The sequence below is a fragment of the Benincasa hispida genome, chromosome 4 (assembly GCF_009727055.1).
Source record: "Benincasa hispida cultivar B227 chromosome 4, ASM972705v1, whole genome shotgun sequence".
NCBI lineage: Eukaryota > Viridiplantae > Streptophyta > Magnoliopsida > Cucurbitales > Cucurbitaceae > Benincasa > Benincasa hispida.
This window is the reverse complement of record NC_052352.1, coordinates 39584977-39657065: the sequence shown is the minus strand read 5'-3', so window position 1 is coordinate 39657065 and position 72089 is coordinate 39584977. Positions and strand designations below refer to the sequence as shown.

The 72089-nt window shown below is 34.9% G+C and overlaps 5 protein-coding genes across 8 annotated transcripts in view; 4 read left to right on the top strand and 1 right to left on the bottom strand.

Annotated features, from left to right (window-relative positions):
- Positions 1-21670: 21670 nt before the first annotated feature.
- Positions 21671-26999, top strand: LOC120074994 (protein DSS1 HOMOLOG ON CHROMOSOME V-like). Its single transcript, XM_039028124.1, has 3 exons — positions 21671-21806; positions 24289-24415; positions 26618-26999. The coding sequence occupies exons 2-3, from the start codon at positions 24325-24327 to the stop codon at positions 26755-26757; spliced, it is 231 nt and encodes a 76-aa protein (XP_038884052.1). The 5' UTR covers positions 21671-21806; positions 24289-24324; the 3' UTR covers positions 26758-26999.
- Positions 27000-28130: 1131 nt separating this feature from the next.
- Positions 28131-29576, top strand: LOC120076198 (BTB/POZ domain-containing protein At4g30940-like). Its single transcript, XM_039029963.1, has one exon. The coding sequence runs from the start codon at positions 28131-28133 to the stop codon at positions 29574-29576; it is 1446 nt and encodes a 481-aa protein (XP_038885891.1).
- Positions 29577-33277: 3701 nt separating this feature from the next.
- Positions 33278-39620, top strand: LOC120074933 (metallocarboxypeptidase A-like protein MCYG_01475). Its single transcript, XM_039028040.1, has 11 exons — positions 33278-33744; positions 34247-34304; positions 34382-34492; positions 34775-34912; positions 35366-35435; positions 35680-35735; positions 35985-36110; positions 37342-37481; positions 38900-38972; positions 39065-39139; positions 39225-39620. Exons 1-11 carry the CDS (start codon positions 33593-33595, stop codon positions 39537-39539), a joined length of 1314 nt encoding a protein of 437 aa, XP_038883968.1. The 5' UTR covers positions 33278-33592; the 3' UTR covers positions 39540-39620.
- Positions 39621-39778: 158 nt separating this feature from the next.
- LOC120074932 (pentatricopeptide repeat-containing protein At5g42310, chloroplastic) lies at positions 39779-44126 on the bottom strand. 4 transcript variants are annotated; one of them, XM_039028036.1, is made up of 5 exons: positions 42100-44120; positions 41123-41275; positions 40947-41018; positions 40306-40492; positions 39779-40089 (listed from the first exon to the last, which is right to left on the bottom strand). In XM_039028036.1, exons 1-4 carry the CDS (start codon positions 43915-43917, stop codon positions 40382-40384), a joined length of 2154 nt encoding a protein of 717 aa, XP_038883964.1. In that variant the 5' UTR covers positions 43918-44120; the 3' UTR covers positions 39779-40089; positions 40306-40381. The 4 variants fall into 4 exon arrangements, with proteins under 4 accessions (XP_038883964.1, XP_038883965.1, XP_038883966.1 ...); XM_039028037.1 differs by lacking the exons at positions 39779-40089; positions 40306-40492; positions 40947-41018 and adding an exon at positions 41366-41471 and having other exon boundaries at positions 41135-41275; positions 42060-44126; XM_039028038.1 differs by lacking the exons at positions 39779-40089; positions 40306-40492; positions 40947-41018 and adding an exon at positions 41366-41484 and having other exon boundaries at positions 41135-41275; positions 42100-44125.
- A 27053-nt stretch (positions 44127-71179) lies between these two features.
- The window catches only part of LOC120075615, a 14873-nt gene continuing 13963 nt past the window's right edge, over positions 71180-72089 (top strand). Inside the window, exon 1 of the mRNA XM_039029169.1 lies at positions 71180-71624. Coding sequence (XP_038885097.1) covers positions 71418-71624 — 207 coding nt within the window. The 5' untranslated portion in view covers positions 71180-71417. The remainder of the gene's footprint in view (positions 71625-72089) is intronic.

The following is a 72089-nucleotide window of genomic DNA, read 5'->3' as shown; positions in this document are numbered from 1 at the left end:
CGCATGAATGCTCAAACAACAGCAACCTAGAATGCCTGATCTACACGACTGCAACACGGCATGAACACAGTGCAAACACTTCGTGCTCGTTCTCAACGATCTTCTCGGTCAGAAACTCCTCCACAACAGTGCGAACTCCTCTGCAGAACCACGAACGGCCTCCAGAAAAATTCGACGATGTCGAGTTGAGTCTGACACCACTAATAAGGCTGCCTTGGTATTCTCGATGTGAGAATCCAGAGGGTGGACTCTGTTCAAACTTAGTAAGAGGCAGACGAAGGAGGAAACACCGATCGCGTACACGACTGAGAAAATGGGAGTTGGCAGAGACCTATCGTATAGGTCGATGCCCAATCGTGTAGATAAAGCTAAGCGATCATCTAGCAAAAGCTATATGATCATTTAGTTCATCGTTTAGCTGGGTTTGTCGCCTACAGACACTACACGATCGTTTACTTCGGGCAAGCGATTGTCTAATAAAGCTATTCGATTGTTTAGTAAATACTGCACGATCGTTTAGCTCTACTCTGCAGGATCGTTTAGCTCTCGTTTAGTAAATCTGTATTTACTTGACGACCACCGTGAGTTTCTATTGCACAAGAGAAAACTCAAAAACTTTTTTCAATCGTTTGTAAAAACTTCTTTTGAAAATATGAAAACCATTTTCCTTTTAAACTCACGGTTACCATGATCCAATAACCACCTACTTATATGGTTATTAAAAGAAAATGAATTAATTATCTAATAATTAATATTATTATAAATATAAATGATAACAAATTTATCATACTATATTTATAACCTATAGTTTTAATATTTCATCTCATGAAACATATAAATCATAGTTCTTTTTCTATTCCATGGTACTTAATGTAAATCTCATTTATATCAATCCTCCACTAGATGTGTCTCATACATCATACCGATTATATCATATATAATCAAAATACTTCTTTCAATTTGAACATTTCAAATCAACACCAAGAACTGATCCTCAACTGAATCCATTAAGCTATCAAGAGGACCTCATGGACCTGTAGCTCGAAGCTCCAACGGTACGTGAATAACTAACTAAACTCTTTAGTCACAGGATCCACCATTCGTTAACTGCCAGGTACTCCACTAAAGACCGATAGTTGAACTCTCTTTACCATAGATATATTATGTGTCCATCTTAACCAATTAGTAGTGTGACAACCCTTCACAGATCGCTCGTAAGTACAGCTGGGCAAATAACCGTTATGCCCCTGTAGTTACATTTGTCTCTTTAAGTACCATTGTTTCCTCTAATGAAGTCTTCTCTTCCAAAGAGAAGTTGTGGCCACTATGTTCAAGCCCTGGAATCAGCCCTTAAGGGAGCAATCTCTCTACTTATCCCTGCTTCAGGAAAGAACTGAATTCCATATTATGGATTGAGTTCCCAGCTCCCAAATCAGACAAGTCTCCAAAAGGTAGGCATATTGAGTTGGTAATTTGGCCATTCTTACCCATACTAATCAAAAGACCGCCCTCAAAGGCAGGAGTTCCCAAAACACTCAGGATTGAGGCCGTGTCACCTATGGTCGTTTAGGTGAGATGTAAGTCTCTAGTATCAATGGCGTTATATACAGAGTTTAGTCATCTCGTGGTCTAGGCCTTACACAAGCTCTTTGTATAGGACAGCCCCGCTCGCACGTCTCCACATGAATGGTCAGGATTAACCATCTGTAGTAGTTTACAATACTTGCAAACCTCTACAAAGCGGGTCATATCCGTAGTGTCACCAGGATCAGGTATCCCACCGTAATCCTTATACTACAAACCTATTTAGGTTATCACTTAAGGCATGATCCACTTGTATATCACATATACATGCTTAAGTTCACATAAGATAATCAAGGAGCTTTGTTTATTGGATATGAGTAAATGCTAGAATTAAATAACACTTATTTTATTCATTGAACAATGTGTATCTTTACAAAACAATGAAACTCCGGGAGAATTAGGACACCAATCCCAACAGACTTCATATTTTGGCCAAACAACATTAGCTCATGCTTGCCATCAATATAGAAACGTGCACTATCTATGTATTTGACACCATGCTTAACTACATCGGTAGCGACACACTTGATGGTTATCTTCAGCTAGTGGCCAAATCAATACCTTCGATGTTGATTTCCATCGAATATGACAAGCAACGTAGAAAATTCAAGTATGGGCCATGGGAATTGAAGAGATCGAAGGCAACACTTCGATAGGGTAAGTCTTTTGACTATGGCATTTTTTGTGCTATATTTGTAGAATGTCTTATAACTGGTACGGATAAGGATCGGTTAAAACAAAATAATATGGAATTGTTTAGGAGACAATATGTTGCCCAGTTGTGGGCTAATCAATATATATGATAATCTTTACTTGAATTTCTTGACTTGAATTTGCACTATATATTTATGTTCAGCCGAATAATATTAAAAACAATACAATGAAGAAAAAAAACATAAATAAACGATCACACAGAATAACTAAACAATCATCTAAAAATAACTAAATAATCGCACAAAAATAACTAAAGGATCATCTATAAATAACTAAACAATCACCTATATATAACTGAGCGATCATCCACATATAACTAAATGGTCATTCATAAAAAAGTAAATGATCGCACATAAATAAGTAAACAATCGCACATACACAAGTAAACGATCGCACATAAATTACATATTTTCAAGCCTAGATGGGCCAATGTCAGGTGTTACTAATGTTTGTCTGCACGTTTTCTTGTTATGACCTCTTTAACCATATCGTATTCACCTGTGGATTTGTCGTGGCTCCTCTCCAATAGAAGGTATCCTAACGGTTTGACATTGACCCACACTTGGTATCTTTCGTGGTGGTAGAAGTTCGAAGTCTTCAAAATCTGATCTTCGACTCCATTCTTGTCTATGTCCAACAAGGAAGATTGGTTCTGCATAAGCAGCAAACACACACTCAACTGTAAACCATTTTGCACATACTGTTTGAACATTAATGTTTCTAAGGATTTTCGCAAATATTGCATGGAAGCACGGGATCTCCATGCAATTGAATTCCATACAAGTACATGGTCGTGAACGAAGATCAACCAACCCCCCAAATATCCATCGTCCACATTAATTATATGTATGTCCACAGGGGAAATACAATATGTACTAGACATCAGTTCTGATTTCTTAAGAATACTCATTGTGCAATCAGTAACATTTGTGCATGTCATTGCATGTGTACGTCAGACATAAAACTAACCTTGTAGCCTCTCACGAATATGCCCTAATAGCTTCATGATTCGTAGTTACTGTGCATCTTTCAACACTCCACTGAGGTATTATACTATATTTGTTGTTATCTTGTTATACCTACAATGGACTTGATAAACCCTTGCCCACCATTGTAATCCAATCTCCTCAAGATAGGTTGTCACCCTAGGATATTGATGGAGCTTAGCCCAAGACATCTAAAACTCAGACATTCTGTAAGCTTTCGCCACTAGGTAGACGTGTGGGATTATTTCCTTATTCTTGAATCTATCCATCAAATTGTTCTGTATTTGGTTTATACATAGGGCATGAAATGCATCAGGGACAACCTTTGCAATTGAGATGTAACGATCTGATATAAACACTACATTCGGAATGTCTTCTACCAACTCCTTCAAATGAGTCATGAACCAATTTCATGATGCATCGTTCTCACCATCTACAATATTGAAGCCGATAGAATATATGTTGTTATTGTCATCAATACACGTTACTATTAAAAATATACCTTTATACTTTTCGTAAAGATGGGTTCCACTAACAATGATTACTGGGTGGATGCAGTTCAAGAAACCCCTTGTACACATACCAAATTCCATGAGGATGTACTTAAAGTATTATTCGTCCTTTACTTTAACCGCAAAGATCGTACCTAGATTTGCAAGCTTAAATGCCTCGACATATGCCCTAACAGTAAATATGATCCTTCCAACGACCCTCGTGCAAACACCAATCTATACTTTTAGCTTAATAAGACCATTCGTAACTTATACACTCCAAAATCTCGTCAGACATTCTCAACGATATCACTTGAGCGATATATTTAACCAACTTGTTCGTATTTAGACTTGATTAAGTGTCCAATAACTCAACTTTTTGATTGTCGATGATTACCCATTTTCATTTTAAGAGAACTTGTATGTTCAGTTGGATATTTCATCACTTTGAAGGAATCACTTTTTTTCAATTTTTTTGCACGGACCCTCCACTTGCATTCCTCCACTGAACATCGTACAGTTAGTAAGCTCTTCTTTGACTTCTTTATATAGTAGTCAAAGTTCTTTTTTATTGCAAGTATTGACAACTTAATTGACAAGTCATATTTCGAAAAGAAAATCTGACTGACCTTTAAATCCTCGGCATTCAGACAGTCATAAGGTATTGTGATGAGGTCGTTATACGATGGGCCTTTTGGTGGTCTGGGTATATCTACAAATGGTTGGGTTAGAACGATGGAACACATTTGAACCGAAGGTATCATAACTAGTGGGACGGGAGCAAGTGTGGTTGGAACATGAATATAAAGTGTTGGAGAAGTTTGTGGTCTTGAAGATTGTCCATATTCATGGTCAGTATTGAACTGTGGAGTACATCTAAGTTCATTGTTGTGACCAAATCAAGCTTCACCTCGATCCTTCCCTAAGTTACATGGCTCAATATGACCATCCATTAAATACATGGTGAGTATATTACGTGTTGGAATGGTTTCATATCCAAATTTTTGAGTAGTTGGAATGGGTTGGTTCGTTGAATTGCACTATTGGTACATATACTCAGTGTATACTCCATGACTTTTGCGAGGTGTAATTGATACACATAACGACATCCGAGATGCATCACTGCCTTATAAAAAAAACTAAGATCTTCTCGTCGACTATGTCAATTGGAGAAGTCGGGACCAATAGTTTGTAGCAACATTTGATGTGTATACCAAACATATCTAGATCGATATTCAATCCTTAGTACATAATATTCACTAATTCACTAATTCACTGACCATTATATCATTTATGACCTTCAGACCTTTCATATGACCTCCAACATAATTGCTTCAACTAGTCTCATTCCCCACCAAATCGTACAAAGATGCGAAGTAGCGTCATTCATCTACAATCGAATTAACAAATTTTAAGAAATCACCCAGTAATTGATAAGCGATTGCCCAACTATTTATAAGTGTTCGCTTAGAATTGTATACGCGATTGTGTCTATACTACTAAATGATCATTCAGTATCATATACACGGTCGTTTATATAATACTACACATTCATGAAGTAGTATATAAACGATCATTTATATGTTATATAAAACATTGTTTATATAATACTAAATGATCATTTATATTGTAATGAACGATCGTCTATATATTACTATATGATTGTTCATGCAATACTAAATGATCTGGGGGACAAAATATACTATAGAATATCACTTACATTCTCTCCACTTTTGAATCTAATGAATGAATCTTGCTCTATACCCAAATATATAATGGAATGAACAAAGATGAAAGTGATCGACAATGAAGATGTTGGACTGAAACTTTGAGAAAACAATGGGAGAACTTCGTGGTGAGTTTGACGAAAAATGACTAACTGAGAATGATCTTCAATTCTTGATATCAATGTTATTCAATGCTATTAGTAGAATATTAGTTGGGAATAAATGCATTGGTGGAGTATTAGTGTTGCATTGAATACATATTGAATGAAAAGTTGAAGCAATCGTTGAAATAGGAAAAAATGTCGCACGGTTTGAAGAGTTTTTTAAATTGGAGGTAAATTTGGTATTTCACATAGATAAAAGGTCAATCATAGATAAATTTTTAGCAAGAGGTTATTCATAGAAATTTTTTTTTGAGATTTGGGTCATTTTATGAAATTTTTCTATAAGGGGGTGTTTGTTGTGCGATAAAAGCAGAGAGTTGAGTTGAGTTGGTAATTATTATCTAAAGAGTTACATTGTCTGTGTTTGGTGTGTAGAGTTGAGTTGAGTTGAGTTGGTAATTATTGTCTGTGTTTGGGGGCAGAGTTGAGTTGAATTGAGTTTATTGGAATGTACCATCGTGCAGCGAAAGTGACGGGGATCCATAAGCACTCTAATTCATTAATTTTAATAAAATGAAAGCATGCTTCAGCAAAAATAAATGAGTTTTGTGACATACCTTTGTAGAACTTCCTCGAAGCCTGAATCCAGCTGCAAATCTCCTCTGAATCTTGTTGTAGACCACCCCAAGATCTTTCCTATTATCCTCTTGGTGCTCTAGATTGAGTTGTGGGACTCAAAATAAGTCATAGTCAAAGGAAACTTGGAGAATGCTCACAGTAGAAACCCAAAGGAAGAATACCTTCTTCACCCGAATTTTCGGCTAAAATTCTATCGGTTGCATTGCTTCAAAATTACTCCAATCTCTTCAATATATTGCAGATACTCATACAAATAGATTTGTTGCATGAGATGCAACTCATGCTTGGAGTTAATGAAGCTTGAGAAGTGGGTTGTTAGTGAGCTACTTGATGAAGACAATGGAAAATGTTTTTTTTTTCCATTATGTGTTTTTCCTTCTTTTTCAATTTATCAAACATTGATTTCATAAATCAATTATTTTAATAAAATTGAAAATATTATTAGTTTGACAAAATTAATTTCATCAATTAATTTTCTTAATAAAATTAATAAATAATTATTTAAATAATTCTAATTAATTTAATATCAAATATTAGATTAATTTTTACACAATTCCAACTTCAAATAATCATATTTAAATAATATTTCTCCAATTTCATTTAATTCTAATTTGAATGATTCAAGTTAACTTATCACACTACTCTAGAGCTTATCCATTTACGAGCTAGTATGGGACCTCGCGGAACACAGATCATGGACTCCAGCGATCCGAGATTAATCAGCTAAACTCATTAGATCGAACTAACCCACATTCGTTAACTAATGGTTAATTCCACTAAAGCTCATAGCTGAACTCCCCGCACTGTAGATATATTATGTCCACTCAATATAACCATTATTAGTAAGTTAATCCTTCACAGGTTGTTCGTAATAATGGTTGGGTCGAATCTCTATTTTATCTCCAAAATTACCTTTTGTTCTTTAAGTCCCACTGATCCCCTAATGAACAATTGATTTGTGATCCAATCAACAAATCGAATCCCTCTCAGGCCAATGAGAGGGTGAGACCTCTTGTTCAAGACCCAGAATCAACACTTGAAGGAAACAACCTCTCTACTAATCCTAATCGGGTAGGAGTGAATTCCGTCTTGCACCTTATGTCCCCAGCTATTTATCCGGTCTTAACCCCAAAATGGGAGACTTATTGAGTAGAAGCAATTGGTCTACTCTCACCGTTTATAAATCAAAAGATAATCCCGAACAAACAGAAGTTCATAGTTAGCTTAGGATTAAGGTCAAGTTACCTAGGTCATCGCTTTGAAATAGTTGGTCTTAAACAGTAAACAACATTATAAAGTAAGAGTGACTGGTTTCGTGGTCCGATCTTGCACAAAAATCATTTGCACAGGAGACCCCCACTCCTCATGTCCCAACATGAACGAATTAGGATCACTTCGTTTGTAGCACTTTACAACTATTTGTAACAACTACAGAGTAGGCAACATCCAATAGTGTTATCAGAATAAGCCACCCAACCTTATTCATATATTATGGATCATTTTAACTATTTACCCGAATCTGATCCACTTGTATGTCTCCACATAAAGTTCAAGTACTCATATAATAGTCAAGGGACTTAGGTTTATTGGATTTATAAAAAACAATATATTCAATAACAACTTATTGAATTTTCAGAATAAGTTCTATTGTTTACGAGCCACAAGTTTTAGAACATAAAGCCTAACATAGTTCGGGTATCTGGTGCTATTTTTGTAAATGAAATTGATTTTGTCTTTTTTTTTTTTTTTTTTTTGCTATTATTGATTTTAATTTTCCATTATACACGTATTTCCTAACTTTTCTAAGATAAAAACAAAAAAAGAACTTCGAATTCTTTTCCATTTTCAGAACATAACAAATTCTCTACAAAGTATTCATATACAGAACACAAAATTTTTAATTCAATTTTTTATACACTCAAATAGAAGTGATTATTCCATTCAAAACCCCAAAGTGATTATTCCATTCAAAAACCCAAAGTGATTATTCCATTCAAAACCCCAACTTAATCATTAATTACCGTAAAATTTAAAAAGAACTGAAAGGATTAGTGACATCAAATGAAATTATTTGCATTGTTTAGATAGAAGGGTGACACTTAAATGTCAATCTTAAAAAACCAAAATCTTACAATTTAAATCATAAAACCAACTATTAGATAGTTTTTTTTTACCAATTTGTATAATATAGATTTACTTTTTTCTAAAATCGGTGGAATGATTTTAGAAATATTGATGTCTATTTTGTCTACTATTATGTTGCATCAGTGTAAAAACTATCTTAAATAAATAAATAACTTAAGCCATAATTTTAAATTCCACTATTTCATTAGAATTATGTAATATTTGAAATCGTCAAGGGATATGTTGTTTAAAACATATCGTTGAACTTTTGTTTAGTGAAACAATAATAGGACGTCGTATGTAATATTTTTTATACTAAGAAAAAAATGAAATAGAAGATGAATAATTAGATCTGAAAGAACAACCATAGAAAGGAAATAAAAAAAAAAAGAAATGAGAAGTTGAGAAAGAAAAGGGAAAATAAAACTCATACGAGCCAGACAGTGAAAGAAGAGAGAAAATAAGAAAGGCGAACTAGAAGGCGAAAGAAGAGCTTGTTGAGGTTGATGTCCTAAATCTCGTAGGGTCCTATAGTTTGTAATTGTAATGTACAAACATTTTATTTATGTAATAAAATATTCGATGTTTTATTTAAAAATTAGTTGCATTAACCACAAACCAATAAACTAACATCCAAGGTTATCTTGTAGCTTAAACATGTATATAGAGACATATGGGTGGATCATGTTTAAGTGATAACCTAAATGGTTTGTAGTAGATGGATAAGGTAGGATACCTTATCCTGGTGACACTATGAGTATGGCCCGTTTTTGTAGATGGTACAATTGTTGTAAGTGCTACAAATGATCTGATCCTGATCATTCATATGGAAACATGTGAGTAGGGATATTCTATACAAAGGAGTTTGTATAAGACCAGACCACGAAATATTTAGTCTCATTATATAATGTCATTCATAATAGAGACTTACATTTCACCAGGATGACCATAGGTAACATGACCTGAATCTTGAGTGAGTTGTGAACTTCTGCCTATGAAAGCAGTCCTTTGATTTTTATGGGTGAGTGGCTAGATCACTGACTTAACAAGCCTACCATTTTGGAGATTCGTCTAATTGGGAAGCTAGGAATATAGCTACACAAAAAGAAATTCATTCCTTCCCCAACGTCGAGATAAGTAGATAAATTACTCCCTTAAGGACTGATCTTGGGCCTTGAACAATGTGGTGTCACACCCTCTCCTGGCTCGAGAGGTATTCGATCATTGTTGAACTACGATTTATTATTCATTAGAGGGATCAGTGGTACTTAAGGAGTTATATGTAACTACAAGGGAAAAATAGTCATTTTGGCCTAGCTGTACTTACGAGCAATTTGTAAAGGGTCATCATCCTGTTGATTGGTTATATCCAATGGACATAGAAATATATCTATAGTGCGAAGAGTGTAGCTGACAGTCTTTAGTAGAGTGTCCGTCAGTTAATGGAAGGTGAATAATTTAAATCAAAGAGTTTAATTAATTATTCACGTACCATTGGAGCTTTAAGTTATAAGTCCATGAGGTCCTCTCGGTAGCTCAACAGGTTTTAATGAGAATTAGTTTTTTGGATTAATTTGAATTGTTCAAATTAATTGATGGAATTAACTATATGTGATATAATTAATTTAATTTAATTATATATGATATAATTACTATAATGTATTTGATACATTATAATATTAGGTATTTATAAGAGGAAATAAATATTTGAATATGATTCAAATATTAATTATATGAATTTGATTCATATGGTTAAAATTAATATAGATGTGATTTATATTAAAAGTCATTGGTGAGAGAAAGGTATGTTATATTTGATATAACATATAGTTTAATATATATTATATGATAAGGTAATTATCATATGAATATATATTAAATTAATTAATTATTTTATTTTATTTTATTTATTTTTTAATTAATGTTATTTGGGAGGGAGTTGTAACTCTCTCCCCCACTCTTTCTCTCCAGATCATGTATGTGGGTTAGTTACACACTTTATTTTTCTCTGTGTGATGAAGGAAAAAAAAAGATATAGAAAAATCTCACAGAGAGTTCTGAGATCTAATGCTCTTCATCTCTTTCCTCTCTCAATCGCTTCCCTCACCAAAATAGTTAGAGTCCACTCCTCCTAGATTGTCATCCAGAGAATATCGAGGTTGCTTTTATAGTAGTGTCCTTTTTGGTGTTCATGATTTTCACACTGAAGAAGAATTGTGAAGATTTTATTCTTCAAGAGTAAGTCTTCTATTCCTTTTTTTCTCTTCTTAGTTTCTCAAGCATGATGTATATTTTATTTAATTAAATGCATGATCTGTTCTGTTTCTCTGTAAAATTGCGTTATGTAAAGTTTTTAGAATTGGGACAGTCTGCTTCTACTACACTCCCTTCACAGGGATCCTTCAGAGAGAAGATGAGAGAATGAGTGTAAATGTGAAGAGACGCATGGGAGAGAGAAATGACAAAGTAATTGAGGGATTTGGGAGAGTAATGAAAATGTGTGGGATGGGTGAGAGTGAGAGTGATAAAATGGTGGATAATTAAACCCACCATTTTATTTTTATCAGTGGTCGTCGAAGTTGGGCACACAAAGGTGGTAGTTGGAGTATGCCGCCGAAGTTGCTTGTGCGAAGGTAGTCGTTGGAGTTAGTCGCTAGAGTTGCTGTCAGAAGGTGGTTGGTGGAGCTTAGAGTTCTTCGTCAAAGTTGGTCGTGCGCATGTGGAAGTCGGAGTTTTTTTGTACCAACGCGGTTGTTGGAATTGGTTGCCAAATTCTCACCGGAGGTGGTGTTTTGTACCAAGGTGGTTGTCAAAATTGGTTGTTGGAGTGTTTTCAGAGGTGGTTGTCGGAGCTTGGAGTTGGTCGTCGAAGTTGGCTATCCGAAGGTGGTCATCGGTGTTGGGAATGTCCTAGAACTCGCAGTTCGTGTTAAACAATCTATTTATCAATAAAATATTATTGAGTATTTTATTCAATAAAATTGTTGATTTTGCACTCTATTATGAAAATCCAATACTTTAACTTTATGTAGTAACATAAACAGAATCGAGTTAATAGTATATAGCCTAAATGGTTTGATAAGTATATGGATGAAATTGGGTATCTCATCCTGGTAACACTATTGGATGCAACCCATTTTGTATAAGTAATACAAATGATGTGATCCACAAATCATTAATGTAGAGGCATGTGAGTGGGGGCATCCTATGCAATGAGTTTGCATATAGATTAGACCACGAAATAGTCACTTTTCTTATTAATGACTGTTTACTGTTAAAATTGACTATTTCATATTTAAGTAACCTAGGATAACTTGATCTTAATCCTGAGCAAAATATGAACTCCTGTTTATTTGGGATTATCCTTTGATCGGCATGGGTGAGAGTAGTCCAATAGCAGTGCCCAATAAGCCTTCCATTTTGGGAATAAAACCGGGTGAACAGCTAGAGATGTAGCCCTGCAAGATGAAATTTACTCCTACCCATTTTAGAGTTAACAGATAGGTTGTTCTTTTAAGTACTGATTCCACCTCTTCAATAATCGGGGCCCCGCCTTCTCATGAGATAGAAAGGACATGATTCATAAGTAATATTATGAATCGAATTGTTCATTAGAGAGTTAGTAGAAACTTAAGGAACGAAATGTATTTACAGGGGTAAAACGATAATTTTGACCCAACTGTAATTATGAACGACCTGTGAAGGATCAACTTATTGATTATGGTTTATATGGACAGAAATATATCTACAGTGAGGAGAGTGCAACTATCAAGCTATAGTGGTGTGTCTTGATAATTAACGAATAGTAATTAATTCGATTAAAGAGTTTTAACGAATTAATTACATATCATGGGCGTTCATCTGTAGGTCCATCAGGTCTCTCTACTAGCTCATTAAATTGGAATAACAAATTGAGTATTGGTGTATGAAATTCGGGTTACGAATTTGAAATGTTCAAATTCAATTTTAGGGTTTTTGATTGATTGTATATGATACGATTATGAACGTTTATTTTAATTGAAATTAAACGAAATTGAAAAATCGATTAATATTTAAATTGTGATTTAAATATAAAATTGATTTATTGGTGATATTGTATTAATTTAATATCTAGATATTAAATTAATATTATTTTTAATTAAAAAGTTTAATTAAAAATCAACTAAAAATTAGTTTTATCCAATTATTTTTTTGAATTAATTTTACAAAACTAATTTAAAATTAAAAAATTAAAATAATAATGTTTTTTTAAAACATTTTTAGTTAGTGGATTTTTCCATTTTTTGGGAAAAGTCCACCGACCATATTTATTGGAGAATCACCAAATTTCATCGCTGGTTTTAATGATCTTCAAGCTGGAGCTGTTCTTTATGCAACCGTGCACATTTTCATGAATTTTACCTATATATTGAAGTTCCATGCATGAAGATCATCGAGATTGCTTAAATATATTTTCTAAATTGATAACTGAAAACCCTACTCTCATTCATCATCAATTCAACTTGTTTAAGTGTTTTCATCACACATTCCACCTTGATCATAACAGAGAAGATCTCGATGGTAGTCCTCTCGATAATTCAAGCTCTATCTTTGTGTTTTTCAGCTGATTTCGTGGAGGAATCTTCAAAGGTAATATGTGTTTCAAACCCTATTTTGAATATCATATGTACAACATGCTTAAAACTCAAATTAAATGTAGTTTAAGTGCTTATTGATTATGTAGTCTTTCGTTGCTTGATATATCATTCCTTCAATTGGTATCAGAGCATGATTTAAGCGCTTAAATATTGTTAGTTTGAGTTTGGTGGGTGTTTTTTCATAAACTGCATGAAATAATATGTTGATATGATTTTTCTAGTATTTTGGCATTTTAATCCTTTTAACTATGTCGTTTTTCTTATAAGTGGCTCTTGTTTGATAGGCCTTAATATGTGTTTAAGAGTTTGTAATTCATATGTGGTCATTAGAAGTTGAAATTAGGATGTAATTAAAGAAAGAAGTGAAGAAGGTTGAGCTGCAGATCTCCAATTCTTCAGCTATTGTTTGAATTTCCAGCAAGATTGGACCCAGTTCGAGCGAAATTTTGAATCAAGTTTGAGCGAGATTTCTAGCTCGAGTGAGATATCAAGTTCAAACGAGATTTTGAATCAAGATTGAGAGAGATTTCAAGATCGAGTGAGATTCTTATGGAAGTCCTAGCGAGATTTCAAGCTCGAGCAAGATTCTGTTGGAATTCCTAGCGAGATTTCAAGATCGAGCAAGATTTTGAATCAAGTTCAAACGAGATTTCAAGCCAGGCGCGAGAATCTGATGGTTTGAGCAAGATTTCGATGAGCCAACGAGGGATCAAGTTTTGAATGAGATTTCAACTTGCAACGAGAGATCAAGTTTTAGTCAGATTTCAATCCAAGCGAGATTCTTTAATCGGTTTAAGAAGGTTGACTGTTTTGACCGGTTTTCTTCAAACTTGACCTGATTCATTTTTTCAAAATTGTTTTGATTGGCCCGATTCAGGTGGTTTACATACGGTTCAAGTATTTTTTAGTCCGGTTTGGAGCTGTTCGAAGCGGTCTAGAAGTGGTTTGGAGCTGTCAACTACTTTTTTTTTTTTTTTTTTTTTTTTTTGTAATACATAGGCTTTTGTTTACTTAAAAATGCCAAAACTAAAAACCATATCAATATGTGTTTAATTGTTTATGCATGTGATGTATGTTATAATTAAATAAATTTTGTATATGCATACAATATGCCATGTAGATTTAAAAATCCCACCATAGGAAGCATGTTATATGCATTGAAAGTATGTTATAAATTGTTATAATATATAGTATGCATATATAGGGTTTTCTTTTAATATAAAGGTTGTATTAAAATGCCTTTGATGAATGTTGTGGATGTTTAGCATGTTTAATTTTTGTAAGTTGTTATAAAATTGAATTAGACTTTAAAATCCATAACAAGAGACACAACATGCTCACTTAGGTTAACAACTAGTTTTAACCGTTAAAATAGATTGTTAACTGTAAAATTTGGTTACAAACTCAAATCGGTTCGTAAACTTGTCTAAGGTTGGGGGTACTTAAGTTGACGGTTTACATAACACCTCCTACCTAGGGATTATGACCAAAATATTGAACGTTGTTAACTAATTTTATGAGTTTGTGTGAGTGATGTGAGGTTTAAAATTGGTTTAAACACTTAGACATCGTAGGGTTATATCTAAATATAAATGTTATATTTGGATAAAAATGACATAGGCTTGGGTTGTTTAAAAGTTAGTCGTTTTTTAAAACCTAAGTAAATAGATACCCAAACATTTAGAACACTTCAGTGGGAGATTAAACAATATATTCGATATATAGTTATTAGCTCTCACATCCTCAAAAGTTCACACCATGAGATCCATGCTCGGCTTCGAGTCGCTTTTACCGCGACTACTCTATTCGAAAAGTGTTTGCATGGGTCATAACAAGGTGAATGGGGGAAGTAGTTCCTAGTAAGTGGGTGAAGGAAATATGTCAACATTTTCCAACGGTCTCCTCCATTAGTTTGAACCGTGAGATTCCTATGTTACACCTATTGTCATTTTTAGGTGGCACTAGCTAGTTATTAACCACGGCGATCCCCAGGGAGGGTTGTAACATAGGATTCAGAACAACCCAGGCTTTAGTAAATGAATAGGGTCTTATAATTCCATCTTGGATATTGTCTTCCATTTCGGGGGCGTATTCATACCTTTCAATAAGATCTGAAAATGGCGGGTCACACTTACAAGAATTACTAATTGTTAGTAAAGATCTTGACCGGAAACAATAACCAAAAGATCTATAGGAGTAAAGAGTTATTCTGATATAGTATTTGGTCAAGAATTTGTCTGGTTTAAGTGAAGGAATTGTTGACTGCCCCTCGATGGTAACTGTTCTAAATCACTAAAGTATCGTTACAAATAAATAATGATTTATTGGATACTTTATTTATTTATTTATTTTTGCTAAAATTAGATTTAGATGCATAAAGTTTAATAGAATTTGTTTAAATTATTTCAACAATGTCAAATTCAATCATACAACTACTAGCTTCCGATAAATTTAACGGTGAAGGATATTCAAACAGGAAATCCAACATCAATACAATATTAGTCATGGATGATTTGAGGTTCGTGTTAACGGAGGAATGTCCTTTGGTTCCCAGTACAACAACAAACCGAAATGTTTGGGACATCTATGATCGGTGGGTAAGGGCTAATGAGAAAGCTCGGAGCTACATCTTAGCAAGTATATCTGATGTACTTAACAAGAAACACGAGGTAATGCCCACCGCCTGTGAGATAATGGCGTCGCTTCAGGAGATGCTCGGGCAATCGTCATCCTCTGTTTGACATGAAGCCATTAAGTATGTCTACATTACTCACATGAAAGATGAAACCAATGTTAAAGAACATATTCTTGATATAATGGTCCATTTTAATGTTGCTGAGGCGCATGGGGCAATGATAGATGAGACAAGTCAAGTGAGTATGATATTGGAATCTCTCCCGGAGAGTTATCTGCCTTTCAGAACCAATGTTGTTATGAACAAAATTACTTACAACTTGACTATGTTGTTGAACGAATTACAGACATATCAGTCTATGATGAAACTTAAGGAAAAAGAAGTAAATGTTATTTCTAAACCTAATAAGTTTTTTAAGAGGCCATCGTTTGGAACAAGAGCCACTGATATAAAAAGTTTGTTCCCTCTTCTTCTAAAAGCAAATCTATACAAATGAAGAAGAAGGGTAAAGGAAATAAGAAAACCACTGCTAAAAAACCAAAACCGAAAACAAAAACAAGACTCCCAAAGGAAAGTGTTTCCATTGTGGAGAGAATGTGCACTGGAAGCGTAACTGCTCAAAGTATTTGACTGAAAAGAAAGCGGAAAAGGTGAAACAAGGTAAATCAGATTTACTAGTAGTTGAAACATGTCCAGTGGAGAATACTTACCTAACCTGGATATTAGATTCAAGCGCTGCTAATTATGTTTGCACTTTTCTACAGGAAACTAGTTCTTGGAGAGAACTTTCTGAATAGGAAATGACTTTCAAGGTGGGAACGGGTGAAGTCATTTCAACTCATGCAGTGGGAGATGTCAAACTATTTTTTGGAGAATCTTTTATCTTACTTAGGATTGTGTATTATGTACCTAAGATGAAAAGAAACTTAATCTCCATTTCCTGTCTGCTATAAAATATGTATAGAATATCTTTTGAATCTAATGAAGTGTTTGTTTTTTCAAGAGGTGTTCATATTTGTTCTGCAAGACTCGAAAATGACTTGTACATATTAAAACCAACTGAAGCAAAGTCCATTCTAAATATAGAGATATTTAAAACAGTTGAGACTCAAAATAAAAAAAAATGAAAAATATCTCCTAACGCCTATCTTTGGCACCCCAGACTTGGTGACATTAATCTCAACAAGATTGAGTGATTGGTAAAAAACGGTCATCTAAGTCAATTAGAAGATAGTTCTTTACCTCCATGTGAATCATGTCTTGAGGGAAAAATGACAAAAAGATCTTTTTCTAACAAAAGTCTTCGTGCCAAAGAGCCTCTCGAACTAATACATTTGACCTATGTCGTCCGATGAGTGTAAAAGCACGAGGAGGCTATTAGTATTTTGTCAGTTTTATTGATGATTACTCGAGATATGGCTACATTTACTTAATCAGTCACAAGTCTAAAACTCTTGAAAAGTTCAAAGAATTTAAGAACAAGACAAAAAATTTGTTAAGTAAAATAATTAAAACACTTCGATCTGATCGAGGTGGTGAGTATATGGATTTACAATTCTAGAACTATTTAGTAGATCATGGAATTCAATCCCAACTCACAACACCTTGAACACCACAACAAAACGATGTTGCAGAAAGGAGAAATCGAACCTTGTTAGACATGGTCTGATCAATGATGAGTTATGCTCAGTTACCTCAATCCTTTTAGGGGTATGTAGTACAGGCTATATTATATATATTTTAAACGTTGTTCCTTCAAAAAGTGTTTCAGAAACACCGTATGAATTATGGAAAGGACGCAAAACTAGTTTATGTCATTTTCGTATCTGGGGTTGTCCAGCACATGTGTTGGTACAAAATCCTAAGAAACTGGAAACATGTTCGAAATTATGCCTCTTTATAGGATACCTTAAAGAAACAGAAGGAGGACTATTATATGATCCCTAAGAAGACAAAATATTTGTATCGACAAATGCTACATTCTTGGAAGAAGATCAAATAAAAACTCATCTACCTCGCAGTAAACTAATATTGCAAGAAATGACCAAAGATGATATACAAACATCAACAAGAGTTATTGATCAAGCTGGTCCATCAACAACTGTTGTTGTCCCGTCACGTCCATCTCAAGAGTTGAGTATGGCTCGACGTAGTGGGAGGGTTATTCATCAACCTGAACGCTATATGGGTTTAACAGAAACTCAAAACATCATTAATGATGATGGCTTAGAGGATCCATTAACCTTTAAAAAGGCAATGGAAGATGTTGACAGGGAACAGTGGATAAAAGCCATAGACGTTGAAATGGAGTCTATGTACTTCAACTCTATTTGGAAACTTGTAGATCAACCACATGGGGTTAAACCTATAGGTTGCAAATGGATCTACAAGAGAAAACGAGACCAAACTGGCAAGGTGCGAACCTATAAAGCCAGACTCTTGGCAAAAGGTTTTACTTAAAGAGAAGGGTTTGATTATGAAGAAACTTTTTCTCTTCTATCCATTGCCACATATTATGACTATGAAATATGGAAAATGGATGTCAAGACTGTTTTTCTGAACGACCATCTTGATGAAAGTATTTTTATATCTCAACTAGAAGGGTTCATCGACCAAGGACAATAACAGAAAGTCTGTACGTTTAAACGATCCATTTATGGGTTAAAACAAGATTCAAGATCCTGGAATATAAGGTTTGATATTGCGATCAAATCTTATGGCTTTGAATAGAATGTTGATGAACCTTGTGTATACAAGAAGATAGTTAACAAGACTGTAGTATTCTTAGTTCTTTATGTTGATGATATCTTGCTCATTGGAAATGAGACAAGCTTCCTTGCTGACGTAAAGAGATAGCAACACAATTCCAAATGAAAAATTTGAGTGATGCTCAATACGTTCTAGGAATACAGATCTTTCAGAATTGAAAGAATTGAACCCTAGCACTATCTCAGTCATCTTATATTGACAAGATGTTGTCGAGATATAATATGCAAAATTCCAAAAGAGGTATGTTACCTTTTAGACATAGAATTCATTTGTCAAAGGAACGGTGTCCTAAGACACCTCAAGATATTGAGGAAATGACAAGAATTCCATACGCATCTGTAATTGGGAGTTTGATGTACGCAATGTTATGTACACGCCTTGATATATGCTTTGCAGTTGGAATCGTCAATAGGTTCCAATTCAATCCAGGACACTGTCATTAGACTGCTGTAAAAAACATCCTCAAGTATCTAATGAGAACGAGGGACTATATGCTTGTATATGGATCTAAGGATTTGATCCTCACCAGATACACTGATTTTGATTTCCAGTCTGATGTGGATTCAAGGAAATCTACTTCAGGATCAGTTTTCACTCTCAATGGAGGAGCTATAGTTTGGAGAAGCATTTAGCAAAGTTGTATCGCTGACTCCACAATGGAAGCAGAATATGTAGCCACATGTGAAGCCGCTAAAGAAGCAGTATGGCTATGCAAATTCTTAGCTGACTTGGAAGTAGTTCCAAATATACACCTACCTATCACACTATATTGTGACAATAGTGATGTTGTTGTCAACTCGAAAGAGCCAAGGAGTCACAAACGTGGAAAACATATTGAAAAAAAGTACCATCTCATCAGAGAGATAGTACACTGAGGAGACGTGATTGTCACGAAGATAGCCTCTGAAGACAACCTTGCTGATCCATTTATGAAGGTCATCGTGGCTAAAGTGTTCGAGGGTCACCTGGTTGGACTAGAACTCCATGTAATGTAATCTAGGGCAAGTGGGAGAATCTCTATGGTATTAGTGATGCCTTAGTTTATTTTATTTTCCGTTTAAGTTTCTCAACATTGTATTGTATATATTTATTCTCACTGGAGTTTTAGTCCAAGTGGGAGATTGTTGGGAATGTCCTAGAACTCGCAGTTCGTGTTAAACAATCTATTTATCAATAAAATATTATTGAGTATTTTATTCAATAAAATTGTTGATTTTGCATGCTATTATGAAATCGAATAAATATATCCATGGCTATAGTACGAATACTTTAACTTTTTGTAGTGACATAAACAGGATCAAGCTAATAGTATGTAGCCTAAATGATCTGATAAGTATATGGATGAAATTGGGTATCTCATCCTGGTAACACTATTGGATGCGGCCCATTTTGTATAAATAATACAAATGATGTGATCCACAAATCATTCATGTAAAGACATGTGAGTGAGGGCATCCTATGCAATGAGTTTGCATATAGATTGGACCACGAAATAGTCATTTTTCTTTATAACGACCGTTTACTGTTAAAACTAACTGTTTCATATTTAAGTAACCTAGGATAATTCGATCTTAATCCTGAGCAAGCTATAAACCCCCTTTTATTTGGAATTATCCTTTGATCTGCATAGGTGAGAGTAGTCCAACAACACTGCTCAATAAGCCTTCCATTTTGGGGATAAGACCGGATGAATAGCTGGGGACATAACCCTACAAGATGGAATTCACTCCTACCCATTTTAGGGTTAGCAGATAGGTTGTTCTCTTAAGTATTGATTCCAGGTCTTGCACAATCAGGACCCCACCTTCTCATGATAGAGAAAAGACATGATTCATTAGTATTATGAATCGAATTGTTCATTAGAGGGTCAGTGGGAACTTAAGGAACGAGATGTATTTACAAGGGTAAAATGGTAATTTTGACCCAACTGTAATTATGAGCGACCTGTGAAGGATCAACTTACTGATTATAGTTTATATGGACAGAAATATATCTACAGTGAAGAGAGTGCAACTATCGAGCTATAGTGGTGTGTCTTGATAATTAACGAATAATAATTAATGCAGTTAAAGAGTTTTAGCGAATTAATTACAGATCGTTGGAGCTCATGATCTGTGGGTCCATTAGGTCCATCTACTAGCTCATTAAATTGGAATAACAAATTGAATATTGATGTATGAAATCCGGATTACGAATTTGAAATGTTCAAATTCAATTTTAGGATTTTTCGATTGACTGTATATGATACAATTATAATTTATTTTAATTGAAATTAAACGAAATTGGAAAATCAATTAATATTTAAATTATGATTTAAATATAAAATTGTTCTATTGGTGATATTGTATTAATTTAATATTTAGATATTGAATTGATATTGTTTTTAATAAAAAACAATTAAAAATTAGTTTTATCTAATTAATTATTTTGAATTAATTTTATAAAACTAATTTAAAATAAAAAAAAATTAAAAGAATAATGTTTTTTTAAAACATTTTTATTTAGTGGATTTTTCCATTTTTTGGGAAAAATCCACTAACCATACTTATTGGAGAATCACCAAATTCCATTGTTGGTTTTAATGATCTTCAAGTTGGAGCTAATCTTCATGCAACGGTGCACATTTGCATGAATTTTACCTATATATTGAAGCTCCATGCATGAAGATCAGCGAGATTGCTTAAATATATTTTCTAAATTAATAACCTAAAAACTCTACTCTCGTTCATCGTCAATTCAACTTGTTCAAGTGTTTCCACCACACATTCTAGCTTGAGCATAATAGAGAAGATCTCGATGGTAGTCCCCTCGGTGATTCAAGTTCTATCTTGGTGTTTTTCAGCTGATTTCGTGGAGGAATCTTCAAAGGTGATATGTGTTTCAAACCTTCTTTTGAATATCATATGTACAACATGCTTAAAACTCAAATCAAATGTAGTTTAAGTACTTATTGATTCTGTAATCTTCTGTTGCTTGATATATCATTCCTTCAATCGGAGTATGTCTTTGGAGTGTAGTAGCGGTAATCGCCAACGGAGATTGATGGGTGGAGATATTAAAAACAATAGAGAGAGAATTGGGGAGAGTTAGGGTGAATTGGTAAAATAACCAACTTAATCCTACTAAAATTTAAAATTGGTTGTCAAATAATGAGTTGGTAAAAATTACCAACTCAACCCAAATTTCCTTGGGTTGTGGAACACCTCCAAAGGGTTAAAGGTTAAGGATAAAGAATAAATTGAAATAGAATTTCTAAAGCAATAATGATTTAAAAAGGCATCGGTTTGCCGACTTGTCGCTCAAGATATCTCGATTCATTTTTTTCCACTGGAAATCAAGCAACTCGAGACTCCCTCGATCTTCCCTGCTCGACGGCTCTCACAACTCTCTCCCAAGGTTCTTATCTCCTTCTTCTCTCCATTTTATCTGCCTTGAATTCATGTCACATTTCTCACTCTCCGCTATGCTTTACTGTTTGTCTTGGGAATTCGATGTATTTGATGGCTTGCCGTATAATTTCTACTGTGATTCTCCTCAGAACTAAGGGAAAAGAGAGCGCACTCACATGAATTTGCTTTTTTTTTCTTCTTTTGCCTGCAGTCTTCTCTTCTGCGTCTGCTTTCTTCTCTGTTTTTGTCTAGTATCTGCAATCCCTCTGTACCGAAAAAGTGTTGAATGAGGCCACTCATATAACCATTTCGCACAATCAAAAGTGTCCAGTTTCTGTGCTCTCAATTACGTATCTGGAAAACAGAAAAGCTTTAGAACTTCAAAGATTTCATTTTCCTCTTCGAACAGACTGTTCTTTGAGAACCCCACCCCCCCACCCGGAAAAAAAAATGTCGTGTTCCTTTCTGAACCCAATTGCCAAATTGAGCCTTTTGTAGTATTAATTGATGTGCGTACTCATTTCCTTGAGGTTGAAGGTTCAAATTCCCCATACTTCCAATTGTAGTACTATAAAAAATGTAAAAATCCCCTTTAGTTCATGGAATTATCTCAGTGCAACTTTTAAGTGTGGTTAGATGGATGTGCTTGTGTACGTAGAGAATAGTGGGAGTGGGTGTTACTCCTTTTATTTTATAGTCATCTATTTTTGTAGATCTTTATGGTCTTATTGCTAGTGGGTCTTTAAAATTTAAGAGACATTCATGATTGTGCTACTAGTGAAATTGAAGTTTTAAGACACGTTTATTATTGTTTTATCCATGGACTTTCCAGCGACATTAGAAAATTTTATATGATGTGAATTTGAGGAACAACTAGCAGCTAATCTATTGTTTTTATAAGTCGACAACATCAACATATTACATAGGTTTTATGAGTACGCCAGTAGATTATAGAGCCTTTTGTTTCAACTAGTGATGGTATAAAATATGTGACTACGTCCACTATTAATAAATCTCTATATGTAGGGAGAGTTCAAAAAACCAGTGTAAAACATATTCTATTTGGTCAACCCAGCTCAACCCTTCTGGAATTGGCTTGCTGTGGAAATTAAGTTGGTTAAACAATCAACCCAAAAATTTGGGCTCATTGACATGGGTCTGGAAAATACTTCTCTCTCTTGGTTTGTAAGACTATCGAGATGCTTATGAGGGATTTCTTGTAGAAAGGGGTACATGAAGGAAAAGGGGCCTACCTTGTGAACTGCGATGTGGTTGAGAAGTCTGTGAACATGTGGTTGAACTTTAGAATTTAAGGACTCATAACAAAGCCTTGTTGGCGAATGGCTTTGATATTTCCTTCTTTAGTCTAAAACCCTTGGTGGAAGATTATCATGGGTAAGTACAGTGCCACCCCTTTGAGTGGCAGTCAAATGGTAATAAAGGCCCTTACAGAGATTTTTGGAAGGATATCTCTATTGAGCTCCCTTCTTTCTCTCATTTAGTCTATTGTGGTGTGGGGTAAGGGATGAAAATGTACTTTTGGGAGGATTAATGGGTGAGAGGTAGACACCTTTGCACCATGTTTCCTCATCTTTACCATTTATCCTCTTTGAAAATTTGTTTTGTGGCTGAGGTTTTAGTTTGGTCTGGCAGCTCCCTCTCTTTTTTGTTTGGCTTTTGTTGTCCTTTGTCCGATAGAGAAATGATGGATGTCACACCCTTCTGTCTTTGATAGAGTAGTTTGATTTTAGGATCATGAGAAGGCATATGTGTATTTGATGCCCTAACCCTTCTAGAGGCTTCTCTCGTATTTTTTTTTCCACTGTTTGATGGACCCTTTGCTTGGTAACTCTTGGCTCCCTTGAATATTAAGATTCTAAAGTTCTTTGTATGGCAAGTTATCCATGGGAAAGGTAACACTTTGGATTGGGTCTCGAGAAAGTCACCTTCATTGGTTGGCCCATATTTTTCTACCCTCCGTCAGAAGGCAGAGGAAAACCTGGATCACAACCTTTGGAGATTAACTTCATGCATTTTGTATAGAGTGATTTTTGGAGGCGTTTGGCTTTTCGTTAGCCAGACTTGATTGAGATGATCGAGGAGGTCCTTCTCCATATGCCTTTTAAGGAGAAGGGACGTTTCTTGTGGCTGGGGAGATAGGAATAATTAAATGTTTAGACTTTAGAAATTTGGAAAAGGATCCAAGTGATGTTTGGTCCTTTGTTTGATTCTATGTTTCTCTTTGGGCTTCGGTGGTAAAGCTTTTTTTTGTAATTACTTGATAAATATTATTTTTATCAGAAGTGGAGGCCCTTCCTTTGTTGGCCTCCCCTTGTGTGTGTGTGGTGGTGGGGAAGGGGGGTTGGTGTATGTGTCAATAAAAGGTTGTTTTCTCTTAAAAAAGAAAAAGTAAAGAAAAGAAAAACATGCCTAAAGTTGTGTATCTTTCACTTGTTAATGTATTTCAATTTTTTTTGCTGATGTATCAGATTACTAAAGATTTGTAGATTGGTGTGAGCTTTGTGATGGCAACTGAACTGAAAGCAGCTTCTGAGGAAGTGAAAGTTGACCTCTTTGAGGATGATGATGAGTTTGAAGAGTTTGAGATCAATGAAGGTATGACTTGAAATTATTTGTCTTTTTTATTCCTTCCCTTTTTGGAATCCTTCACTATCGGTTTCAATTCGGTTTGGAAATCCTGTTATTGACTCAATCCTAACTGCTAGCATTCTTCACTTGGATGCCCCGTTACTGTTGTTTTGTTCACTCACTATTTCTTCAATGAAATGGTTATGTATCTCTCTAAAAAAAAAAAAAAAATCATTATTTTGCAGTAAATTCTTGGAATCCAGTGTTTGTAAAAAATAAGCCGGAATGTTTCTAAGCTCAATTGCTATAGTAACAATCATCGGGGAAAAAAACGTATTGATCATAATCAAGAAGAGTTGGAATCGTGTATGGTTTCTAAAAGATATGCCCTTTAAGTATACTATATTTAGATGGGTCTTTTTCTCTTTAAGAATTAAGCTATTAAAATCCTCTAGACGTTTGTTTTAAGTTAATGTAATAACGTGTATATTTTAGGGGGAAAAAGGTTTGTTTTGGAGTTAATTTATTTTTTAACATTACATATTCCTTGTATGCTCAAAAGTGCTTGGAGTACTACATAAAGAAGCTAGTGGAATAGCTTTTGAAGGGAGTTTATTCTGATTTTGCTTTGATTACTGAAATGGTCTTGGCAGAGTGAACTTTCAGAAATGGTTACTGTTACTTGATTGTTAGGAAGAGAATGAAAAATCTTTAGTTTTACATTCACGTCATCTTGTCAACTGAAACTATGATTTTGGCCAGCCCGGCCCAAAGAATCAAAGGCCCAAGCTTAGCCCAAGCCCAAGCCCTACGGGCCTCCAACACTAATTGGGCCGGGCTTGAGCCAGCCCAACCTCTTAAACATATGCCCATAGCCCAATCCATGGACCGTGCTTGATGGGTCAAAATTGGATTTGGCTCGAACTAGTCCTTTGGATCGGGCTCAAATTGGCCCTTCAAATATATTACATTATTAATTTTTATTTTAAATTTATAAATAGTCTTGAAGAGACTTATTTATAGAGTATGCACCCCTCCTTATTCTTCAATTTTTCCAAAGTGAGACAAGAATAAAGGGATTTTTTAATGGTTTTCACTTTACAACTCTCACCACCCTTACATTAATCTCTTTATTTATTGTTTTTAGTTCCCGTGCATGTGTAGAATTGAATTTTTTAAATTAAAAAATATTATTATTTATTGATTAGTATTAATAATTATATGTGAAAATATATATTGTTATATTGGATTGGGCTTTTGGGCAAGCCCGATGGGCCAATCCAAATACGACTCAAACGGGCTGGCTCATGGGCCGATCCAATTTAAAAAAGATAGCTCTATATCCAATCCAATTTATGAAAGGGTTGGATTGGGTTGGACTGGTCAGCCGTTGACTTTGGGCTGGGCTTGGATCGACCTTGGGCCGACTGATTATGATTTGAGGATCCTGCAAGTCTTGCATTTCCTTTAAAAAGAGATATTTCAGTGACAAGGTTTGGAGTTTGTTAAATGGAGCATTATATATTGTTGGTGTGTCAATACTAAACTTTTGATAATTTGTTAATTTCACTCCCCAAGGATGTGCTTGTATATGTCGCGCTAGCATAACACTGTTAACTTAAAGTTGTATGTTCTATACATTTCATTCATCGCAATGTACAAAAAATGCTTGTAAGTTTGGAAATGAAGTGAAAGATTTGATGAGATTGCCATTACCAGTTAAGAGTGAACTTGTGACTAGAAGCTGGGTGGGTGGGAGCAATTCTGATCTTGTCTGAGATCATTTATGTATCTTTTATTATTATTATTATTTATTAGCTAACTAAGAGTGTTTGGGCTTCTTAAGTGCACCTCGACTAATCTCACAAAATAGCCACCCAATTCTTTGACGTTATAGCATGTGACTGTCAAGAAACTTGTGAGATTTTGTTCTAGGTATGTAACCACCATAATGACCATCATAATGTTTTTTAACACATTCCTCCGAAAGTCTTTACTTTTTCACATTTGCTAGGGCAGCAATATTAAGGCAAGTCCGGGTGGTTCTTGTTCGGGAGCATATACAAGTTAGAACTTAGAGATCATTTCTTCCTTTTCAAAGTTATTTTGCAATTCTATTCTTCCTCAGATTATAGTGTAAAGCTTATTACTCTTCTTCTTGTTCTTGGCCCAACATCTTTAAGCCTTATGATATTTTTATAATCTTTCCCTCTGGTTCTCATTGGTAAGAATGGATTACAGAGTGGGAAGTGAAGGAAGGCAAAGAAATTACTCAGCAGTGGGAAGATGACTGGGATGACGATGATGTCAATGACGATTTCTCGTTGCAGCTTAAGAGAGAATTGGAGAACAATGCTGAGAAAAAATGAAGACTCTGGGCACTTTCTTTTTTATCTGCCAACATCTTTGTTTTATTTGCACTGTTTGACCTTTAAGATGGTTTGTTATGCCTTCGAGCTCTCAAATAGTGTCTCATTAATATTCTCAGATTCCTAACCTGAAACATTGTTGGTATTTAAGATTAGCATATTGAACACCTGTGGCCGTTGGCCCAGATGATAAGGGCATTCAGTTAATTTGGTGATAGTCTTTGCTTTTACAAGTCACTTCACTTTCAAGTTTTGTCAAGTTATCTGAGTTATCGGAATGTTAGAATTGAATTTGTGATCGGGTAATTGTTCCATGACGTTATCAAGGTATATCAGTAAGCTTATTGTGTAATGTTTTTTACTTCCACTTTTGAAGAAAAAAGGGTTTAATCAATTGGAAATATGGATTGTTTAACCGATTATAATTGTTAAGCAGACCTAAAATTTCTTAAATCACAACACACTAAGTCAATTTATAACGATCATAACATTTTATAACAATCTAATTCGACCAAGGAAGGTACTAAACGTACCACGTCTTTGTACTAAAAAAAACACACACACGTCCTCTATTGTATTGAGGAATTTTTAAGATTTCAATGCAATTTTATGAATTCGCTTTTGAGGTAAGGGAAAATATAATCTTGGTCCCTAGTTTCAGGTTTAGTTTTTATTTGGTTCATAAGTTTTAAAATATTATACGTTTAATCATTAAATTTTGAGTTTATTTTCGATTTAGTTTTTAAATTTCAAAATGTTATAATTTACTTTAAGATTTGAGTTTTGTTTTAATTTGATCCTCAACTTTCAAGATTTGCTTCCAGTCATTAGTGTTAATAATATCGTTTAATTAAATTGAAAGTATAGGTACTAAGTTGTTAATGTTAGGGATCGAAAGTGTATTTTAACTTAAATTAAAGTTGGAGTTCTGGAAATCCCAATTGCAACAAAGCTCATAAATCAATGGGGAGTAAAGGAAAGAAAAAAGGGAAAGGTAAAGTCCATTATTTGTTCACTTTACTTTTTTGGGTAAGAAAGTATTGTCCTCAAATAGAGACTAGCATTGCTGAAATAAAGAGAGGGACAGTCTAAAAGCAAAAGAAAAAGGTACGAAATTCTATATGCTGACCATATTCCTCTCAATTTGTTTTCTTTCATACTAAGAAAATTAGATGCAAATACTGAGAGAAACTTGTCATCACCACAGTTAAAAAGTAACTATGTGGACACACAAAGCAAAAGAAAAATGTAAGAAACTCTATCATATTCATATTGTTCTCATTTGTTTTCTTTCAAACGAAGAAAACTAAATGTTAAATACTACCAAGAGGCTTTCCATCACCAAATTTCTTGTCAGCTAGGATTGAATAGCCATGGCAGTTCAGAAACGAAAGGTGAGATTCAATGTGGGTGGCACGATATTCGAAACGACGGCGACAACCCTTTCTAATGCCGGTGCTGATTCGTTACTCAAAGCCATGTTAGATGATGCCTGGTCAGCACAATATGAGGAATTTGGAGAGCATTTCATTGATAGAGACCCTGCTTGCTTCAATGTCCTTCTTCATCTTCTTCGAACCGGCGAGCTTCATGTTCCTCCAACCATTCCCGACTTGCTTCTCTTTAAAGAAGCTCATTACTATGGACTTCTAGACCAGGTTCGCTCGGCCAGAAACGTCGAGTTAGACGGTGAGAATCTCAAACTTGCATCCTCCATAACTGGAAGAACTTTGCTGAAAGATCATTCATTAATAAGAGCAAGTGCCAATGGTAGTTGCTCAATTGCTAATGGCAGAGTTTTTCATGTCTATGATTGGATGCTCCAAGAACTCTCAATTGGAAACCTTGATTATATGAAGATTGTGGACATGGAGTGGTATGATTCAGAAAACATCTTAATCAGTGGTCAAAAGCATTCAAATCCAAACACTTTTGGTGATGGTGGTGGTGGAATTGGTCTCTTCAATCCACAAACTGCTGAACTTAAACATAGATTTAAGCTCACTCGAACTTCGTCTCCTTATAGATTTCATGGAGGAGATAATCAATTTTCGATAACGAAACCTGGAAATCTGGCAATCAACAAGTCAAACAACAAAATATTTTGTTGTTGTAAAGATGATTCATACACAAAAGTGGATGGCATTGGAGTTTGGGATACAACAACAGGACAGCAAATTGATTTCTTAGAAGCTGAACGTAATAGTGAGCTTGGCGACACTTTCAAGCTTCAATGGCTGCCAAGTAACAACTGTTTAGTAGCGGTGATTGGCAGTCCTCGAAGCAATGGAATAAGGATATTCGATCCAAGAGCGACAGAAACAAATTCGAATCATTGGGAACACCATCCATACCAGGTGATACATCAAGGAACATTAGTAGATGCAATGGGGATTGAGGAAATGAACTGTGTTTGTGTAATGGATGAGAATGGTTTTTTTAGTTTTGTGGACTTGAGAAAGCTTGGAGGTGAATCTCAAATAAACAGAGTTTGGAGGAGCTCTGAAAAAGAAGAGAAAAGGGAATGGTTTCCTTCGTCAGTTGAGAGTGTGTTCATTGAACATGGTGGAAAGCCAAAGCTGGGATGGCATGGAGGGAAGGTGTTTCGTTCTATAAATAGTGTCATTTCAGTGTATTGTGGGTTTGGATTTGAATGGGAATTGGCTTCTCAAGTTCAACCCAAATATGGAGGAGGACTCATCCATGACTTTTCTATAGGAGGGGATAGGTTGTTTTCACTTCAAGGTTTGGAATATAATCTCTATGAGATTAATGTATGGGAAACACCACCATCACCATTGCCACCATTACTAATATAGCCAATAAGTTAATTGAACTAGTTGTTGTGATAAACTATGAAAGAGAGAGTTTGGTTAAGGTATTATAACCTCATGAGAGATTTAGATCTCCACTTCTATGTATTATTAGACTGAAAAAAAGACTAAGAGAAAATGGAGTGAAAGGATTTTAGTGGAGGAAATCATGAACATGTGTTTTAATTTCTACTTGGTATATGTTTATTTTATATGTTTTAATTTTTAATTTGCCTGATGTCAAGGTATTGATGTAATTTTTTAAAGTTCAACTATATTTTTGAGTCGAGGTACTACGATTTTTGTCTAATATGCTAAGGGTAATGGTATTTTCAAACTTTTTTTTTAAGTTGATAGATTTTTAAACAAAGATATCAACAATTTTGATTAATTTTAGCACAAAATACATTTTTATTCTCTGGAATTTGAGTTTATTATCGATTTGATTCTAATACAACTTTTAAAAGTTCAATAATAATTTTAAATAAAATACAAAGTTCAGGAATATTTTCTATATTAACATTGTTTTATTTACGAAGGCATTTCGCCTTTAATCAATTGGGGAGATATTTCAAACTTATTGGTCCAAGGGAGATCTCCTTGACCCTTAGGAGATGTTGTTGGTTCACCAACATGAGTTGAGTTGAGTTGGTATAATATACTAACTCAATGTTTGGCCCAATATTGGTGAAGTTGAGTTGGTATATTTTACCGACTCAGCACAACTCTCCATTCTTTCAATGTTTTCAATGGTTTCATCTATCGGCCAGCCACATTGCGAGAACCAACTCTAAGCTCCGATAACCACCTTCGATGGAAACTCCGACGACTAACTCCAATGACCAATTTAGGGCTCCTGCAACTACCACCAATGACAACTTCGGTGACCTAATTTCGACTACCACTTTCGGGCGACCAACTCTGATGATCAATTTTAGGCTTCGGCAACCATCTTCGACAACAAATTCTGATGACCAATTTCGACAACCACCTCCAATTATAAACTCTGATGAAAATCAACCTTTAATAGTCAACTTCGATGACCACCTTCGAGCAAGCAACTCCGACGACCAACTCCACGCTTTGAAAATCACCTCCAACGAAAAACTCCAATAACCAACTTCAATACCACCTTCATGCGACCAACTTCGAGCTCTAACAACCACCTCCAACTACAAACTCCGGCGAAATTCATCTTTGACGATCAACTTCGATGACCACCTTCGTGCGACCAACTTCGTAATTCCGAGAACCATCTCCAACAAAAAACTCTGACAACCAACTCTAATACCACCTTCATGCGACCAACTTCAGGCTCCGACAACCACCACCAACTACAAACTCCAGTGAAAATCAACTTTGACAATCACTTTCGACTATTATAAGATCGATGACTGTTAAAGTATGTTACAGAGTTATTGATTATATAAATAATAATATTTTATCTATATTAAATATAATATTTATACGTAGAAATTTGTAAAATATATTTTATTTAATTGAATTCATATATCAAATGAGTGTTAATAATATTTGAAAAAATATATATATAGTTGAAAATATGTAACATATAACAAAAAAAAGCATAAAATTGAGATTTTTTTCCTAGAACATTTTATGGTAAAAAATAGTGAAAAAATAGAGATTTGTTTTTTAATGATTCCTCAAATTTGGAGGAATTAAAAGTGAAATTATTGAAGAAATGTGATAGCATTTCATTAGCTACTAAGATGATGAGAGAGGTTCAATTAAAAAAATTCATAACAGAGTAAAAATACATAACAACAATAGGAAGAAGAAGAAGACAATGATGAAATTCAAGGAGCAAAATTATGAATAAAAAGTTTTTATTTCTTTTTGGGTTTCCGTTTTATTTAACTATCAAGAAATGTAGTGAATTAATTTTTATTCATTATTAAAAAAAAAAAAGGAAAAGAAAGAAAGGAAAACTTTAAAATTAAAAGAGAAAAATTACAATTCATATTTATTCAACACAAAGATTGGTAGAATTATTGAATAAGAAAGTTTTAAAACAAAAATAGTGATTATAAAGACAGATTATTTAGAGTCCAAAAAAATTGTACCAAATATCCCACCATGTACATATAAACTAAATTCTACACTCTAGACACAAACATATGAACCCGGACCAAATAACTCTACACATATAAACTTTATACATATATATATATATATATATNACCAAATAACTCTACACATATAAACTTTATACATATATATATATATATATATATGAACTTCATAGACATATGAACTTCAAACATCATATTTCAACACAGTGTCCCAAGCAGTTTCTCGATTTCTTCTATATTAATACAGGATAATGTGGCGAAGAATAATCTTTTCCTACCCTTATATATATATATCGAAGAGTATAATTATATTTATATATAATACCGTGAGGTTTATCCTTGATCTTTCTTCGAACTCCCATTTTGGACTAGCACTTTCATGTGGCATGATTGTTGTCTCATTGTTGTTATCCATTATATGGACAACAAATCAATAACAGAATACAACCATTTTGACAACAGAAGATTCAACTCAAATGAGATATTTTTGGAGAAATGGGACCTCTGTTCATTGTCACTTGTAAATGATGATTTTTTTTTTTTCAAAGATGTATTATTCTTTGATCTAATCCTTCTTTCAAAAAGAACGATTAATAAAGAATATTAGGCTCATTTGCAACCTTTTGAGATGGAGAAAAATAGAAATTTTCGGTTTATACTCTTTAATTGAAATATGCATGTAATTGGTGGTTAATTTTTAGGATTAAAAAATTGTGAAGATTGTTTGATGATGAAGTCCAACAGTTTCTCTAAAGTATACTCCAAAGTTAAAAGCATTATGGATGTAATTAAAATACAGGAAAATACCTTTTTGTTTTAGTTTCAATTTGATATCTAAGTTTTAGAATGTGTTAAACTTTTAGTCATTAAGTTTTGAGTTTTGTTTCAATCTAGCACCTAAGTTTTGAAATGTTACAATTTCATCCTTAGAATTTGAATTTTATTTCAATTTGGTCCCTAAATTTTAAGATTTACACTTTTAACCTCAATTTTTCACTAGATACTCATTTTACATCTTTAGTGTTTAATGCCTGCTAATTAATTTAAGAGTAAAATAAATACAATTAATTAAGTCTAACCATTTTTTTATCATTATTAAATTAATTTTAAAAGTTCATTTCATAATTATTTTAAATTAAAATAAAAAGTAAAAATAAATAAATAAATTACTAGTTCTTCAAAGACAAACAGAAAATGAACGAAAATTTCATTTTCAATTTTGGTTTATCTAGTTGAATAAATTTTAAAACTAATCTAGTTTACCGTTACTTTTTTTCTTTTTAAAAAAAGTTAGTCATATTTAATCTCCTTAGTAAATTTTGTAAATATATTTATATAGTATCTTTTTTAGTATTAAAAACTATTTTATTATTCAACTAAATTTGATAACAAAAATAAATTTAAGAATTATTTAAAATATAGAGATCAAATCTGGACAGTTTAAAGAAAAGAGATTGAAAATGAAATCTGACCAAAACTACATAGACTAAAAATGTTATTTAAACCAAAGATTTTAAAAAATGATGGACTAAAACGAAATAAGGAGTAAAGTTTGGGGACGAAAATATAATTGAAACATATTTCTTAAGACAAAAACGCACAACGCACGGGAGATCCACAAAAACTCTTGTTTTTCGCATATTGATGATTTGATGTCGGATTGAAATTGTGCAGCCAAGCCAAGCAGATGGTGGCCCAATCACTTTACTGTTGAAATTCTCTGTAAGAAGTTTCTTACAAAGCTCTATTGGGGATGATCATTGTAAAGCCTGCAAAATCAAGACCGTTGAACGTGCACAAAATTCCATATCTTTTCCCTCTTCTTCCTCTGCTTTCCCTTTTCATTTCCTTCCTCAAAACCTTCCAACAATGGAGCCACTCTTCAACTGAAACAACACCCACGATCGGTTTTCCCCCTGTTTCTGCCTTATGGGTCGTCCTCTTTCTTCTTTTTTCCCTTCCTTATGGATCAGACTCTTCTTCTTCTGCTTCTGCTTCTTCATATCTTTCATTTGTCTTTTCGTTACTGCTGACGATCCCGACAGATTAACTCCAATCAACCGCGATCTTTATCATTCTAGGTTGGTCATTCTCTGATTCGGATTCCTATACTTCTTTTTGTTTTCCTGGTAATTACGATGGATAAGATTAGGTGCTAAGTATAATCTGCCGGTTACTCTGTCAATGGTCGTTGTTGTTGCTCTTCTCTCTTTGGAATTTGGGTATTTAATCATATAACTCATGCAGATTCTCTGTTGTTCTAGAAATTTGATATAGTGGCTGGATTGTGTCTAGATGTGTATGTATCTAACTTTCCCAATTCTGAAAAAAAAAGGGGAAGTTTGATCTTATGACCATTTCTTTGTTAACCTCTATTTTAACGAGTCCGATACAACTCTCTCCTGATCCAAGTTTTTTGGAGAGTTTCATATTAGGCCCTTTATCTTTGTTAGAAATGAACTTTGCAGTCATATGGTTATCATGGTTTTTCTGTAATAGTGATCTATTCATTTGGCAATGGTCTACTTGGATTCTTATCTGAAAGTTTTCCAATTTTGTTGGGTGATTGATTGGATCTTGCAGTGTTGATTTGATGAAGGAGATAAAAGCTTTGGTCCATCGACACCCAGATAAGCTGACTGTATGTTCTTCTTGCTGGTCCTCCTTTATTCAGGCTTGATGCTTTGGTTTAGGTACTTACTTTCAATATTTAAGCAGATAGAGACAATGAAGTCTAGAAATAAGGGCTATGTTGCAGAGATTCCAGTTGTTACTTATTGCCATGGAAGGAATAACATTGATGACACGTCAAAATTTCGGATACTTCTTGTAAGTTTTGTGTTGAATTGCGTACTCGTTTGGTCTTTTAGGCTTTTATTCCCTTGGGGTTCTTTTGAGACTGATGTTTCATCCATGTAGAAGTGAAAGCTGCAAAGGCTTCCTGCCTGGTGTACTTCTTGATCTAAATTAGAATGGGCTTGGTTTAGATATTAGTTTTTTATTTGTCCTTTTCTTCTTTGTTTTTTTCCTTTCCTTAACGATTAAGGGACATACCATCTCAGATTGGCAATTGCTGGTGTTCTTGACAGATGATTCCTCCTTGTCTTCCAGAGTTTTGGACAGCATGGAAGGGAGCTCATAACGACAGAAGTTGCACTAAGAATTCTCTCAATCTTGAGTGAAGAACAGTTGTTACCTCATATGGATCGAGCTTCCTTAAACAACACACTTGATAAGCTTGTCATTAAGGTATGTGTGGAGGGTGCAACTTTTTAGATTGATAAATGGAATAAGTTAATGGAGTAAAAGTATTAGTGGGATGCTTCAACTTTCCTCCTCTTCCACCTAACTTCCACCTTTCTTTTTATGTAGCAATGAAGTCCATGTTAACCCTGCATTGTAGATGATGCCACATTTGCTCTTCTTTTTTCCTTTTGAACAAGAGGAATAAATGAAGAGAGTCTAATGCTCAAAATACAAATTTAATTAGGGAGTGAAAATCATAATAGAACAGAGCACAAGAACCATTGGAGAGATACAAAAAAGAAACTTCCACAATGAGAAAACCCTAAGCGAAAATGGCAAAAAGAAAGTAGAGTGATAAAAACTTGAAAGAAATCTATGCTCTTAACTGATATTGGTGCTTCAAACTCACTTGTTACTGTATGCATAAATAATGTGTTTGCTTATGTATGTTGTCAGGTGGTGCCAATGGAAAACTTAAATGGGCGCAGGCTTGTTGAGGGTGGGGATCTATGTGAAAGAAGAAATGGTAAGGGCTATTTTCAAATATAGTAAAATGGGCTAACTTATTTATAAATATAGTAAAATGTTATTGTTTATTAATTATAAACAGTAATAGACAATGACATTTAGCTATATTTAAAAATATTTCCAGTAGTTTTTCCATTTAAAACAATTACTCAAATGGTGTTAAAGAAGATTTAATCCATTATATGGTCATACAAGGTCTTCAAAGTAGATATTGACATGCCTGAGTTTATCTTCTATGGCAGGGAGAGGTGTTGATTTGAACAGGAATTGGAGTGTTGATTGGGGTAAAAAGGAAAAGGTTGGTATCTATCATCTGGTTTGGACTTGAAATGATTTGACCAGGTTTTGATATAGTCTGCAGCCTGAGTTACGAGTTCCTACTGAGAAGCCAAGGAGAAACTATCATATTCATTTCTTGAAACAAGGCTTTTTTTTTCTTCTTTTTTTTCCCAGGCTCCATGGATTTCAGTCTGGCTTTTGTGAATGATAGTTGTTGTGATACTTTCTTCTATTCCAAGCATGTTAGTTATCCTTCTCCCTATTGCAGGATTATGATCCTTATGAGGAAAATCCTGGATTTGCACCTTTTAGCGAACCTGAAACTCAAATTATGCGAAACCTTGCCTTAACATTTGATCCACATATGTGGGTCAATGTGCACTCTGGAATGGAGGTAAGAAACAACACTAGTATCATTTGTGTTTGCTAAGTCCAAGGTACTAAGACAACAAGATTTAGTTATTAACCTGGATTATGATCGGTGATTTTCTTTTTCATGAACACAGACTACAGTTGCTTTTTCCTTTACTGACACCTTTTTTTAGTTCCTTTTCTTTTAAAATCACAACTTGACAATGTGGTAAGTTTAGTTTAGTTTACTCATGAAATTGTACTTCAAAGTTTCATGAATTACATATCATTAAGTTACGAGTTCAATCTCTGAACTCTCAGTTACATTTTAAAAGTCTTTGAACTTTGAAAATGTCTAATTAATCTCCAAAATTTCAATTTTTTAAGTCCTTGACGTATTTCGAATCTCCCTTAGAACCCTAAACTTTTAACTTTTTGTCTGGCTTGTTTGTGGATTTTAAATAATATCACATAGGTCAAATATCTGTTAGCATAAAATTGAAAGTTTAAAGACCTACAAAATACCTTTTAAAGTTTAAGAGTCAATTCAAATAGACACAAATATGATAGTTCAAGGAGTAATTTAACCGACAAAACAAATACAGTTAGTTTGAGGCTTTTGAAAGTAATCAGTTTTGCTTTGGTTGATAAACAGAAATCCCAACACGAATATTAATCCAATTTACTAGGGGTGAGCATGATAGACCGAAAGACCGACCAAGTCGAAGGCAATTGGTCGGTGTCAGTTTGGGAAAAATCCAAACTGACAAATTTTTAAAAAAACTTGAAGAATAAAACCAACAAAAATGACTGACCGACTAATGGCCAGTTTGTACTCCTCGACGGTCGAGGTTGATTTGAACATTTACTAAACCAACTATAGTTGCCGGTGGCGGTTTGGTTGGAAAACCAACTCAGACCAACCGCTGTACACCCATACAATTTACTAAATAAATGAAATGAAACTCGAATTTCTTCATGTCAAACCAGCACAATGAACAATCTCATCAGCTCTCTTTCCAATTTGTTAATTTAATACTACTACATACAACGGATAGTCTTCTTTACAGGTAATAGCAGTTGAGGAGGAATTGTTAAAGAACTGATATAATCCTGTTTATTAAAAATGAAAATCATAACAGGATCTAAGAGGAATCATGTTACTGTTATTTAGTAACTTTCCCTCTCTGCTCTTGTTTATCCGTTGAACTAAAAGTTGAGGTTTTTCCAAGCACATTTCATTCAACTTGCTGCTTTTGATTGTTATCCTTTAGGCTTTGTTCATGCCGTATGACCATAAAAACACGACTCCTGAGGGCGAAATTGCTCAACAAATGAAACTTCTGGTTGAAGAGCTGAACAATCTCCATTGCCACCACCGCTGTATGATTGGATCAGGCGGAGGTTCTGTCGGGTTAGTTCACTTCTTCATTAACCCTTTTCTTTATTGCGATTATGATTCTACTTTATTGCAATCATATTGTAGTAGATTACCATTTTACATCTGTTTTATATGTATTTTATTGGCATTTCAAAGTTTTCGATTACAATTATGATTTTCAAGCAGTTGCTGAAAAAAACTTTATTTTATTCTATTAGTCCACCTTCTTTATCTATCTACCAGTACATTGTGTCGAATGAAGCAAATTTTGTCCAATCAATGTGCCACTTTTAGTTCAGAAATGTAGAATGAACCTTTTACAATGCAGTTAAATATTACTGAGTTAGAGAATTCTTAGGATCATAGCTAGAAGTTTAGAAATGTAGATTGAACTTGGTGTGTTTGGGGTGAGAACTATTTTAAAATTATAATAACCACCTCTTGCTATAGTAAATATTATTTTGTATTCCTCAATTAATTGTTATTAACACTATTATAAAACTCTTATTTGCTATAATATTTATTATTTACTACAGTTTTTACTATTTTACACTCATCATTTTTTTATTCTTTACTATAGTGTTTACTATTTTCTTCTCAAACTAAAATAGTTTACATCTCAAATACATACTATTATAACTCAAACTAAAATAATCTACCTTTCAAACACAAAATATTATAACTCAGATAATAACCAACTTTTTGTCCCAAATGGTCCCTAAATAAATTAGTTTATACTCTTAAACTTTGATGTATAAGTTAAAACTCCAAATTAATAGTATAATTTAGACTCTAAACTTCTATGAGTAAATCAATTTAAACCCTACCTTATAACTATTTTAATTTGATTTCATTTAAAATCAACTAAAAACCACCTTAAAATTATTCTTCTCTAAAAGTCTTCACAAACGAGTAAAAACAAAATTCATGCACAATTATTCCAAATTTTTAGAGAAAAATAAACAAAGACGAGAAGAAGAAAAACACAAAAACACTTCTATTAGTGAAAAACTGCCACTATCTAGTTGATTCAAATATTTTTTTCTAATATCATATTAATTTCTTGATCTAAAGAAGTTTTGATGTCTTACACGTGTAAAAGTTATACATTAACATTTTAAAATAGAATTTTAACTAATGGATTAAATTGACTCACTTATAAAAATTTAGGGTCTAAATTGAGATTTTAAGTATTGTAACTTCAAAGTTTAAGATATAAGTTGATATTTTCCCTAAGGTTAAATCTTCATTCAGAATGCAAGGTTAATTCTACAACTTAACCAGTTCATTTTCAATGAATTCAACCTTTTAGATGCCCCTTGGCTTAGTCTGAAGGCCAACTGATTTGAAGCTTTTGTTCTTTTAATTGAATCCCTTAATTGCTCTTGTAATACCATCCTCGATGCGCAATTGGGTCTGAATTTCTTCCTGCATAATCATTGTTTTGTAAGGTATCTGGCACATGGGACAGCCACAGATTTCATGTTTGACAAGGCAGGAGTTCCTATGGCTTTCACATTTGAGGTTTGTCAATCAAGAACTGCTATGTAACTTGCATCAAATAATCTTGGTTTTGGTCTTAAAGTAGGCCTCTGTTCATCATACTTTTATATCAGATATATGGAGATGAAGCTGCCTCATCAAAAGACTGCTTTAGAATGTTCAATCCCACAGATCCCGCTACCTTTAATGTATGTAACATCTCTTCTTGCCATCTTGACCAATTGTTGTCCATGGAAATCCTTGGCTGAATTCAATTTTCTTCTCTGTTTTCAGAGGGTTCTTGGCGATTGGTCTGCTGCATTTTTTACAATATTTAAGCTGGGTCCCGAGTACCTTGGTGAGACCAAGCTCCATTCAAAGGGAAACTTAGACAAGTTGGTGTCGATTGATGAATATCTTGAAGGTTACTTGATTGAGAGGAGCAGCAGATATGGGAAGAAGAGGGAGGTGATTGACCTAGGGATGCAAGAAATGAGAACTTATTTTAGGCTATTTTTGTTGTCATCAGTTTTATTGATGTTCATGTTTTGTTCTAGAATTTCTAAAAACAAGTTCACTAGACCACTTGTTTCTGCCATTTCCCTTTGAAGATGTGCTTAGTTTCTGGATTCCACATGTTTATTGCCATATTTCATTATAAAAGAGTTATAGATGATCTCATATTTGTCAGGGCAGTGAGTTACTATTACCAAATATCTAAGTTACATTTGTATGGTTTTCTTCACCTTCTCCCCTAAATATTGCAACCTATAAACCTAACATCAAAGTTTCTATCTTTAAACAACACAGAAACATTGGCTGATTTAGCATCACTAAAAGAATGAAAAGAACAGTCATTGAAGTGAGGTCCTTGGATAGATTATTTATTCTGCATTTTACTGTATAACGTAAGAATGGTGTTAATATAAACAATAATACAAGAATGATTAACAGATGGGAATTTTCCTGGTGTTTCTAAGACCCTTCACCTGACAGCCGGGTGGGGTGGATCTGTGTCATTTAAGGGAGCTGAAGGAGAGGCGAGCATTGAGAGTTCTACTGTAGAAATGCTACTTTTTGCTGGTATAATGCCATACTATTTGTGTAAGATCAAATATTTCTCCAAGTCATAAGGATATGACTCAGCTTTTGGCAATTCCTGCAAAAAAATTCCAGGGCAGACTCGAACATTAGTCATGACTGCGAGACAGTGTGCATGAAATTATGAGCATGAGTTCATATCTCAGCACATGAATTCCCAAGAAATTGTAGATTTTGATACCAATTCATTAAGTGCAAAAAACACTACAGATTCTGGTACCAATTCATTATGAAACTGCCAAAAACATCACATCTTAAGGCCTTTAGTGCGTACCTACTATAAGTATTGGTTGGATAAACGCAAGCAAATTTATTCTCCAGGGTGCATGATTACAAGATCGGGCGGGCAACTATAAGCTTAGTGTACGCTTCATGTATCTGAGGGCAGACCGCAACATGGCTCTGGCCTTTCCATCAGGAGTACATCCAGACAAAATCATCTCTTCATACACAGCCGGAACCTGAAACGCAAATAATGCATTTTCTAGTTAGACGTTAAATCATTAACATCCCCTCCTTTTTGTATATTTCAAAACTCCAATTGAAAACATGAAATTTGAGGTTGCTCGGTGATTTGAGACAAGCACAAGGAGCTGTGGAAAGCAATTTGTCATAATTTTCTATTCGACAATGTGGTATTATAACAAATTAGAAATGCTGCAACTGAGTAACTTTAACACAAGGTACTGCGACATCAAAAGTTGTGCATCCAATTTTCAAAAATAGTCCGGCTTTACTTTTTAACATTTAATCTTGACAATATCTCCCTTGAAACAATGGAAAAAATTGGAAAAGACATTGAGTAGGATCCAATACAATGAACAATCAGAGATCATATTCACCAAATAAGCGAACTATATGCATAAAATAACGAGCAAATTAGGAAAAACAAGCTGGAGGGTCAAGTTCTTCTACCTTGTCAAATTTGTCAACACGAATCAAAGCTTTCATAAGTGTTGTATATGTGACAACATCAGGCTTCACATCCTGCAGTTGTAGGACCAAATAAGTTTGGATGATGAATGGATAAGCTTTATATTGATATTGGGAATTGAAAAATGCAAACGTTACTGTAAATACACTACACTTACATTTTCCTTCATGTACTGCAAGATTGAAAAGGCTTCAATGTCTCTCCTATCCTCGCCAAATGCATTGATCAATGAATTAAGAGCCAAGAGACTGGGCTTTAATCCATCTGATCTCATAACTCTATATGCATTTACTGCCTGCTCTGACAAACCCTGCCAAATGATAAAATGGAACAATACTAAATGCATGCTCAAGAAACAAATTAAAATTTATATTCGGATACATAAATTTATAATTACAACCATGATTGGGGAGGCAAATCTGGTGATGGCCCAATGACAGATAGGCGTATTTATATAAAAATATCATTCAGAACCATAGGCTCCAAATCGGATGGTGAACTTGTTTCTGTTGCCAATAACTACAGCCAATTACAAAACAGAAGAAATAAAGCCAACCTTTTAAAAAATTACAAAAGTAAAATCTGCTGCCAATAACTACAGCCAATTACAAAACAGAAGAAATAGCGCCAAAAATTACAAAAGTAAAAACAAATTTTACTTTTGTAATGTTTCTAATATTCAAAAAGCGCTTACAATCCTACTTTTGCAAAATATTAAGAGTACTGCTATTTACAAGGGAGTCATATTTTGACTATGCTATTGACTAAGAATTCTGATTACAAGTTCAATCTGTTTAAGATGTGAAGCACAAATGGAATGCAAACAAGCATCTTACAATATTCCAGTACATTTGTGCATCATCAATTTTCTCAACTATCTGATGATTGGCAGAACATCTTGTCAAGCAATGAATTATGTATAATATTATTTTGTTCTAAAAATTTCCATCCATTTGTAATACAATATCAGCAGTGGAGAAAAAAGTATGAACAAATGACATATCCATACATAGGAATATGTTCCAACAGTAAGTACCTTTTCATTGGAATTATAAAATATAACTATCAATTTCTCAAAGAATAAAGATTTATACCAAACAATTTGCGAGATGATATGCGGGAAGGATGACATACTCTTTGAGCAAAGGCATTGATTAAAGCATTATACATTGTTGAGGATGGTTTCAGCCCAGCAGACTTCATGGCCTCCAAGCACTCAATTGCATCATTAAACCTCCCTGACTGCCCATATATATCAACAAGTGTAGTGTATGTTATCACATTGGGAAGTAAGCCCTGACTCTGCATCTTTCCTAACAAGATTTTCACCTCGTCCCATTTTTCCTGCTCTCCTAATGAATTGATCATAATATTATATGTTGTGGGACAAGGTAAATAACCACGCTCCTGCATTTCCTCAAACAACTCTGCAGCCCTGTCATGGTATCCATGCTTACAATGACAATCTATAAGCGTGTTCCAAGTAACAACATCTGGTTCAATCCCCTCAGAGAGCATCCGGTCATACGTTTCCATAGCATGATCAAGGCAATTGAATTTCCCGAAAGTGTCAATCATAACATTGTAAAAATGCCTATCAGGTTTGACATTGCTGTTCTTCATTTCCCTCAAAACTTCAAATGTTTTCTGCCATTCGCCACGGTCCCGATAACTAGCTAAAATCCTACTGAAAATAAAGGAGTTGGGCTGTACATTTCTAGCTTCCATTTGTTTCAACAGATGTCTTGCACTTTCCCATCTGCCCACATTTGCATAAGCATCAACGAGAAGACCATATGTGTGCTCATCCGGTGATAATCCACTCTTTTCCATCTCTGAAACAATAGATTCTGCTTCTTTCAAAGAACCCTTTCTAGCATAACCTTTAAGAAGTGCATTAAAAGCCTTAATTCTTGGTTTCAATCCACCTTCTTTCATTTCCTCAAATATAGCCTCAGCTTCCTCTGTCCGCCCATGATTTCCCAACGCAGAAATAATAGCAACAAAAGTAGAAGTTTTGGGATTTAAACCACTCGCCTGTACCATGGACAAGAAATACAGAGCTCGGTTAGGATCTCCAGCTTTCGCAAACCCCAATATGATATCATTAAGGAGTTGCCCATCGAGTTCAATTTTATCAGACTCAATCTCTTCGTAAAGTTTTTGCAAGATTGGGACATCAATCTTATTCGTGCGAGTAAGCGACTGAATTATCAAACTATAGTTGACAAAATCAGATTGATAACCATCCTGTCTCATCCTAGACATCAAATTAAGGGCCTTCTCCAAATCATTATTGCGAGCACAAGCACCAATGAGAGCATTATACGTTAAGGGGGTTAGGGTTTGCTTCTGGGAGAGAATAAAAGCTTCATAGAGCTTCTCAGAGCGGCCAAGTGCATGAATGAGAATCGAGTAAAGCAATTCATAAGAGAAACACAGATTATGTTTCTGAAGCCATGAAACCACCGCATAACCTAGCCCAATCGAAGAGGAAGAAGAGCAAAGAGACTTAAGTAGAGAGTGCCAGAGAGGCGCCGGCACGGCCCTGTAGGCCTCAGCAAGCTGGAACTCGGTGGGGTCTAGGGAGGTCGGAGAAGCCGTATCGGAGTCAGAACCGGAGTTCAAAGTAGAGTTAAATTCCACCTCCGAATCGGAATCGGACTTGGGATAGAGCGAAGACCGGGAAAGGAAGTCGAGTAGAGGAGTGAAGTCGTAGTGGCGACTCTGAAGGGAAACGGGGTCGTTTTCGAAAACGTCGAGCTCGAGGGCGTCGGAGGAAGTGTAACAGGTGACGACGGAGGAGGAGGTTGTAGCGGTGGCGGAGATGAAGGGAAATGGGAGATGGGTTGTTGTAATATGGGGGTTCTGGTGGTGGAGGAAGACGGTGGGAGAAGGGAATTGTATTACGGGAAAGCGAGTGGAGAGTGGCAATGGTGAAAGAAGAAGCATGTTATCGGATAATTGAATTGGGTAATCGGGAAAGTTGTGACGGCAGCGGCGGCTCCACAAGGCAATGGAAATTAAGGCTCAATTATTCCTGCCGCCGGCAAACTAAGTCTGAGAACTCGGAACAGATTGACAATACATGGCATAGAGTTTATCATCTTAAACGTCGTCCTACGTAGCATATGATATGATATCGTCATATTCATAATCTGAGCCTCTCAGGGCGTGTTTAGCATCTCGCAATTGTAATGGATGTCGCCCACTTTAGGCAAGTGGGCCTATTTGATTACTTTCATGGTTATTTACTTGACTCTATATAGGGTGTTTGACAATCAAAAAGAATTGGGTTGAGTTGGTATTTTTTACCAACTCAATGTTTGACAACCAACTTTAAATGTTGGTGGAGTTGAATTGGTTATTTTACCGACTCTCCCCGATCCTCTCTGCCTCTAATGTATTTAGTGGCTAAGATTGAAGTCGTTACCAATTGGCCCTGCTCTACGACAGTCAATGAGGTGCGTAATTTCTGGTTACTATCGTAGGTTTGTAGAGAATTTCTCCAGTATGGCCATGTCATTGACCCAGCTGACCAGGAAAGGGAGTTTCGTTTGTTTGGAGAAAAGCGTGTGAGGACAATTTTCAGGACCTCAAGCAGAGGTTGGTTTCTGCCCCAGTGCTCACCATACCAGACGGTTCCGGGAACTTTGTGATTTATAGTGATACTTCCAAGAAGGGTTTGGGTTGTGTGCTCATGCAACATGGTAGGGTGGTCGCCTATGCCTCCCGCTAGTTGAAGAACCATGAGCGCAACTATCCTACCACGACTTGGAATTGGTAGTAGTAGTGTTTGCTCTGAAGATCTGGAGACACTACTTGTACGGGGAAAAGATCCAAGTGTTCACCGACCACAAGAGTGTGAAATACTTTTTCACCCAGAAGGAATTAAACATGAGGCAGCGCAGGTGGCTCGAGTTAGTAAAGGATTATGACTGCGAGATCCTCTACCACCCAGGTAAGGCGAATGTGGTAGCCGATGCTCTCAGTCAAAAGGTAGCTCATTCGGCCGCCTTGAACACTAAGAGGGTTCAGTTGTGTAGAGACCTGGAGCGAGCAGAGATTGCGGTAGCAGTAGGGGAAGTCACTTTGCAGCTAGCCCAGTTGACGGTGCAACCAACCTTGAGGCAGCAGATTATTGATGCTCAGCAGGGTGATCCTGACTTGGTTCGTTTTGTGCACTGGAACAGTGTCGGTTGTCGTCGATTCACGGCAGTCCGACCAAGCGGTCTGTTGAGAGTAAGTTGTTTTCTTGGCAGCCCATTGTCATTTGGGGATTCTTGGGCCTAATTTGTTATTGGTTTTAGGAACGTGTGTCGGTGAAGGGACTTCTTAAGTAGAGTAAGGTCTTGTTTTGGGACAGTGCGTTATCTTGAGGTAAGGGGTTTACTGCTGATTGTCGTTGTTAGGCCTGCTGTGAAATATTTTATTTCATATATGAAACTGTGATGAAATCTGTTATGGGTGTTATGTTGAATTCAGTAAGTTGAATTTGAATTATTCTTGCTGTGATGGATCTGGATGTAAGGATTGAAGGATACTGTGATAAGGTTGAAGCATGGATATAATGTGTTAAGGCCTGATGTTGAGTACTGATGTATGAGTTATATAATATGCTAAGACTTGATGTATGAATTATGAGTAGGCTGAAACAGTTGATGAAAATATGGGGAATGGGGTTAAAGTTTAATGTTGAGTCATGGCCTTGATTGCATGTTTATGTTTAAATATGTACTGATGTTTGTAAGCTTATGCCCATATGAGATTTTTTTTGTGACTGTTAGTATACCATTGGGCCATGCACATCGCATGTGTGAGCCTTCGGGCCACACCCTATGTTTAAGTACGGTGTCCTTTTTGGGATCACTACTTATAATTATGCTATGACCTTTGAATCACTACTTATGAAAGTGTGTCTTCGGGTTCGCCCCTTATGTCTATGCGTATGCATATGTTTATGATGTCGTTGTGCATTTTTGGTCTAATGGATAAACTAATAGGTCACTGAGTGGGCCCAGTAGTGGACCACTTACTGAGTATATTTTTATACTCACCCTTTTCTCTCCCTATTTTTCAGATAAGAGTAACGATAGGTTGGCGAATGACAAGAGAGATCCATGACCTGGCCATTAGGACGTTTCACTGCTTCCGCATATAGTATTATGTTTGAAATTCTAGTTTAGAAGTTAGGCGTCTTTCATTATTATGCAAAATATATCAACATTATTATTTGACTATTTAATTTTTAACATTTGTTTTAGTAGAAACTAGGGGTACCCCGACCGGTAAATTATTTCATTTTATTTTTGCTTTAGTTTATTTACCATTATTTACTTACGTTTTCTCGTCCTTGCTCGTTGAGCATTATTAAATAAAATTTTTGGCTCTTTAATTTGATGATTTAAAAGGCATTGTACGATTGAGTCTATGCATGCATGAAGTAGCGTCCTAGAAGATTGTAGGAAACTAGGGTCGTTATACCACCTATCGGTCTCCGTTGACGATTATCGCTACCACACTCCGGCGACATACTCTGATGACCACCTTTGGATGGCCAACTCTAACAACTAACTTTGAGTTCTGACAACCACCTCCGATGATACTCTGACAACCACCTCCGACGACACTCTGGCAACCAATTCAACAACCACCTTGGTAAAAAAAAAAAAAAAAACTCTAACTTCCACATTCACACGACCAACTTCGACAAAGAACTCTGGGCTCCACCAACCACCTCCGACGGCAATTCTAGTGACTAACTCTAACGACTACCTTTGCACAAGCAACTTCAGCGTTATACTCTGCCTACCACCTTCGTGTGCCCAACTTGGATGACCACGGATAAAAATAAAATGATGGGTTTAATTATCCACCATTTTATCACTCTCATTCTCACCCATTTTTCCATGCGTTTTCATTACTCTCCCAACTCCTTCAATTACTTTGTTATTTCTCCCGTGCTCTCTTCACATTTACCCCCTTTTCATCATCTTCTCTCTTCTTTCGCCTTCTGGTTCGACTTTCTCATTTTCTCTTTTCTTTCTTTGTTTGGCTTATATGGGTTTTATTTTCCTCTTTCTTTCTCAACTCCTCATTTATCTTTTTTTTTTTTCTATGACTATTCTTTTAGATCTAATTATTCTTCTTCTATTTCACTTTTTTAGATCTAAAAAATATTACATACGACGTCCTATTATTGTTTCACTAAACAAAAGTCCAACCATATGTTTTAAATAACCTATCCCTTGATGTTTTCAAATATTACATAATTCTACTGAAATAATGGAATTTAAAATTATGGCTCAATTTTTTTTTTTTTTTTTTTTTTTTATAGAAAAGATAGATTGTGCACTGATCCAACATAATAGTAGAAAAATAGACATCGATATTTCTAAAATCATTTCACCGATTTTAGAAAAAGGTAAATCCATGTTCCACAAGTTGGTCAAAAAAGACGATAATAGTTGATTTTATGATTTAAATTATAAGATTTTAGTTTTTTTTCAAGATGAACATTTAAGTGTCATCTCTTCTATCTAGAACAATATCAATAGTTTTATTTGATTACATTAATCCTTTCAATTGTTTTTCATTTTTATGGTAATTAATGAGTAAGTTGGGTTTTTGAATTGAATAAGGACTTCGATTTTTTGTGTTTAAAAAATTGAATTCAAAATTTTGTGTTCTGTCTATGAATGCTTTGTAGAGAATTTGTTATGTTTCGATAATGGAAAATAATTGGATTTTTTTTATCTTAGAAAAGTTAGAAAAATATGTGTATAGTTGAAAATTAAAATCAATAATAGCAAAAAAAAAAATCAATTTCATTTACAAAAACAATACCAGATACCTTAACTCAACTCAACTCAACTCTGCATCTAAACACAGACAATAATTACCAACTCAACTCAACTCTGCACACCAAACACAGACAATATAATTCTCTAAATAATTTAACTCTCCAGGTAATAATTACCAACCTAACTCAACTCAACTCTCTGTTTTTATCGCGCATCACCCTAACTGGAAAGGAGATGTAGAGCCCATGTAACTACATTACTCCCAACCTAACAATTCAAGTTGTATTCCAATTACCTTTTCTGAATTGTGTGGAACCCACACAAATTTTTATCACATATTTTGCTCCTCTCTCGGGACACTATGCCTCAGTTTGAGCTCCTTCTTCATCATCATCACAATTGGGATTATCACCAATTTGGTATCAACTTCTCCAGTTAGGGGACGTTTTGGGTAAGGAATTGATTATTATAGTTGGATTATTATAATTTGTGTTTGAGGTATAGATTATTTTAGTTTGAGTTATAATAATATGTGTTTGAGGTGTAAACTATTTTAGTTTGAGAAGAAAATAGTAAACACTGTAGCAAAGAATAAAAGAATTATGAATGTAAAATAATAAATAGTAAACAGTAAATGCTGTAGCAAATGATGGTTTTGAAATAGTGTTAAGTGTAACTAATTGGGGACTACAAAATAGTATTTACTATAGCAAAAAGTGGTTATCATAGTCTTGATAGTTTTTATCTCAAACACCCCTTACACTTCATGCTCTACCTTGCAATAAAAAATGTCCATGTTATCTAGAAGTACATGAAGGAATTGAATTCTTTTTGCAGAAGCGTGTGATCACTTTTGCATAATTTTGTTACAAGAATTTTACATAGAACAAAAAAAAAAAAAAACATAGGTTTAAGTTTAACAAGAAAGATAAGAATGCAAATTAAAATACCTTTTGGAGAACTCTTCTACAAAACTTCACCCAACCTTAAAAACACAACAACATAAACCAAGTTGATTTAGACACCACCAATATGGTATTCTCCCTTATTCTCTTGGAACAAGGGGGATTGTAGGATCCTTTGAGAAAGGGTAGAGAGAAAACACAGAAAATTTTCTCTATTTTGTTTTTTGTAGAGAGATTTTTTTAGAGAGAATGTGAGTTAGAATTCTTCTAAGAGAGCTCTCAAACAAAGGTAATTTCCTTCTTAAAAACAGAGAGAATTCCCCATTTAGGAAAAACAACACGAGACCACTCACCCCTGTCACCACTCACCAACTTTGCAAGGGAATTATTTTCGTTTCTTTTAATTAATAAATAGTTAATAAATTAATTAATTAATTAAATTAAATTTAATAATATATTTATTAATTAAATATAACTAGTTTAATTAATTAATTAATTGAATCCAATTTAAATAATAATTAATTAAATATCATATATTTAATTTAATATATATATGAATCATATTCTAATATACATATTCTCTCTTAACCTATAGTTTTAATATGAATCTAATTCATATTATTGTGATATTTAAATCTTATTCAAATATTAATACTTTCATATTATCAAGTTTTAATTTTGAATCTAATTAAAAATTAACTTTATATTATTATCAAATACAATCAATTCCCTTAATCAATTTGAACATTTCAGATTCTTTCAATACTTAATTTCCTTGTTTAATCCATTGTGAGCTAGTAGAGGGACCTTATGGACCTACAGTTACAAGCGCAAATGCTTCGAGATTAATTAATTAATTTCTTTAATTATATTAATAAACATTAATTAACTATAGGGCATACCACTAAAGACCCTTAGTTGCATTCTTATGAACTGTAGAATATTTTTGTGTCCATTGAATTAGCTATTTAATGTAAGTCAATCTTTCACAAGTTGTTCGCAATTTCAGTTGGGTCAAATTACCGTTTTACCCTTGTAATTACCTCTTGCTCCTTAAGTACCACTGGTTTTCTAATAAACAATATGTTTATGGTCCAACCATAAACTAGATCCCTCTCGAGCCAGTGAGAGGGTAAGACTTCATTGTTCAGTCCCCGAATCAGCACTTTAGGAAACAACCTATCTGCTTACCCTAAAGTCGGGAAGAAGTGACTTCTATCTTGTGAAGTTATGTTCCTAACTCCTCACTCGATATTTTCCCAAAATGGTATGCATATTGAGTCAGCAACTAAAGTCAATCTCACCCATACAAATCAAAGAACGACCCTCATGAACAGGAGTGCCTAGCTCACTCAAGATTAAGATCGAGTTATAAGGTTATCATTTGAAATATTAATCTCTTCATTTAATGATGTTATAAAGAGAAATTATACATTTCATGGACTAGTTTTATACAAACTCATTGTATAGGTGTTGCATTTTGTTTGATGTGGTGAATGTTTGCCTTATGTCGTGCTCTAAATCCTAAATAAGATGAAGATGTTACTCTAAACGTAATATTTTCTCTAACCAGACCCAAGTGCAAGCCTAATCAGAGTACTCTCAGTAAGATCTAAGGTCGATCACAGGGATGTACAACTAAAAGATGATGAAATGATTGTTTGATCTTAATGCAGTGGGTTACTTTTCAAGTATGAGATGAAAGTAATTTTTACCAACTAATGGGTTACTTACACTATCGATGGAATAGATGATGATATATGTGGATGATGATATATGTGGATGATGATGTATGTGCAATGACAATTACAAGTACTAAATGAAGTAGCATGCGTTGAGAATGGATATAATATCAATGATTAGACAGGATTTGAGAAAGGTTTACTAACATTTTCCTAAGTAGTGCATAGGTCATGCATTCATGCGATAAACTTTAAAAAATATACTTCACCTCTCAGTGTTTTGAGCCATAATGTCCCATCTCTAGGATGTTGGGGTTGGTGCCCTAAATCTAGTAGGTCTCATAGTTTGTAATTGTGTTGTACAAACATCTTATTTATCTAATAAAATATGTGATGTTTTATTTGACATTTAGTTGCATTAAATCCACAAACCAATAAACTAACATCCAAGAGACATACGGGTGGACCATGTTTAAGTGATAACCTAAATGGTCTGTAGTAAATTGATAAGACTGGATACCTTATCCTTGTGACACTACGAGTACGACCCGCTTTGTAGATGTTACAATTATTGTAAAGTGCTACAAATGATAGATGTTGATAGACACTGATAGACTTCTATCAGCGTCTATCAGTGACATTGATAGACACCAGATAGAAGTCTATCATTGTCTATCAACATCTATCATTGATAGTTCTAAAATTTTGCTATATCTTGTTAATATTTTCAACAGTTTTACCATTTGAAATAATTTCCTTTACTATAATGTATTTGATACATTATAATATAAAGTTTATTTGAGAGAAAATAAATATTTGAATATGATTCAAATATTAATGATATGAATTTGATTCATATAATTAAATTTAATAGAAATAGGATTTATATTAAGTACCATTAGTGAGAGAATAAAAACTATAGGTTATATTGTATATGATCCAATATTAAGTTATAGGTTGTATGTTATATATGATATAACATATGGTTATATATATATATAATAAGTTAGTTATTATATATATAATGGTTTTAATTATAAATTAAAATTGATAAATTTTAATTTTATTTTTTAAAATTTGATGGGAGGGAAATAACTTCCCTCCCATAATTCTCTCTTAACTCACAATGTGTGAATGGTTGGGTGGTTGTGATTTTGGGGATTAGGTTTCTTCTTCCCATTCTAGCTTTTCACATAAACCAAGACATATAAACGTTCTATAATCTTCTGATCTTCTCCTCCTCTCCTCTTTCAAAATAGTCAGAGCACACACAAACTCGTGGATTCTCACACAAAGAATACAAAGGTTTCATTGTGGTGATGTCCTTTTATTTGAAGGTTTTTACAAATGAAGGATAGTTTTCAAAGGTAAGGGTTTATGAAACTCATTACTATTATGTAGTTTTCGAGCATGCTAAAATTATATTTTAGATGCATAACGCTTGTTTGCTGTAAAATTCATAATTTTGTAAATTTTTTAATTTGGTCCAAATCCTGTTTTTTCCACTTAAGGACCTTCGATGGTTCATTCTGGTGGTATTAGAGCGGGATTTTTTGGCCCAATTTTTCCAAAATTTTGGAATTAATTTGATAGTTTCTGGTGGGATTTTACATTTTGTCTATTCATGTGATGATTGTGATGAATGTTGGTATTACAATTATAGATAGTTTTCGAGAATGGCACTTTGTTTATTGCTTTGATTTTACAAAATTATTTTGTAAAGGCCCATGTTTTGGGGAAATTTTTTTGCTATTGAGTTTGTACATTTAAGTTTTGAGTCGCTCGTGATGTTCCCAGTGACGATCTGGTGAAAACAGGGCCAAAATCCAAGGCGTTTCGAAACTGTACAGTGGGCGACTGTACAGTAGCGTCGTGTTGTGCCCTAGCATCGCGACGTTGCGATGCGGTGGACGAAAGTCATCTTTGTAGCATCGCGACGCTAGGACATGATGTCGTGACGCTTCGAAATGGAGAAGACCCACGGTCCAGCTCCGGTTCACGCATGGTTCGTGGTCTGCTGGTCCGATTCGATTTGTGGGTTCTTCGGTTCAAGTTGGTTGGGTTCTTCTGGATCGATTCATGGCTAGTTCAAGTTGTTTGTGGTCTAGTTCGAGCGGTTCAAGACCCGATTCACCTGTTTCGAACTGGATGACTTTTAATTTGTAATAGTTAGATTTATTTTGTTTTAGGCATCTAATCCCAGTCTATTAATTGCCTTTAAATTATGCATGTGATGTATGATTTAAATTTTATTATTATATGCCATATAGTATAGAATCCCACCATGGATTATGCATTTAATTTCATGCATCATTTATATTGTAAGTGTTATAATATATATTTGTATGATTTAATTTTATAGCATGCTTATGCATCATATAGTATAAATGTTATAATATATGCATGCATGCATTACATATACATGCATCATTTATATTGTAAGAGTTATAATATATAGTATGAATGTATGTTTGAAGTATGTTATTAATAATTTCATTACTTTATTATATAAATGTTATGTATGTTAGTAATGAAATTAAATTGCATGAAGCATGTATAAGGATGTTATGGTAATTTATAATTGTTATATTGTTACCTAAGTATACTTTCACATGCAATGTATGGTTTTAATTAATTTCATTATTTTTTATAAAATTTATAATTAAATGAAATTAGAATGAAAATCAATAATTCAAAATTGCATGCAAACCTTAGGTTAAAATTATCTTTTAAAATTGTTTTAAAATATTATTCATATAGACCTAAGATCACTTTTCTAATGATATTAGAAATTTAGTTTAATCTTTTAATCAGTTTAATAGGATTAAATTGATTCTTAATTAAAAGATTAAATTTGTAACAAATGTATCTATAAGAGACCTTTTGTCTAAGGATGCTTAATCTAGGCTGGGGTATTTAAGTTGACGGAAACGTAATACCCCTACCTAGGAATTTACCTGAAAATATGAATTAGATAGATTTGTTACAAGCATGCAATATTCAATTAAAGATTATTAAAATGTTTAATAAACATTAATCAAATTTGTTTAAACTATCCAAAATAAATGTTATTTTTTGGCAAATTAAACAAACACTTAGTTTAAATCAATTGTCGGATTTCCCTAGGTTAATTAACCATAGGTACAATGCTCAATGGGAGGGAAATGGGTATATAATACATCATTTTATCCTCTTCATGTTTCTCCCTAAAAGTTCACATCCGGCATCTACTCTGCCTCGAGGCACCTTGAGTGTCCCCCTCTGGATAGTTTTGTACAGATTAATATCAAGTGTTAAAACTAGAGAGCGCGCAGCGGAAGCGAAACAGATCAATAGCATTCTATTCATTAATTTTGGGTATAAATTAAGCATGCTCATAAACTAATAAGAGGGTTTCATAACAAACCTTTGTAGAACCACTTGATTCTCGAATTCAACTGTAAATCTTCTCCAAATCAACTTGTGAATCACCTCAAGGCCTTCCTTACTATTCTCTTGGAGCCTTAGATTGAGTTGTGAGAATCAAAATAAGTTTGAATTAAGGAAATTGGAGAAGAAGCTCACTGCTGCACCATGGAAGAACACTTTCTTCAACCACAAAGTTTTTCAACAAAAACTAATATGTTGCATTAGTTGCATGCTCGATTCTCAACCCAATCTTCTCTATTTATTTCAAGACCATCATGCAAAAATAGATTGCTACATGAAGAGCACCTCATGCTTGGAAAGATTGAATCAAGATTTTGGTGGGAAATGAGTGAGCTACTAAGAGTGAAAATAAAGAAATCCCACTTCTTGAGATTTTCCATTTTCAATCTTTTTTCCAATTTTGATTTTTCAAATTAATTTCCAAAATCAATTTTTTTTTTGTTTTCAATATTGAAAAACTTAATTAATTTTACAAATTAATTCATTAATTAATTTTCTAAATGAAAATTAATAATAAATAATTAATTAAACAATTTAATTAATTCTAATTAATTTAATATTAAATATTAAATTAATTCTAATTAATTTAATATCAAATATTAAATTAATTTAACACAAATTTCTCCATCATGAATCCATATTCATGACTTTAATATTTAAATCATATTTAAATATTAATTGATTCTCCAATCCCGTTTAATTCCAAAATTAATCGTGTGATTATATCACATATAATTACTAATTCTCTTAATTTTAATTTGAATGCTTCAAATTAACTTATCACACTACTCTAAGGCTAATCCATTTACGAGCTAGTAGGGGGACCTCGTGGACCTACAGATCATGGGCTCCAACGATCCGAGATTAATTAGCTAAACTCTTTACATCGAATTAACCCCCATTCATTAACTACTGGGTCACTCCACTAAAGCCCAGAGTTGCACTCCTCTCACTGTAGATATATTATGTCCACTCGATATAACCATGATTAGTAAGGTAACCCTTCACAGGTTGTTCGTAATAACGGCTGGATCAAATGACTATTTTACCCCTGAGATTATCTATTGTTCCTTAAGTTCCACTAATTCTTTAATGAACAATTGATTTGTGATCCAATCAACAAACCGAGTTCTTCTCGTGCCAATGAGAGGGTGGGTCTCTTTTTCAAGATCCGGAGTCAACACTTAAGGGAACAACCTCTCTACTATCCTTAAAAACGGATAGGAGTGAATTCCATCTTGCACCCTATGTCCCCAACTATCTACCTATTCTTACCCTTGAAATTAAGATTTATTGAGCCGACGCTGTTGAGCCAACCCTCACCTATGCAAATCTAAGGATAATCCCAAATAAAAAGAAGTTCATAGTTAGCTTAGGATTAAGGTCAAGTTACCTAGGTCATCGCTTTGAAATAGTCAGTCTTAAATAGTAAACGACGTTATAAAGTAAGTGTGACTAATTTCGTGGTCCAATCTTGTATAAAGTCATTGCATAGAACGCCTTCACTCCTCATGTCATAACATGTACGAATTAGGATCACATCGTCTGTAGCACTTTACAACTCCCTGTAATAATTACAAAGTGGACCGCATCTGATAGTGTTACCAGAATAAGGCACCCAACCTTATTCATATACTATAGATCATTTTGACTATTTTCTTGAACCTGGTCCACTTTTATGTCTCCACATAAAGTTCAAGTATTCATGTAATAGTCATGGATCTTTTAGTTTATTGGATTTATTTCTAAAATAAAATAAGCAATTCATATATTCAATAACAACTTATTGAATTTTTAGAATAATTTTTATTGTTTACAAACCACGAGTTTTAGGACATAAAACCCAACATCAAGGTGAACGGAGAGAGTGTTTATAGTAAGTGGGAGCGGGACGTGTGTGTCTAGAGCTAAGTAGGTATCGTTAGTTCTACCTAACTCGAAACAAACAATATTTATGAAGCTCGAACAACATCCTAACTAACTCGAAGTTAAAGTGGAAGTAAGAGGTTGATCCACAGGGAAATGTTATTTAATCCTTTCTTTAACTAAACTTAACGATGAAAGCTATAAAATGGGGGATTTTTTATTAAGACAAGAAACATGCTAAAAATCAAAAGATAAAGGTGAAGGAACTCTTAAACAAGAGTATCCATGAGCGCATGCGGATCTTTCCAATTTCATTGTGACTGAATTACCACACATACATTCTAACAATTAGATATGCATTGTAACACTAATTATAGGCATGCTTTAACAAATAAAGTACAAAAGATTGAGTAAACATACCAGTTGAAGACAATCTTCACTCGAACTCAGTCCAGCGAAAGCGAACCCCTCTACGCTTCTTATCGCTCAGCAAATAGTTGCCTAGCAACACCATGATCGTCTACACGATCGGCAGTACACGAACCAACAGCAACTGGGGACGACACCACCACTCGAAGCCCTCGGTATTCTTGGAGTGAGAATCCAAAGGGTAGACTTTGATGGGATTGGTAGAAGGAAGAGAAAAAGACGATCGTATAATACGAACAAGCAAGTGGGAGATAGTATAAGACTATTATATAGTCGGGTACTTGTCATTTAGGAAACAGTACACGATCGTGTAGGTTTTACTAAACGATCATCTAGCAAATAGTAAGTGATCGTTTAGGTCTGCTCGGTGCGCTAAGCGATCGTTTAGAAAAGGTAAGCGATCATTTAGAAATCGCGTGCAATCGTTTAGTGCGTGGGTGTGCGATCGTTTAGGACGATGGGCACTATCGCATAGGCTCTCAACGTTAAGTGATAGTAAAGTGTTCACACCGTGAGTGAAATTTTGAATCTCTTACAAAATGAAAACAATTTTCATTTTATTCTTTAATTATAAGAACCGAATTCGATCTTCCCATTTTCGCACGATTCTGGAGAAATTCTCGGCCAATTATCTCATAACCACCTAATTAATTAAATAATGAATATAATCATATTATATTCTTAACCTATACTCTTATATCATATATCTACTATAGTAATTTCTCCTCTGCTTGATATAAATCATATTTATATCCAATTTTCTCCAAAATAATGTATCTCATACATTTAGTCAATTATATCATATATAATTAACCAGTTCAATTATATCATATATGATCGAAATCCTTCTTGTCAATTTGAACATTTCAAACTGACCCAAAAACTTATTCTCAACTTTATCCAAGCTACCAAGGGGACCTTATGGATCTATGGCTCGAAACTCCAATGGTACGTGAATAGCTAACTAAACTCTTTAGCCACGAGATCCACCATCTGTTAATTGTCAGACATTCCACTAAAGACCAACAACTGAATTCTTCTTACCACATATATATTTTTGTGTCCATCGAAACTCCAATGGCACTGGGCGTTGGAGTGTTGTGCACGCGGACGATCATATAGCTACATGCGGCGCTAGATGATAGTGCTACACGATAGGCGATGGCACTACACGATAGGCGACGAAGCTACACAATAGGCGATGGTGCTAGACGATGGCACTACACGATGGGCATGAAGCGCTAGATGATGGGATGCGTTAGACGATTGGCATCAGCACTACACGATGAGTGATAGCGAGAGATACACGATGAGGGATAGCAAGAGCTACATGATGAGCGACAGCGAGAGCTATGCGATGGGTGCTGAGCTAAACAATTGAGGTTTGCGCACGTGCGAACCAGGATAGGCATTGAGCACTAGCTACTTAGTGTGCGTTAAAGCTGTGCGTAGGGGTAAGGCTTGCTGTGCGTTGGTCAAGCTTGTCATGCGATCTGTAGAGCTTGCGTGGGTCAAGCTTTGGAAAGCTGAAAGAGCTGAAGTTGTGTTGAGGCTTGAGGTCGAAAGGAGGCCAAGGCACATAACACATGCGTTGGAATAGGTTTGCATGAATAACTAAGGTGTGCGTTGAACCTAGTTGAAGCATGCGCTAATAGTAGATGAAGTAATCGGTCTTAACCACCGATTAAGGGGCAACAACTATCCTAAGCACCAGATTTAACTCCATTTAAGCTGGAGGTGTCATGCTAGGCTTTAATGATAAACAGTGGGAAGCAGTATAAAAGGGAGGCTGAACTTCAAAAGCCCAGTTTGATCAATTCCTCTGTGCAAATTGAAAGATCTTGGTGTCGTTGAAAAGCTCTAAAAGTCTAGTTTTAGTGGTAATGTTGCCAGAAGAAAGTCTCACTAGAATAAGGCCGGAGAAGGGAAAAAGTGACCAGAGGTTTAGTTCACGGGTGAATCCAGGGCGTTGATGGATAATTAAGGCTCTAGGACGAACCACGAAGAGTTTGAAGCTAAAATTTCAAGGTAAGATTCCTAAGACGACTTTAAACAAGTTTGTGGAAGGAAATTTCTTGAGATGACTCTAGAATTCTAGTTATTAATTCAGTAAGCCAAATTTGGAATTTTATGAACAAACAGAGAGCTGCTTGGGTTGAGTAAGTTAGCAGCTCAAAGTAGATGCTCGGACAGACTAAGGGTTGAGCACTCCACTGCATTGGACCTATTGTGCGGGCTGAGGAAAGCTTGCGTTGAAGTCTTGGATGCATAGAGGTCTTTGTGGATGACCATGTGTGGCTAAAGGAACACTTAGAATAAGTGTTGGTTGCACAAGTGAGATGCGTTTGTGTGATGAGTTGAACGCATAGTAAGAGCCAAAGTCTCAAGGAAATTTCTAAGTACTAGACCTACAACAAGGTAAGCATTTGAGTGAAAGGATTCTAAAGGAAGGCTAAATGCAAGGCTTATTTTAGAGTTAGTCTCAAAAGAGAGACCAATGCTAGTAGCTAAATATATGCTTTTGTGTCCACAGGATTGACACCAGTATTAGAAGCATATCTTTTTTATCTTTGAGGAGTAGTCCTAAAAGTTGTGAGTGACTAAATATTTACAATGTTTTAAAGAAACCATGTTTTAAGAAAGATTATTATCATACTAGCTAGTTTTACAAAGTAGTTCTCCAAGCAAACTATGAGTTATGTTTTAATGCATGCCATGTATGAAAGTTTATTGAAAAACTATTTATGTGTTTAAACACACAATGCATGCGTTAGAGCCTTTAAAGACATGTTTTGTCTGTTTTGCTTTACATGCTTTAAAGAGGAAGTCATAGTATGACTAGTATACTTTAAGCTCGATACTGAGAGACATTGAGAAGGTATCTGAGCACCTCGATACTGAGGGACCTTGAGAAGGTATCCGAGCACCTCGATACTGAGGGACCTTGAGAAGGTATCCGAGCACCTCGATACTGAGGAACCTTGAGAAGGTATCTGAGCAGTAGTACCTAAGGTATAACAGTACTTAGTTATAACCACATGCATGTAGGTAGTTAAAGTTAGAGATTGAGCAAAAGGGTTCTCTCTTGACTAAGTCAGAGATTGAGCAAAATGGTTCTCTCTTAACTAAGCAGTTGATGTTGGGATTTAACCACAGTAGGGTTATTCTCAACTAAGGAACAGTTTTATGTTTTATGATGAAAACAACTTTACATGTTTTATGATTGGAAAATGTTTATATTTCAGTACAAGGTTATTGTAAAGATTTATATTTCAGTATGAACTCTTAATCGAGACTTATGCATGAGAATCAGTTTTCTTTCTTAAGTCACTCATTGGTCTAGCAAGCTCACCCCGTTTTCAATTTTTTTTCTTTCCCCCAGGTAGTGGTCAAATCCTCAGAAGGTAGCTCTGCATCTGCTCTACCACTTAAAGATAAGAGTTATTGTAATCAGTCAGCTAGGTGGTTACTATAAATATTGTACACATGTTATAGTTGTTCATGTAAGGACTAATTTTTGGGTGTTTGGACTTATGAGACTTGTAATGTAATAGCCATAAATGTTTTGTGTTTAATAGTTAATGTTTATTTTGGCCAAAGAGGCAGCCGTTGTGTTTGAGATTGCATGTTGGTATCATATTATTTCCACTAGAGTTAGTAGGCCGTAAGTTTCATAAAAGGGTTGATAACTGCAACAGTCATGTCCTTTCCTAGGCTAATTGAGTAGTCTGGGAGGGGTGTGACATTAACGGTCATATAAAAGAGAAAACACGCACATTAAGCTCTAGAATTCAATTGCATTGATTAATTGTTAAGATAGCTTACTCAATTAACCGAATTTTCTCCAAATCTATTAATTAGTGCGTCCTAGGTTAGTTAGCCATTCGACACACAATTATTATTGCCTCTTGGAGATCTTTGCTAGACATTCTATCGAACACATTAAAAGCAACGTATTCAATCATGAGTGAATATGACAAAACCAAGCATTTAGGCTAAACATGCTCAAGATATAGATCATTCAACGTGCTTCAAGAATTAAAACCAGATTCAAGAATGCTCAAATTCAGATTTCTAATGATAAATAAAAGTAGAAAACTCAAAAGAATCTGCAAGAACTTTTGAAATAGAAACAAGATTGAATTACTTCATAAATTCATAGACAAATTCGTGAAGAATTACAACTTATTGATTACAAATAAAAAAGAAATCAAAATCTAACCTAGGTAGGAAACAAAATTACCATAGAGACTAATTGATATAGAGAGAAATTCCAGCCTCCATCGAAATCGTGCTTCCTCCCCTTGAGCAAAAATGAAAGAAACTATTTATAGTTGCAGGTTAGCGTCGTGATGCCAAGGCCAGCATTGCAACGCTAAATCGTAGAAAAGCCAAGAAGCTTTGGGCTAATGTTGCAACATTGCACTGCCGTTTGGTTGCTCAAGGTGCGGGGATGAATAGTATCAAAATCTGGAACGTTGCAACGCAACAAGTTCTTGTAGCAAAAAGCGAGCATTCTGTCTTTAACTCGATACTCAATGCTCGATAGTCCTTTACTCGATACACGATGCTCGATTACTCAATAGCATTTACTCGATGATCTTTTTTGTAATTACTCAATGACTCGACAACCTTACTCAATTATACTCGATAGTATTCTGGTAAATACTCGATGCTCGATTACTTGATAGTTGATTATACTCGATGACATTCTAGGTATTTACTCGATTACTCGATGCTTGATTACTCTATAGCATTCACTGGCATTTATTCGATGCATTACTGGATGGCCTTTTTAGTAATTACTTGATGACTCGACAGCCTTACTTGATTATACTCGATAGTATTCTGGTAAATACTCAATGCTCGATTACTCGATGGTTGATTATACTTTATGGAATTTTGGGTATTTACTCGATGACAATTTACTCGATTACTCGATGCTCAATAGCATTTCAGTAATAGTTTGAAAAACCTCTTGTGACGAGAATAATATTCTACAACGAGCAATTCATTTTCAACACACTTCCATTTTAGTGTCATCCCCGCTAACCCGAGTGAGCGCTACAGATGGTCTAATGAGAGGATTTTCTTTTTTGTCTAAAAAAAAAACCTTTGAGTTGAGTCCAATATTGAAATTCTTCGCTCGCGGTAATTGTGACCTCTCGGGAGAATCGATGACATAATTATTAATATTTATTTGAAATTTCGCCGCCGATTCCCTGTAGTCGAGCGGCATTTCTTTAGACAAAGACTCCGTTTTTTCAATGCCTATGCTTTATTCTTCTGAAGGTGGGAAAAAAACAAAATCAATGTGAAATTTTTGCAACAAAATATTTTCTTTGTGCGGCGAGGGAATTTCCGGTGGAGCGGTGAAAAGATTTGCTTTATCCGGTATCAAACGCGAGCCCAAATAAAACGAAGTGGTAGAAAGCAACGTGCGACTTGAAGGGCAAGAAAGCTCTATGGAAAAAAGATGAAGGGGTCATCCGAGCGTATTTAAATAGATACTTGGAGAATGTCAATAAATTCCAAACAATAGGATTTTCTTAATCCTCCCTTCCCGAAATACTCGGTTCTCTTCAATTTGTTGATTTTCTTGGTCATTTTTTATCCTTTTGTTAAATTTTCTCTTAATGACTCCTAAACGCCTCGATGACCATTTTACCTACAAAATTAGCATTTAAAGCAAATAATCAACACAATTTTGGAAAAATTAACATAGAAAATATACATCCTTTAAAAACCTAACAGTGTGAGAACACATCCCTCAGTCTCTCTCATTAGTTTGAAGTAAAGTCTCATGCACGGTCTCGTGGCACCTTGAGTGTTCCCCTATGGATGGAATTTTTGCATGACGCTTTATTCAAACTCCAAATTTGGATAAGGGTTACTTTAGTTTTTGCCCCAATCGATTTTTCCCTACGATTGGCTCATTAGGGCGAAACTCTAGAATCTAAAATGAAGGGTTACACTTACAAGAAATGTTCAGTGAGTTTAACAATTTCTGGACTGAATGATGGCGACTGATAGTTACAATAACAAAGAGTTGTTCTGTCTATTGGTTGAGATTGTCTCATTTCAGTGAAGGGGTACCTGATCACCCTACAGTGGCTTTTGTCCTATCTTACTGAAGCATCATTACAAAATGAATGTCACATAGGGTAGATTAGATTATTTTGCTAAATTTGATTGGTTTTTCTAAGTGGTTTAATGCAAATATACTAATATAAATAATTTGTATGATTTCAGCAAATTAATTCATAATGACTTCCGCGACTCTTAATTTACTCACAGTCGACAAACGGATGATAATTATGCAACTTGAAAAAATACAATCAACACTATCTTAATCATCGATGACCTCCAATTTGTCCTAATAGAGGATTGTCCCCCCATTCAAACTCTAAATGTTGCTCAAAATATTCGAGAAGCATATGAGCGATGGACACGGGAAAATGAGAAGGTCTGAGCGTAAATCTTGGCAAGCCTTTCTGAAGTCTTGTACAAGAAGCATGAGCCTTGCTCATGGCCCATGAGATCATGGAGTCCCTGAGGGAAATGTTCAGACAACTGTCTGCACAACTCAGGCATAATGCTCTCAAATTCATCTTCAATGCCTGTATGCAAGAAAGGGCATCTGTTAGAGAGCATGTTCTCAACATGATGGTTCATTTCAACGTGGCGGAGATGAATGAGTCTGTTATCGATGAAGCCAGTCAGGTTAGCTTCATCCTAGAAACTTTACTTGAAAGTTTCCTATAGTTCCATAGTAATGTTGTTATGAACAGGATTGACTACAACCTCATCACCTTGATCAATGAGCTACATACCTTTCAATCCTAGATGAAAACCAAGGAATAGAAGGGTGAGAAAAATGTTGTTTCATCCTCTAATAAATTCTTCAAAGGTTTGACCTCTAGGACGAAGTCTATGTGTTCTTCTTCTGGCACCAAAAAGTGGAAGAAGAAGAAAGGTGGAAAGGGGAAAACCAACTCATTAGTTGCTGCTCAGAAGAGCAAGAAGGCCAAGGTTGCAAAGGAAATCTATTTCCATTGCAACCAGAAGGGATATTAGAAGAGGAACTGTCCTAAATACTTGGCAGAAAAGAAGAAGGCCAAGCAAGGTAAATTCGATTTGCTTGTTTTGGAAACCTGTTTAGTGGAGAATGATGATTCGACCTTGATAACTTTGCCTAATTAAGTGACACCACATGCCCCTAACCTTTTTCTTAAGCCTCTAATTATTCCACTTAGCCCACCAATTATGTTGAATAAATGGTCTCCCTTAGTATATCAATGCCTAAAGTGGCATGACCTTCACACCCTCTAGTCTCTCGGCCAAGGGCTCTCCTCACCACTCATGCTGCTACCTTGCCATTGCCTAACACTTCCAATCTTTCTCGCCCAAGGCTCACCTTCATTTCCTTGCCTAGGCCTTCCTTGAAATCTTCCTTGTCTATGGCCAAGCTTCCCATGACTTTCCCACCTATGTCATCGTCTAAAGCTTGCCAACACCAACCTTTCTTTGGCTCGTCACCAAGGCCTCCTAGGCACTTCCTTCATGCTACATGTCTTCACACATGGCTCCCTTCTCTTAAATACTTGAAAATTCCACTAACTGTTGGAAACTTTTATTTAACCTGAGAACTTATTTTTCTATACTTATAATATTTTCCAACTAAACCTTAGTTCCTTCCTTTTATAACTTAAACACTTAGAAAAAATTCTTCTTTTATTATTTCACTTACTAACTTCAAAATCAATCAAATTAAAACTAACTCCCTAAACATTCTTTAAAGCAATTATCAACAACATGGACTTTCAAGCAATACTATTTTAAAATTCAAGTTCTAGGGTTTACAATTTACCTTTCCCTTAGAAAAATTGAAATTTTAGTTGAGCATTCTACAAGAAGAGATGGGGATACTTGTTCCTCATTTGATCCTCTGTCTCCCAAGTGGCTTTTTCCACTCCATGGTTCTTCTATAACACTTTCACTAGAGGAATGGTCTTGTTCCTTAATACTCGTACCTTTTTATTCAGAATCTATACCAGTTCCTCCCCATAGGTTAGGTTCTCTTTTAATTGAACCAATTACACTTGGAGAATATGTGATGGATCTAGAACGTACTTCCTCAATATGGATACATGAAAGACATCATGTATCTGAGACAACTCCATAGGCATACCTAATATTTAAGTTGATGGTCTGACCTATTCTACAATCTCATCTATATACCTTGGACTCGACTTTCCTATTCTATCAAAATATAGCACCCCTTTCCATGGAGATAGTTTAAGAAAGACCCAATTTCCAACTTCAAGCTCTCACTCTCTTCTTCTCTTATCTGCATAACTTTTCTAACGATCTTGTGCTATCTTTAAGTTTTCTCTAATTAGCTTAACATTATCTGAGGTAACTTGAACTAACTCTAGTCCTATTAGTTTTCTTTCTCCTACCTCATTCCAATAGACTGGAGTTATGTATTGTTTTCCATCCATTGCCTCGTATGGTGCCATCCCAATACTGGAATGATAACTGTTGTTGTATGCAAACTCCACTAAAGGCAAGTGGGTATCCCAACTACTTTTAAATTGTAGCACACATGCTTTTAACATATCTTCTAGTGTCTGGATGGTCCTTTCTAGTGACCATCTATCCGTAGGTGAAAAGTTGTACTGAAGGGAAGTTTAGTTCCAAGTGCTTCTTGCAAACTTGATCAAAACTTTGAAGTAAACCTTGGATCCCTATCAGATACTATAGACACTAAATCTCTATACTAGCTCACTATCCTGCCCACATAGAACGTAGCCAACCTGTCAAGCGTAAATGTTACCTTGACTGGCAGAAATTTGGCTGTCTTTGTGAGCCTATCCACAATCACCCAAATGTCATCATAACCACTAGGAGTTCTGGGTTATCCAAAAAATACATCCGTTGTCATATGCTCTGTTTCCACTTAGGTAGTGGAAGTGGGTTTAGAAGCCTTATCGGATTCTGGCATTCTACCTTAACCTGTTGACAAATCAAGCATCTATCTATATGGTTAACTATATCATGTTTCATTCCTGGCCACCAATAAAACTTCTTTAAAATCCTATACATCTTAGTGGTTCCTAGGTGCAAAGCACAAGCTGAACTATGGGCCTCTTCTATAATAGCATTCTTCAAAGTCATACTATTAGACACGCATACCTGTTTTCTATCAACAAGGCTCTGTCTTACCTCATCATGTAATCCGTTCTCCAATTCAGACTTACCTCCCTAGCTAACTTCTAGAGAATTGGGTCTCCAGGCTGCTCCTTGCTGGCACTAGACTAAGCGATGGGCTAGATGTGTTAAGGCTATGTGTGGGCCAAGGGTTGTACGTTGATTGTGCCACACTATGGTGAGTTGATAGTGAAGCCTTGCATTTATAAATGGTGATTACAACTTAGTCACCCACTCTAATGGGCTAGTTGTCGAAATTAAGGGAACTAATCCCACTTAGTGGGTTAGCTAACATGGTAGGACTCAAGTTGAAGCATGCAGTTTTCACTATAAAGGAAGGCCTCAATTCAGAGAGTCGGTTTAAGCATTTGACTCGTGCTAATGAAGTGATTTCAGAGCCATTTGAAGGCTTGATGAGTGTAGTTTAAGTCCTAGGGGTGTTGAAAGGAATCTCTAAGAAATTAAAGTCTAAATTTGAAGAAAATTACAAGAAGGTCAAGCTCTCGGATGAATAGAAGCCAGTGATGAAGATTTTAGGTTTCTGCACAAATCACGAAGAACTAAGAGCTCACATTTTAAGGTAAGCAAGTTAGGACATTTTTAAACAAGTTTATAGAAGGAAATTTTCCAAGATAAAGTCTGGAAAATAAGTTATTCGAGCTTAAAGTTGAAACTAGTTTTTGGTTGAACAAGCAAGCAGTTGCAACCGTTAAGCAAGCAGGCTGCAGGCGCGCACGAGAAGCTGGTTAAACACAAGGCATGTGTTGGGTCGTGCGTGAGGGTATGCATTGAGCTGTGCGGGCGTGTGTTGAAGTGGTGGGCACAAAGGGGCGCTGACTATGCGTTGATGTGCGACTGGTTGGGTGCATAGGGGCATGTGATGGGCACTTGGTGTGTGCTTGTTAGCCGCATAGCTAAGGCTTAACTAGTCAAGATTTTCCTAAGTGTTGGACGCATAAGAAGGTATGCATTGAAAGGGAAATTGATGTTTTAAGTTGAATGTTAAGTTCATTTAGGTGGGTTAGTCTCATAAGAAGATTAAAGGCACTAGCTAAACATGTTATTTATTTCCACAGGGTTAATGCCAACAAGAAAGGAATATCAACCCTAGGAGGAACGCCCAAGGCTGTGAGTGACAAAAATAATGTTTCCAAATGTTAGTAACACATGTTTTACTTAAATGTTTAGACTCATACTTGCTTATGTTAAAAGAATGTTTGAAATGATTTCCAAGTAAACTATGTTTCATAAAGCCATTAACGCATGCTAGTTTAAAGAAGTTTATAAGCATGACTTAAGTGTTTCCATATTTATTTTACAAGAAGCATGCGTTGGAAGTTGATGATTTATAGTAAAAATATTTAAGCATATGATTTATGTTGCTATGCATTCAAAATATGATTTAATTCAAAGTATGAGTTTTATGATGATTATTAGAACCTGATACTGAAGGACAATGAGAAGGTATCTAGGCAATAGTACCTAAGGTATAACAGTACTTATTTATAGCCACGTGCACGTAGGTAGAATCGATGTTGGTTGTGTTGAGAATACTCCACACTAACTAAGGTTTGACGTCGAGGGATAGAGCAAAAAGGTTTTCTCTCAACTAAGGATTATGTTAAGCTATGTTTTGAGCTATGTTATGTTTGAAAGTTTTAAATATGATTTTGCTTGATAGTTTTCAGTTTAAAAACATAATGTTTATGATTTATTAGCCACTCTCTAGGATAGTAGCTCACTCGTTTTAAATGTTTTCATCCTCCCCAAGTAGTGGTCATCTCCCCAAAGGTTAATTGCACTGCTGCTCTGAAGACTCAGTTGAAAGAGGAAGTTTAGGTGTTTGCTCTGTAAATATTTGTACACATGTGTCTTCATATTAGGAACTAGTAATGAGTGTTGAACCTACTGAACCTTGTTTCTGTATATATGTTGTTAAGTATGTTGTGTATGGAGCCTTAAGGTTATTATAAATGTTTTAAGTTATACTAGCACCTGAATGTTAAATATGTTATTCTAGGGTTTCCTAAGCAGGTTAAACAACCCAGTTAGACAGTAAATGCCACAAAAGGGTTGGTAACTATTGTTGTCACATTCTCTTCTGGATTAAGAGGGTAATTTGGGAGGGGGGGTGACACCTCTAGAATAGTCTAAGCTTCTGTAGCAGTTCTAGAGAAGAGAGATCTTCCAGCAGTAGCATCTAGAATGGATTTAGTGTTGCCATTCAACCCATCATAGAAGAATTGTATTTGCAACCAACTAGAGTATCCATGTTGTGGCACTTCATAAGGAGATCTTTACACCTTTCCCGATATTCAAATAATTGTTCATCCAGTTGTTAAGAAAAAGAAACAATTTCAGACCTCAATTTAGAAGACTTGGAAGGAAGGAAATATTTATTCAAGAAAAATGCTTGAGCTAGCTTCTCCCAAGTGGTGATGCTTTTTGATGGAATGGTCTCTAGTCAATCCTTAGCCCTATCCTGCAAAGAAAAAGGAAACAGTCTTAGTCTAATTGCATCATTTGTAACTCCATTAATCTTAATTGTTCCAAGAATTTCAAGAAAGGATCAACCCTAGTTTTAGCTCAAAATTATTTGCAATGATCACTGTTCACAATTTCGGATTGAGCAATATGAGAGATGTTTGGAAGTAATCCTTAATTGCTTTCTCATGCTCCTCGACCATTTCTTCTTCTACTTTTTTCTTGTTCCTAAGAGTTTTCCTCAAGGTACATTCAATCTCAGGGTCAAAAGACAAAAGAGGAGTGTCTTTGTCACGGGACATGCACAAGGAAAAACCAAACAAGATTAGGAAAAAAAAACCCTTAGTCTAGAATGTCTCCAACCCTTAAAATATTAAACAGAAATTGTTATTTTGATCCCCAACAACAGCGCCAAAAACTTGGTGTGGTATTTTTGTGTTACACGCAAGTGTACATGGTCAAGTTATAATATTAAAACAACTTGTAAGGTCGAGAATCATTCTTTGGGATCAAATTAATAGTTATTGTTTAGCTATCTTAGAATTGTGTCAACTTTAGCTAAGGAATTGAAACCGAGTTTGAATTTGTGGTTTTATAAAGAAATAAAAGAAAGCAATAAAGTGTTTTGGAAATCTGAGAATAAGAGAGTTCAGGGTATTGAATCCGTTTATTACTTCATTAAATCTACTCTAGTCAATTTATTGAATCATGTATAAATATTATGCCTAAGTCTAGAAACTTAGTTCAAGATTACTTTCTCTAAAAAATAACCTATTCTCATGCAACTTAATTGATAGCTAATTTTCTTGAAATCAAATTTAGAAACAAGACATTAGGAATTGTCATCAACAACTTTCACTATCAACCTAACTATTTACATGAAGATTAATAATGATTTAATGATATAAATCCCGTAAAACATTCAATCCTCAATTAAACATTCAACCTAATAATCATTGATGGCCAATCAATAAGAATGAAACACAATATCATTGAAAAGTAAAGAGTTTAATAAAAATTCTTGAAAGAAACTAAACTTAATTTAAATCCATAACAACTTTATAAATATCCTAAAACAAGCAAGTTTATTTTTTTTTTTTTATGTTAGAAAAGACCGTGTAATTACGCTCAGCGCTAGCATAACTACGTTGGTTTGATGTTGCCACAGTGTAAGGTTACGCTAGTTGTAGCGTAATTATGTTGCATCTTAATCGTAGCTACTGCCTTCAAACATGACGGGTAGCGTCGCAACACTACGTGTTGATGTTGCCCCATCATACTGTTTTTTTTATGACGTACAAAAGATGGCAGACAACAGAAATCTGCACATCTTCATGTTTTCTTTCTTCTTTTCTTCCCTCTTTTCAACATTAGCTTGGGTTTGACTTCTTTAAGCATAATTTTATCCTTTTTGGCTCATTTTGACTATAATTCAATTCTCGATCATAAAACCTAAAAATCACTAGCAAACACATCAAATCTCATAAAATCATATAAAAAATAATTCTAAATCTGAGGTAAATACCACACATTTTGTGTGCATTTCAATATATAACAAATCTAAAAAAATACACTCTTACAACGGGAATAAAAAGTATTAGAAACATACCGATGAATAAAAAATTCACCGAAAGAACTCAAGTTTGTGGATAAAACAAAAAAAAATGCAGATGAACACCCAACACACAACACATGTGATTAATAAACAACCCAAACATGGAAAGAATTATAAGAGGCATGCAAATGTGAAAATACATATTGGTATGTGTGAATAACAATCGGCTATTAATTTGAACAACTTAGACCGCACGTGACAAAGAACACAGTATGAACCCTAAGTGGTGTTTCAAAGTGTGTGGAAAACATTTATGCATTAATTATCGTTACTGTTTGGGTTTGAGTTTTACCGTTTAGGCTTCAGTAAGTGTTACCAAGAATGTTTAATGTTATGGAACTATACACACACACGATCAAACTATTGCAACGTCATATATTTACCATTTTCGTGACCCTTAAGGTTACCATTTCCATTACAGTTTATTTATAAACTAATCTGAACATTAATTGACGACTTCTAATCATTTTCTGTCGATGCACATCGGGAACCATAATGTCACTAATCCACAAATTAAATACATGCATTCAATTAAGTTAATCATGACCAAACGGTAACTATTACATTACATGTTCGCATATGGATGTCACACATATATGCTTATCGCTTGGGTTCACTTCAACGGTAACCCAAATGGAAATGGAAATGGTAACAGTAAATATGTAGTGTTTTGTGAAGCGGCATGTCATTTTCGAATAAACAGACCAGATGTCCCTCCGTCTTTCTCCCTCAAACCATGCACCCCTTGAACTATATATATACAACTACCATTCTGTAAAATTTTCACATTTTTCTTGGACAAAAGAAAACAACTTTGACTCATACGAGTACCCAACGACTTCTCAATGGTCTAGTTTAGAACTAAATAGCCCCACCAACTGCTGCAACCACACCAGAGTCATCCATGGACGACTCTTCATATTTCGCTGCTACCAAGGGGTTTGGAAGTTTGGACAATGAATCCCCCCATCTATCATTCACTTTGTCTCCAAAAGACGAGAAGGAGCCTTCACAGCCAAGTGTGAACAGGCCTTCCCAGGCATCCCTTAGCTCTGTCAACGACCTTCCACCACCAGGCAGGACTGAGGAGAATAAAGAGAAGCAGTGTGGAAGAGATGTAGGGATGAAATGTCGTTGTGTGGATGAAGGACCTATTGATGGGAAGATGGTGGCCAATAAGACGGGCATTGGTGATCATGTTCAGTGACTCGGAATAGGGTGTATTTTGTTTTCTTCTTCTTCTTCTTTCTTTTTTTTTTTTTAATTTTGTTTTCGAGAACCACCATTCGCCATGAAAAAGCAATCTTTTGGAAAAAAAAATGTAAACCTACGTATTTTGTTTATAAAATATTTTATTTTGGGTTTGATCAATCTTACCGTATTCCTTAACAAATAAACATTTCCTGGTAGTGAACAAATGCATGCAAAATATGAATATAAATAACAGGGATGATAAATTTTTTTATCGATAAGATTTCCGATTCCATTTAATGGTAGACTGAAAACCCTAAAAATTGGATCAATGATAACAGTCATTTAGACCACTCATCATTACCTATCAACCCAAATGGTGCAATAATAACGGATGACGTGTGAGGGCAAACCAAAATATAAATTTATCAATACGATTTATGGTTTCGTGCAATGCCGTGAAGGTAAATTTTGGAAACTCAAATAAAATTATCAACAAAAAAGACGTGGATCCCATTCAATATTCAAACACAATTCGATTCATCAGCACACGCTTTTCATGAGATTATAACTTCATTACGGAATTCCAACGGGGTAGTGAAAGGAGGCCTGAATTCTGAAATATCGTAAACGTGCGAACCCCAGCTCTCGTGCGACTCCATAAGCGCTACTGCTGCATTAGCAATAGCGATAGCTTCATTATAGCCTTCTCTAATGGCGATAATTTTTCATTAGACCACTTTAGATTTCCGGAGCTCACTCTTCGATAGAGCCAACTTATATGCTACTTTAATCCATCTCTTCTCCTTACACTTTTCAACAACGGAGCTTTACCATGTCTTCGTCGACTCTTAAACCCTTCTTTCCTCCCACTAAATTGCCTTTACCCTCATCATCTTCTTCGTCTTCCTGTACTTTTCCTCCAATTTCCTTCTCTAGGAAGCTGAGAAATGGTGTCTCGTTGCGACTCTGTGCTTACGACTCTTCCAAGAGCGGCAATCCCGATGCCTCTGGCGATTCCAAGCCTCCCAACGGTACTTTGGTATTTTCCCTTCTCCCTATCAGCTTCTCTGCTTTTTCTTGTTGCGTATGGATTGTATAGTCAAATGGGTATGTTGTTAAAATGTCAACTGAAACTGGATTTTGTTTGAAGCATTCAAGTAATGTAGGTTTTTGGGTGTACTATATTCTCTGCTATATTTAGTGGAATGGTCTGAGTCAACGTTTTTCAAAATGAATCTGGTTTGGTCAAACTATTACAGCCTAGCAGATAGATGTGAGATTATATTCTTTACATATCACTGACAACATTGAAAATGTGGATGCTATATTCAATTTCCTTATAGAGCTTTTACAAGATACTAGATATTAAGTGGTGTGGTACTGTTTAATTTAGATGGGTTTTTTTTTTCGTCATCTTGATGAACCTGATGGCTGTTATATTATATAATTAGTTCCCTTTATGTTTTCTAGATTTGACTTTCTATAATTGTTCGAATATCTTTTA

Bases quoted from the DNA above. Each gene is read 5' to 3' on its own strand.
- LOC120074994 (XM_039028124.1), top strand. From the start codon at position 24,325: ATGGCAACTGAACTGAAAGCAGCTTCTGAGGAAGTGAAAGTTGACCTC. The intron at 24,416-26,617 runs GTATGACTTGAA...CTCATTGGTAAG, and splicing joins AGAGTTTGAGATCAATGAAG to AATGGATTACAGAGTGGGAA.
- LOC120074933 (XM_039028040.1), top strand. From the start codon at position 33,593: ATGGGTCGTCCTCTTTCTTCTTTTTTCCCTTCCTTATGGATCAGACTC. The intron at 34,305-34,381 runs GTATGTTCTTCT...ATATTTAAGCAG, and splicing joins GACACCCAGATAAGCTGACT to ATAGAGACAATGAAGTCTAG. The intron at 38,973-39,064 runs GTTTGTCAATCA...CTTTTATATCAG, and splicing joins CTATGGCTTTCACATTTGAG to ATATATGGAGATGAAGCTGC.
- LOC120074932 (XM_039028036.1), bottom strand. From the start codon at position 43,917: ATGCTTCTTCTTTCACCATTGCCACTCTCCACTCGCTTTCCCGTAATA. The intron at 41,019-41,122 runs GTAAGTGTAGTG...CTACAACTGCAG, and splicing joins TGCAGTACATGAAGGAAAAT to GATGTGAAGCCTGATGTTGT. The intron at 40,493-40,946 runs GTAGAAGAACTT...TTTGCGTTTCAG, and splicing joins GTGTTGACAAATTTGACAAG to GTTCCGGCTGTGTATGAAGA.
- LOC120076198 (XM_039029963.1), top strand. From the start codon at position 28,131: ATGGCAGTTCAGAAACGAAAGGTGAGATTCAATGTGGGTGGCACGATA.